This window comes from Anopheles gambiae, chromosome 2 (genome assembly GCF_943734735.2).
Source record: "Anopheles gambiae chromosome 2, idAnoGambNW_F1_1, whole genome shotgun sequence".
NCBI classification, from domain to species: domain Eukaryota; kingdom Metazoa; phylum Arthropoda; class Insecta; order Diptera; family Culicidae; genus Anopheles; species Anopheles gambiae.
The window spans coordinates 40,079,430-40,140,377 of NC_064601.1; the positions used below are offsets into that span (position 1 = coordinate 40,079,430).

Below are 60,948 nucleotides of genomic sequence, written 5' to 3' on the forward strand. Positions count from 1 at the left end.
TTTGATATTGGTCGTCCTGGCGGCAGATTACACTGGAATAGTACGGAACGATACGTCAATTTGATTTATCGATAATTTTGTAATCGCAGAGCAATGTAAATGTAAATACATTCTACGTTCAGCCTCATCCGCGCAATGGTGAACGCGAACAGTGAACCTACTTTTCGTCCAGTGTAAAAGGCTAGCGGCAGGAACAATCTGCGTAGGTTCGCCAATGGGAAAAGTCATTACACCCGGTTAAAAGTTTTGTCAATGGCCATGATTAATTGACTGATAATGGTGATAAATGAGCTGGAAGTATGAAGGCCAAGTGCTGGCGCCGGTACGGATGGTCAGTAAAGATTGATAAAAATAGCACACAAATATAGATGCAAACACACACCCTCGTAGCATGGAATGATAACAAAGTTAACGATGCTTGTTTTTATTTCAGATGTTCATTCATATTTATAGAATATATTCGCTTTGGTAATTTGATTTTGTGAGTTGTAGCAGGACTGTCCCTGTCTGGTATACATTTTGCTTCCTTTCCCTTTCGTGTAATAAATATTGATATATTTGTTTAAACCATTAAAAATATAAGCAAACAATAAGATTCAACCATGCAATGGGTATCCTAATCATCTCTAGCGAATGCTTGGCCCTTCCTACTTCCTTTGCCTTCCGTATCTGTATTCATTAGCTTTAGCGCAAACTTTTCCCTCATTGGGCTAATGAAAACCATCGGATGCAATCAACCAAAAGACGACAGAAACTGTTTGGTAAGTTAAATTTCGGTTGAAAGCATTCCCTTTTGTGCTGCATTACATCTTCAAGACGGTGAGTATGAGTTCTTGTTTGGCGTTTGCCGCATAAACTAGATAATATAGACTAGCGGTAGGAGGGTTGCTAAAGAAGGATACTTTTTTTCTGGCAATCCGCTCCCGGCATTGTATGTATATCTGACTGGATCTTTGTTTCCAGCAGAAAAAATATTTCTGTTATTAATCTACTAATCGGTATGCTGCTTTATAGCCTGCACTTAGTAATACTTCACTTGAGTACACTGCATAGCACTAGTGGTAGTAATACACTGCACTGTTAAAGAACACACATTGACGATCTGTAATGTAATATCATTCTTTGGTCACATCTGTTCCATCTCCCTTGCGCCATCGAGTGCAGTTTCCTCAGAAGCGCCTAAATGTCTGCAATGTATAAACGGAGATCTTCACCGAGTAAACGGTTGCTCGCAAAGTTTCGTGCTTTGTTCGCGTGCTCGGAAACGATGGTATTCCGTAAAAAGGGATTCAGCTCTTTGGTATGAGACACTCTTTGTACTGCTCCATTTCCCGACTAGAAACTGTTACTGTGGCCTTTTTTGTAGCTAGCGTACCACCGCGTTCTGCGTTCCCCTTACGATGCACGTTCTGCCGTCAAATGCTCCGCCGGAACATCACGCTCACCAGGCGACGGCTGCACTTTGTACACTAAATTGTGCCCGAGATAGGCGCTCGCTAGCAGATCCTCGGGCGATAGGTTCAATCCGCGCTGCTGGGACATCCGTTTAAGCCGCTCGTACATGAACACTGCCGTTACCGGTGCTGGACGATCGTACCGGTGCCCGTCGGCGGATGCTTCCAGTGCACAGGGTATCATGATGATGATGACGATGATGCGCTGGTAGACGCCCGGTTGTTGCTCTGGACCGGAAACGGGATATTTAATTTGTCGCACGACCGCAACGGTGGCGGTTAGCTATGTACCACAACCGAACGAACGCGGATGGTACGGTTTTGCGTGAATATTACGAAACTTTAACGTGCTTGTGACCTAATATCGAGCTAGTCGAGCCGCACCGTACGATTGACAATATGGGACTGTGGCTTCAGCGCTTGCCGTTGCCGAACGCAGCTCTCGGTCGTCCTGTTTCGTCCAGTCCACGGTTCGAAGAATGTACACACATAGTGACTGAGCTACACACCCTCTCAGGAACGGTATGGTTTTAAAAGTTTCGTTCCACGCTCTATGCGCCCTGTGTTTCCATGTGCAGCTAGGGGGAAAACCGAATCTGGAAGCCATATGATGCCGACCCCGGTCTGAAGCGGCCGCAGCTGATCGAAGGTATCAGCACAACGGTCGTTCTAAGGCAAGAGAGTGACGGACATGCAGTACGCGAGTGAGATAGGTTGCTAGCCTGGTAGCGAACGAACGTGCAAATGCGTCCTTCGTTACCATGACGACCACTGCGTTCTGGTACGAAAAATACACAACGAAAGGAAGGGACTACACAGATTGGCTGATTTTAAAGGACTCGGCTTCCGGTTGAACTGCATCGCTAGGGTCCTGTTTGGAACATTTTTTTTGGGTGCACTTTCCCAAAGCGCCTTTGAAGCTAGTTGGGAGATTTTCTTTTGGAACATAATATAAATATAAAAAATAATTACTTTTTTTTAGTCTGGTTTTTGTTGATGCAAACAAGATAAAGGGTTCCATTTTTATCGAATTTCAATACATTTTATTGGTAATAAAAATTAGCTTGAAAAAAAATCGATTTGATTTCCAACTTGATTGAAAAACTTTGATCTTTTCAATCCCTCATAAAAGTACTTCAATGGTTGTTAGAACTTAAAATTAGAAATTAAACGAAACGAATTTGTTGTTGATTATTGTCAATTCTAGCATTCGTTGGTTATTTTCATCCCTCCGCAAGTTTCTACGGCTGTTGTGCGCTTCGGGGTATGTTCCTCTTTGTTCGTCCTGCGTACATATGTTGGCGTCAAATGGTTTTGTGTGGCGCACGGTTTCGAGGACCTTTTCGGCAGCCGTGCATCAGTTGAGCGGGCACATCTGGAACTGCCATGAAGCAGTGGTTCAGGGCCAACGAAGCAAAACCGCTTCGAATGCATGAATAAAATTAACTGCATATGACTGTACGGAGCGCGCGCGCTGTACGGTTGGTCTACTTGGCCGCGGGCAGTTTGCTTATGGTTTTGTAGCGATACATGTGTTTCTCAGCAACGGATGCATGTATGTTGCTTTTTTGTTTTAACTCGAATTGCTAATTTGCCGTCTATCTTTTAATTGGCAGAGAGTTTTACTTTTTTACGCTAATAGTGAGTGGGGTGCACTGCAATAGAACGAAACGTGTGAACGAGCTGTTCTTCAAATGTTGTTTAGAAATAAAACAATTGCTTTCCACTTTCAAGCTGTTGGTTGGAGTTTTATACAATTTTAGTGCTTTGTTCAATAGCGCACTGATCCAACCATTAACCACGTACGGTACTTCCAAACCTTGCGGTGTAATGGAAACAGGCAAGTAGTAAGCTTGGAATATGCTATCTAAAAATGTGACTGCCAGTATAAAGCGTATCATCTGCACCATACTTGCCGGAGGGAATTTTTCTTTTCAATCCAAACAATAACAAAAAAAAACATCCTCTACATCGTCATTTGTTCGTTCGTGCAGTGGGAGTAGTAGTTTGGACTTATAGAGACTTGGAATCCCGGTACTGTATTTGTCTCTTTGTTTACTCGTGCTGTGGTTTGACTTTTGTTCGAGACTTTTTTGCTCTTTGACATACAGCGCCCAAGAACTGGCACGTCTTTTGCAAGAGTATTCAGACAACTATTCAGCAGCTTTCTGGTGGTTCTGGTTAAATAGACAGGGATGGTACACTACAACCTAGGAGCAGATTCTGTTACAATGCTATGCTAAAATCTTCAATGCATAGTATCAACAAATAACGCAACCATTACACACGCACACACGCGCGTATTCGCGTATTAGCGTGATAATGACTGTACAGATACTGCAGATGCTGTAGAAAGGGAAAGGAAAGTGAAACCTGAATATTGTTTCATAAACTTGTTCAGCAGAGACTATAAAACATATACAGCACACGCATGTTAGAGAAGCATTTATGTAAAAAAGATATCTACATTATGCCTTCATTTTACCGATGAGGTTCATGCTATTTGTATCATCAAATAACTTCTGTAAGCTTACTAGTAGACAACATCATCGCTTATGTTTAATTCATTCAAACCAATATCTGAATAAAGTTTACCGGTGCTGCTGTTAAACGACGTTGTTTTATGTTGCGATTATCGCAAATGTTCTTTCTCCAAGGTCTAATCGGGCAACTTATTGTTGCCTACATTACTTTTTTTTAAATTTATTTGTTTATTTGTAATAGGTCTTGAGAAATATTATTAAAATATCAGCCAATCATAATTTTCACAGATGCAAATCAAATATTACTACAAGCCTGCATTATTCCTTATAATTAAAGAAGATTCATTTTTATTACTATTTTTTCAACACTACAAACCGTTAAGCCCGCGAGATAGAGATCGGCAAACAATATAACTGCATGCAGTTAATTGCCTACCTTTAGGCGCTTGATGCAAGCACGAAGCTGTTATACACAGTTCTGTTCGAAGCTGTGTAGCCACGCACGTTATGCTCAACTGAAGCAGCCTTACATCCGCGTTACAACAGCAATAAAATGTTTTAAATCACTGCTGGTCTTGGTTTCGTACAAAAGATTTATTTATTTTCATAAGCCACCCAGAAATATAGCCTCACGTTGTGAAAACAATAAATAGTAAAAAAACGAATACCTCTCACTCATTGTCATTTGCACACGATGGCTATTGTTTGTCTCATTATTGTCAAGCCTTGCCAAGTGGAAAATATTTATCCGCACAGCATTTGCCCCGTACAGCGAGTGTTCAGGACTGTCGTCAAATAAACTTCAACAACAGCCGCAGCCACTGGCTTGTTCGGGGTGGAGCATCCCAGAAGGACTTGTTTTTTTTTTATCAAAACTTCCTAGGAGAAGGGCAGTGGTTGCTATTGTTGGACGTCACAGCACCATCCAAAAGTGCTCGATATTCTGCAAAAGCTTCATGCCAGTGCGGTAGTAAACGATGAATGGTTTTGTAGGCTGTGGGTTCATTTGGCGTTCGGATAAAATTATTATTATAAACATTTGTTTTGGCATTTCACCGCAAATGACGCGTAGTAATTGCTGTGTTTATTTTGATTGTGTACTTATAGGGATTATAAACTTTTGTAGGCACGCGTAGGCGTAAGCTTTTTCCAACGAAGCAACAACAACAACAGTATTTGTCGATTTCCTCCTGTTTCAATTAAAACGTTTCAGGGCTTCCTCTAGCCTGGTAAAACAATGGCTTTCATGTTTATTGAGGGCGATAAAGGTTGATTTTATGCTGTAAAACAAATTGTCGATTTGTTGAAAAAACATTCCATTCGATTGAAAAGCGGTGAAGAAACACAACCCACGTTCTAAGATGTGTTGTTAGCAAAACAGTGCTACTATCACCACTACTGCAAATACACGTGGTAAATGGTTGGCGGATTTATTGACTATATACCTAAAACCGAAGCACCGGAGGATTGGATACAGCTAAATGTGAATTATTGCTAACACTCCGTGCTAACATTGTTGATTGGACAGTTTCTGTCGAATATGGTGCCACCCTTCCAAACGAGTCAATCGAAACATTTGAATGATGTACCGTGAGTACTGTGTAGGCATAAATTGTTGACTCTCTGTCGCACTGGTTGGTTTATCGATGGGTGTGCTGTTTTTAGGTTTGGTTATAGTTTGCTAGAAAGCTGAATAATTGGATTGAGCTGAAGGAGTGTAAAGCAAACAGAACGATATGCAGCCTGTTGCTTGCGCGTGCACAAAAAAACACTCAAAATATGACATCTTCTAGCACCTTCCATCTAGGGTACCGTTTCCAGCGAGTACGCAAACGCCTACCGATACCATTAATTAAAACGAAAGCAACAAAATCCTTTCTCTACCGCTGTCTGCCAAAAGTACGGTATCTGTTCACGCGAAGTGCGGGTAGAGCGATGAAAATGAATCGAAGCACAAACATACACTGTGGGTTGATGTGCTCGCTGTGACACAGCTACAACTCGTTCCATCGAGTAAACCACACGCGAAAATGCCTGTCAACTTTATGGTACCGTGTTTATGCCAATGGAAACCGCACGTTAACGTTTTGCTGTGCAGCAAAACAACTGCTACAAACGGCGTGGATGATCACAACTATTGGATGTGGATTGTGGTCGGTGGATCGGTTGAATTTATATTCAAGCTTTACAGCACTCATTTGACAGTTCGCTACAACATGCAGCAGCTGCGTTTCAGGATCGCTTTATTTTATTTTTATTTTTTTAGGTCCTGCTTTAATGGTGTGCACCGGTCGATCTTATCCGGGAGCCTTCTTTCTGCAATGGTAGAATCATTCTGTGGGCAGCTGCTTCTTGATGTATGTGTGTGTGTGTGTCTGTGCATGTGTTGGGATATTAGTGATCGGACGTTTGGCTGTAAAAATGATGCTGTTTGAGATCCTTCATGGGTGCCGTCCATTGAGCGAGCTTTTTATTCTACGACATAAGTGATAGATGAAAGAATAACAGAATACCCTATCAAGTGGCTCTAACTTTAAAATATAACCATATCGTGTACTACAAACTGAACTTACCGAATTTTATCTAGATTTGTTTGGAAAAGATGATATTCAGCCATGTTCAGTTGAATCGTTTGGAATGTTTTTCTTGACGCAGGAATGCTGTAAGATAATAGTCTTTTCTTTGCGAATCATATGGATTTTTCCATCAGTAGAGGATGCCATACTCTGCTCCTCAGTGGAATACAATGATCCTTGCTGCTTTAAGGCTTGTTGCCCGTGGTATTAAACGATTCAAAATTAAACGAGAAGGCAAATTTTCTGCAGTGTTGCTATGTGCTACATTTTTTCACATTCGTCTAAGTTTTCATTCTCTCTCCACTTGGGGCTTTTGGGAATAGGATCCCACGCAAAATTATATCACATCTCACAGGCTTCCTTCAATGCTGGCTTGGTTTCTTAGTATTATCAATATACCGAAATTCTTTGTTTCTGTTCTTTGTAATGCTCCTGCTCCTGCCAGGTTTCTTCGTGCTCGTCCCCTCCAAGCTATACTTACGCAAATCCTTGTATTTTTGTCTTATTCAATTTACTAACGCATCAGATCATTTTGGTTTCCCGTGTGTCCTTTTATCCTTTTCATCACGCCTACAAACATCTCTCTCTCATCTCTCTCCAATAAGCCATTAAGGCCGGGCTACATTGATCGTACTCACAAGCGTAATTTTGATTTTCACTAGCGCATCTGGCGGCGGCTGGTGGAAGCTTTATTTGGTAATCGAGGGAATGGACCTGCCGGATCTCAAAATTAAGTAGTTTTTCCATAGTTTTCCATTGCAAAAATGGATGCAATGCGTGCAAGACATGTGTATCTACATTTTACAAAACTTTTCTCCTCCGATTTAAGTAAAAAACATGGAAAATTAACGTATTTTCTGGAGCGGCTCCAAATTGTTTGGCAAAATGCTTCGGTCAGCCGCCGCCAGATGCGCTAGTGAAAATCAAAATTACACTACGGAGTACGGTCAATGTAGCCCGGCCTTTATGATATGAACATGTTGTATTCATTTTGCTTATTTCGATTGAACGTTAAGGCCGGGCTACATTGATCGTACTCGCAAGCGTAATTTTGATTTTCACTAGCGCATCTGGCGGCGGCTGACCGAAGCATTTTGCCAAACAATTTGGAGCCGCTCCAGAAAATACGTTAATTTTCCATGTTTTTTACTTAAATCGGAGGAGAAAAGTTTTGTAAAATGTAGATACACATGTCTTGCACGCATTGCATCCATTTTTGCAATGGAAAACTATGGAAAAACTACTAAATTTTGAGATCCGGCAGGTCCATTCCCTCGGTGACCAAAAAAAGCTTCCACCAGCCGCCGCCAGATGCGCTAGTGAAAATCAAAATTACGCTTGCGAGTACGATCAATGTAGCCCGGCCTTTACGAGATAAATTTAGCACATATGTTCTATTCTTTGTTTATCATTGCCAGTAGGGATCAATAAATGAAAATTAAATTTTAATCAAATTCTAGGAATTCAAATAAACAAATAAATATTCTACCATACACACAAAAAGGATACACAACAAGTAATTAAAGCACAACCATGCAGTTAGCAAGAATGCGTAAGGATATGACAGAATATTTGTGAACACAGAGCAGAATAGAAACACAAACTGATATTTTTATTACGTTAAAAGGTTTTCGCTTGCTGCATATTTTTATGTATCTCATTTATTCCATGTTTTACATGGTCTGGTTGATAGCAGCCAGTCTTAAAATTCCACGAATCTCGTTCGACGATATACCCGTTTGGCATTTAAATAGTCCAATCAAATTACAATATTACACATTCACTCGCAAAGTGAATGCCTTTGGCGATCTGTATCCTACGGCTCAAAAAGTAATGTATCCATCCTGGGCTTATCAGCAATGCAAAATGTAGCGTTTTAATTAATTTGTACTGTCATTTTAAATGCCACAGTTGTGCAGCCTCATCGGTTGCCCCATCTGTCAACACAATACCAGCATTTTCCATTCCCAGGTGAATTATGTGCTGAATGCTGTAAATAGATTTGCGAGCGTTTGCTACTTGTCTCCGACTCCGAAAGCACTGCAAAAGTTGTTTCCCCCTAGACCTAGAGAGCACTCACACCGGTAGAAGCGAAGCATTTCAGAAAATATAATTCGTAAGAAGTGAATCTTTTTTTACTTCGCTTACTTCTTGGGTCGACATACACGGACCGACCCATACTAAGTAACGGTTCAAGCGGATTACTGTTCTTGGAGTTCTTTGCCACTCCGTCGAAACAGGAACAGGGTGCCCGGAGTTCGTGTGGATCAAGATGTGTTCTGCCTTCTCTTGAACGGTCCCATTTACTCACCTGCAAAATTCGCACCGCCCGGAATCCATGTTCGGATGACAGTTTACACACTGCTGTTCTGGTTCTCAGCGTAATTCACTTTACGTGAGGCTTCACTGAGGTTGGTTCCCGCATACCAGCACTAAATGCTGTGTTTTGGTACGGTATGCTTTTCCTCGAACTCATTTGTTGACTGATATTTGGGTAATGACATTTGTGATAAGTGATATCGCTCTCGAGTGAATTGTTTTTCGACTCGCGAACGTAGATGTTGGTGCGCGACGGTGGCTTCGTTCTAGGAATTACACGCCGGATGGAAATTTCGTGCATAAGAAGGTCCTGTTCTCCCGGCCGCTAGAAGATGATGCCACGAACAGTGAAATACTTGAGATTCGGTATCCGTTGACTTGTTGTTGACGGTAGGCAAATGGAAAATATCATTTCGGTACGTTTTTTATCCTGTTGTGAGCGCTCCTTGTAAAGCTCGCTAGGAAATTGACATGTTATTATTACTAAGCGGCTAATTCAAGCATCGTTTTTTATGTTTTGGCTCTATTTTAAACTGATCAAGCGGCAATAATAACGAAAATAAAAAAAAAATCAAACTACTTTTACTAGATTACCAATTACAAATTCAAAATAACGTTTACCAGGGGACCTGATACGACCAAGGCTGGTTGCTAAAGCAGTATTTCTGAAGCCCGATGAAGCTGATATACACACGAATACAGTCTTACATCCCTCACCTTCCACAACGCAAAAAAGTAGCTCAACCAACAACAAAAAAACGCAAGCTGGAACGCGTGTGCTTGCGTACGGCACTTGCGCATGGCACGCGTACATCGTACGACAATCGACGCACGCCGGGCCACGATGGATGTGGCGAATGAAAGAACAGGGAAGGAAGGGAAGGTAACGAAACCCAAAACCAAATCATCCAAACGCACCCTCTCTTTCACACCAAAAACGGATACAGCGGCGTGTCCTTTTTGCTTCCTCCTTTCGATTGCTATCCTTGCCCTGCCGGTGCTTGCCGTCAGTTCGTTTGCCAGCAGTTGCACGTTTTGATCCCCCTCTCGATTGTGGCCGGTGCGTTTCAGCGTGCGTCGCTATCGTGCCCCTTCCTGTCTGCTTTCTTCTTCGCTCGATGGCCGCGCTACCGATCAATCGAGCGAAGGGAAGGAAGAAAATCGGACCAGCTGCTCGAACCCGATTTGTGACCAACGCACTGAGCGCAGCCTGCGCAAACACACCACGAGGCCGGAGCTATTAAGCGGAGCAGCCCACAACAACAACAACAATAATAAAACGTTAGCAGTTGCACAGTGGGTCGAAAAATGGCTCAAAATGCTACTTTAAATAATTAAACAAGGTAAATAATCAGAGTTATAAAATTTATTTATTTAATTTTACAGGACAAAAAATGAGTAGATTAAATCAAACAAGGCATAAAAGAACCATATTATCACGACGCAACTTATAAACACTGAAAAAAAATCCAACTCTATTAGATCAAGGAAATTACTTATTTTAAGATTCTAAGATAACCAGCAAGTGTATCATATAACCCATTCGTAATGTTTTGATCCAATGTAATAAATACCAAACATCTAAAGATCATTTCGTCCTTTCCAACTTATGAAAAAGAAGGGATGAGACCATCATTATCATCCACATCACCCTTAAGGTTAATGTAATGAAAAATACAGATCAACAATACATTACAACAGGATTAACATAATAAACAACGCAACAACACAGACTTAGTGATATCGTTATAATTGATTTTGTGTGTAAAATTGATTGTAAAGTTAAAAAATTGTGTCAATGTTAAGACACATTTTATGATTAATAAGAAACATGGTTGATAAATTTCCTGAGATAAAACAAGCACTTACATATTGATGTTAATTATATTAAGAATTTAACCTATGAATTAAACAATGGTAAATCCATAAAGTTTGTTATTTGGTTTATTTATTTTTAGTTTTTGTTTAAGTAATTGAGACAGTTTAAAACAGTGAAAAAGTGTTAAATTTGAATTAAATTTAATTTTAAGCATTATTTCGATTTTCTTAATATCGTTATTAGTATCTTACTAGTCAAAATGATCAAAAAACCGTTTGAAATAGCTTTACATTCTTCTTATTTTGTGCGCAACTTGCTCCAAATTATATACATTATTACATATTGATAATACTGACAGTATTACATGATTCATAATACTGATAAAATAATTACAATACATTCTTCAATCATATGTTTGCAACAATAGCAAAAAAACGACGTGTTTCACCCATAGTGCATATCCTTCGTGAAACGGGGCGCAACCGGGAGGAAAGCGATCGCATCCCTTATCCCTCCCCATTCGTTTTGCCTCATTCGCCCGCTGATGGTGGCTAACAGAAACTGCAGCGGCAGTTGTTTTCGTGCCTTCTCGCTCTCTCGCAACGAGGGGTTTCGGTGGCAGCCGGCAGCCGCAACATGCATATGGTCCCGCTGTACTACGCATGCAAGCGTGTTTCGTGCGAGGGGAAACTGGGAAAGAAACAAAGCCCAAAACCGTTACGGATCCGCCACCACCACGACAGGCGGCAGACGGTGAGCCACGGTTCAAGATGTGAAATAAAAGGTGCTCCTTGCGCGTGTGTATTTGTGCGTTAGTGGTGTGTGTGTGTGTGCGTGTTTGGGCGGAACAACAAAAAACCTGCCCGCTTCGGAAGCAGAACCCGCGGTCTCATTTCGGGAAGTGACGTCGTGCGAAGTGCATCGTGCACCGGACGGCTTCGATCCGTTTGTTCGACACTGGTTCGAACTCCACCCTCTCTCCCTCTTTCCGGTGGTTTAGTGACACATCCTTTAGACGCGTGTGATAGCACATCCTTCCCGCAGTGACCACGTTCGCTTATCAGTGTTGATTGAATGTTTTCAATTCCTTGGAAATCACATGACAAAAAGTGCATATGACAGGATTGTTGATTGACGGCATCGACGAGACGAACCGTGTGAAACGATAAGCATCCCTTAATGCTTGAACGACCGCACGTGCTAGTGTAAGCATCTCTTGCTGTGTACGTCTGCTGTACCATGCCAAAAAGCGTGCCAAAGACCGGTGACAGATACACCGGCAGCAGCAGCACCTGTCAGCCGTCCGGTGGAAGAAAGCGAAAACACGAACCTGTTGCATCCGGTCCGTACCAGCTAGCGGACCGGTCTATCACTAACAGGAAGCCCGTTTCCACGGCAGCACGTTCATCAGCGGCCAGTCAACAGTCGCCCACCGTTGCCATGCCCTCCAGTGCGTCCGATTCCCCTCCGACCGGACGTGGTGCGGCAGCAACGGACTTGATGCTGCAAGCGCTCGGCCGCATACGGGAGCTACAGGATGAGCTGGATTTTTTACAAAATGACCCGTACGCAGAAGACACGGACGATGAGGAGGAGGAGGGGGCCGGGGTCGAAGTGCAGCACGGCGCTGTGAGGCAGCCGCCGGTGCAGGTGATCGGTGGTCGCCAAGCGGAAGCGATCGGATGGGCAGTCTGTGCCCGGGAAACGATGCATTTTCTCCAACGTGAAGGCATCCCGCCGGACAGCCCGCTGATGGTGAACCTGCGGCGACGGTTGGTCGGTCGGGCTCGGGATGACCCAGACGAGGGATGTGCGTTCTGCTAAAACCTCACCCACCCCCCCCCCCCCCCCCCCCCCCCCCACGGGCGCTCTTTGTTGTGCGTTCCCGGCATTCTAGTCGCGCTTGGAAGGTAAGATATCGTTACTGGCCCACTGCGCTTGCATTACTGCGAGAGTACGGTGCACCAAAGTAGTGAAAAGTGATTGAAACCATCTGGACGGGTTCCATTTTCAGACGGGCAGCTGTTCCGGCCATCCGTTGCGCATCCATTCTTCAAAGAGGAAATTCTAGTCAGCTGCACCAGCGTTAGCAGCGCTCGGAGTTTAGATGTAGTTTTCATTGTCCTACCAGCTCAATGTACCAATAAAGCTTCTACCAAACGAGGAAGGGCTGCAAAATGGATGTAAGCAAAGCAAAATAGAAAGAAACACCGTTTGTCCATTTTCACATTTGATTGGTTTTATTCGAAGACGTATATAAATCGTTATTCTGTAATGCATCTGTTACAACTAGAAAACATTCGTTTCACCATTTCTAAGAATAATTAGTGTCCGGGCGACGGCTCATCTTGAGAAGAGTTCTTTTCCAATTTTCTACTCCATCATTTACCATCTTGCCCCAAGTGTAATAAATTCATCTCGCTACTTCTATCTGAACCATTCCTTTCGTGCTACAATTTACATCCCACCGTCTCGTTTCTTCGTTCAATTACTTTGAGTTTGATTCTTCCTTGCTCGTTTGCCTGCGCTCGTATATTGGGCTCCAGTTCCTACCAACCTGCGTGTCCTGGCGTGTCTTTTTTCATTATCACCTAGCTGATCACGATTTAAGTTTCCCAATAAATGGACCTGCACATTGAATGGGTTTTGCTCACCCTTCACGACCGTGCATTCCAATATCGTACGCGTCAAACAAAAACACACAACAGGCGGGTGGTACGGCAGCCTTACAACGGCTTCGGTCCGTCTCCGCCAGGTATGGGATGGGATGGGTGGAAAAAGTTTTCCGTTATTTAACGCACGTACCAACGGGGTACAATGAAGGAATGGTGCGTGATACTTGACGCAAAAGTGACGTGCTACGCGAGGTTTTTTGGGTTGTGTGCCGAGAAGCTAAGAAAGTTATTTGATGATGCTGTCGTCGCGAGCGTAATGAGCTTACCGCTGTAAACATTACACTCCTCGGAGGGGAAGTTTATTGCAAACTTTTCGCCACATAAATGAGGCTAACGTTTCAGGAGGAGGAGTTGCAATGGAGCCGCAGCAAACTAGAAATACTGTCCCTTTACTAAAAGCGATCAATGGAAGTAAACGTGGAAGATTTGAAAGAAATACCACCCTCGGGAGAGCAAATGTGAACCATGCTCCTTGGCTCATTGCGTTCCTTCCCAGCGCATTGTCGTCCATTTCTGTGACACGGCTTACATTGCCAACACCTCGGGATGCTTCTGGTTGCTCCGTACCGTGGGTTCCTCCGGCAGGGGCAGCTGGTTAAACTGCTGCGTTTTGATGTCCGACCGGTCGCGTCCAGTCACGACCAGACGCACAAACTTTCACCTCTTCCCGTGCACGCTCTGGACGGACAGTGACTTCCGGATGCTGTGGTGCTGCGAGCGCCGGATCGTTGACACGAAGCTCGTCTCGCACGCATTGCCGGCCGACGACAGACCGATCCGGCGCTGTACCGTCATCGGGCGGCAGCACAGATACCGGTGGAAGTGTTGCCGAAACACGCCCGACACGCAGTACAGGGCGACCGGGTTGATGCAGGAGTTTAGGAAGCTGACAAAGAGATATGGAAAGATAAATAAATCTGTTACATTTTTAAAACTTATTGTACATCTACCCAGGAAGGTACGGCTCAGAGCAAACTGAAAGAGGTTTGCCATGAGTATATATACACTTGTATGTTAATAGATGGTGTTTATAATTTAGGAACATGTAATACAGGGTTTCCCACGATTTATTGGTTGGTTCCCACGATTTATTGGTGCGTTCCCACGATTTTTTGGTCATTTCCCATAATTTTTTGGTAGCAACCCACGATTTATTGGTCGGTTCCCAAATATTATTGGTCGGTTCCCAAATATTATTGGTCGTTTCCCAAATATTATTGGTCGGTATTATATTATATTATATTTGGGAACCGACCAATAATATTTGGGAAACGACCAATAATATTTGGGAACCGACCAATAAATCGTGGGTTGCTACCAAAAAATTATGGGAAATGACCAAAAAATCGTGGGAACGCACCAATAAATCGTGGGAACCAACCAATAAATCGTGGGAAACCCTGTAATTATAGTTAGTGAATCCTGAAGTAAATCTTCAAAAGAGAAGTATTTTTCTCGAATATGTTTTAATTGAACACTTTGTCTGAAAGTCCACTGAAATCTTCATTCAAGTTCACTGAATTTAATTAAAAAACGGCTTTAACACAATAGTCCACGCATGCTTGCGCTGCGCCTAAAGTTATGCAATGGCATATATTCCAGGGATTGTCACGCTATTTTATGCTTTTGATGTGTGAGGATGCCTTTGGCGATTTTTTTCCAGTAATTTATGTTTTCCATCGCAATCTTTTGACAGGTCGAGAGAAAAATCGTATTTAATTGTGTTGCAGTATTAGTTTTCGATTGTTTTCAAGGCAAAAGTGTTTTAATGATGGCATATTGAACTTTTTACTACAACCAGAACCCAAACGTTACGAATTATTTGTAAAATTACGATGTTTGTTTTGAAAGATTGGCGAAACTTTTTCTGACTTCACTTGTTTCTGGTGGAAGGAGAGATATTCGCCCAACAAAGAGATGGGCTATGAAGACGTACCTAGTGATACTGTTAATATAAAATGCATAGAATTTCAACATAGTTACGTTGCTGACAGCACTGGGAAATAAACGTCAGAGAACGTGACCGCTAATTTCCCCAACAGTACATTCTGTGCCATTCTTGAAACGCAACCCATCATCTTTAAGAACAAACGCGATTAAACATTCTCGGTAACAGTCTGCCCTATGGTTTCTTTTCAATCCCGTAGCTAAGCACTTTAATCATTGGCTAATTCGGGTACGAACGATAGGAGTAAATTACAATCCCTGTTCGTGCTTGGGTTGATCCTTCTAGTACACTTCCGGTGTCGGTTGGTATGTGGGGCAGTAAGAAAAACGAAAATAGTTTCGCTCTTCCGCGAACGGTAATGAAATTCCAAGCTCTCACGCTGGCTGTGCGTTCCCGGAAGAGTTAAACATTTCTGCTACTCTGTCCAAAGCACAAACCGAGCAGTTGCTAATTGCAAATGTTTGAAAACATTCCTACTCACGACTATAACGTTCACGATTCGTTTAAAAAAGAACTGCACAGAGTACGGAAAAAGTTATGCTACGGGATGGAAAATACGCTTTGCGCCACCATCTTCAAATTGACATGCTCCAAACGGATGTATTGAGGATATCGCGTAGAATCGTTGTAATGAAAAGTCACAATGAGTAGCGTTTTAGTTAATGAAAACGGTAGCAAAGTTATGGTTGAAAGATGTGCCAAGTTGGGATTACATCGATCTACAATAGACACACGTTCGCTGAACCGGATAGTAGGAACATTATTCAACGCAAAGTTGGAAACTTTGCAACACAACCCGTGGTACAAGACAAATGCTGTCATGTCTGGGATGCATTTGAGTACTGCACTATTTTCCATTCATGAACAGTGTGCCCGTTTTTAGTGGAAACTTCCATTTGATAGATCACCCGCAAGCTCTCACATCCATCACCTATCGGGTGTAGTTGTACATACAATGGGTGTTTGCGTAGGAATGGGAAGATTTATGAACCTGCCCTAACTTTACCCAAATCGCACGGATCAGTCACCGTCAGTGACGTGCGCCGGTGTTACGTGCGTAGGTTTAGGGAAGTCATCCTGTAAATGTACTGCCGTGAATTGAAAACTCCATCAAACGATGTAAAGTGTGCGCTTTCTAGGTTCATCGAACGAACGAAGGGCTAGATCCCTTTCAAGTTTTTTTTTCTTGTTGATGGTTGTGGTAATATAGAAGGAGCTTATAGTGACGTACACGTATCGTACATTGAGCAGTACCGCATTTGGGCAAAATGTAGAAAAAACACGCCCACACGATTAGGGGCCGAAATCTCAGAAATCGGGCTTATCGTACGAACATAGGATAAGGTAAGCTTACAGGTAAGTCACCGAAAGCCTTTTGATCAGCAAAACAGCACCCAAAACGTTCTTAAAGCTAGACACGAAGGATAAATAGCGCATTTAAATAGAACAGCTCGAGACTCGTTCGAACATGCGGGTACCTTTTAAACGAAGCTCCTATCGGGTGATTTGACAAAGTGTATGTGTTTATATGTAACGCTCTTATACATCTGGGCCTACCGGGATTTGGACCTTGCTGCATTGAGGAATTAAGACATTGAATGCTGTTTTGAGGCACCCATAGAGAGTATGTTGTTACACATGTTCTCATTTTCCTTCTAACTCTAGTGATATCTCGACTAGTACCATGGGACCACCCCACTGGTGGAACATAATTGAATTGAATTTATTACTAGATGAATCATTCTATTTATTCTATACACATTAAGCTAGAGTCTAATGGCAGATGTAAGCCAGCGTTTTGTTGATAATTGCGTAGAAATGAGCTTAAATAAAAAATAGGTTTGATTGTCATATGAATGTATGGATCCGTTTTGGCAAAAGTGCTCTTAAATTCAAATTAATTGTACAGTTGATAGTTTGTACAGTACTCCTATTGCTGCAATTTATAGTATGTTGAATAACTGGTATAAACAGCATAAGTTATTGTTTACGTTAACGGAATCATTCATATCCGTATGAGTTTTAATATAGCTCTGCAAACAACGTATTCAATGTGTGCTTCGTGACAAATTATTGTATTAGCTATTTATAACTTAAAGCGAAAAAGCCTGCACTCCCACAACCAGTGCAAACGATGACTATGTTGCCCTGTTCAAGCTTTACGACATTCAGAATAAATAAAAACAAACCAAAATCACAATCAGCTGAATCATCGCGTGACAATCAGCAAAACGAACTTACGCAATAAATCGCGGACCGTTGACGGACGAAATCAAAATCAGTATGACGCCCCTGAATTGTATCTGTCGTTTGCAACGAGCATGACGAATTGCCATTGCATCGGAGGTCGTCCTCTCAATCATACGGACGACCGAGGCTGGTTTTTAATGTTTGCACAGAATCAATAATGATACGAGTTGATGCTAACGAATCATCATCGTTTACGGTCGCAATAATGCTCATCTAAAAGACGACTGCTCGAGTTGGCAGTTTGTTGGTATTGCACCCGCTTTCGTCCAATTCCTGAAGTAGGATTACTATCTGTCAAATTATGAGTTTGTTAGTAAAAATGCGTAACAATTACTGTAGGCATTCGTAAAAAAAACAACACTTTAAAAACATTAGTGTTGGTTGATTAAAAGCTAATCGAATTTCAACAAAAAGTATTTAAATTATGCAAAAGGTTAGTAAAAGATTTGTAACTGTTTGTTTACATTTGAAATAAAAATAAAGAATATTTGAGTTTTTTTTATTCATGAGAAATGGTCCAAAACGTGTTGCGATTAACTTTTACCAATTTAACGAATCTGCTCTACTCATTCACTTCTTAAGAGTATTGGCTTGTAATCAATACCTAAATACCGAAGTATTCCAAATAAGCAATATCTACGACTTTGATGTCTACCACAAGACATGCAGAACAACACTACACTAGCTCTGTAATCAAACTCCCCATAAATGTCATGGTATCGATTCCACGAATGTAACAATTTCAGATTCAAAAGACTCATCGCGATATAGACGTAACACGTAGTTAACATACTTGACGTAGGGCTTTCTCGAAACAATTTCCGAGATGTATTCATCTTATGTAAAGCATTCCATTGTGGTAGTAATTAATTAAACATCGAAAATAATAGAACATACTTTAGGTGCAAGTATAAATGAATCCATATTCTGATCAATATTCAGAGAAATATATAAAAAAAACCTTAATTTCACGTTCATTTTTATACAAGATCTAAAGCTTTAGTAATACAAAGTTGTACAAGTCTCGTTAGTAGTTTGTTATAAAAACGAGATTTAAACGTTTATTCATCAGTAGCCCTCAACACAGTTATTTTTGGAGCAATGAGGCCCGTGAGCTGAAAATTTTCGAGGCCCCTGGTCTAAATAGTTGGAGAGTAAAGTAGTAGTAGTAGTTTATTTGAATTCGAAGCATTAAATGTAATTATGTTTTACAAGTTTTCCTTGCGATAATGGGTTCGACTCTTAAGCTTTCCTCATTAATGTTTTCTGTGTAGCAATTGCTGGATTTTTCGATTTCGTTCTGATGTTGAGTAGTAACGTGGGAAAAATTTACAAAAAAAACCCACAAATTTTGTTTTAGAAAACTATCCTATCTAAGTATGCTAACTAAACTAACTAACCTAGTTAAGCAAACTACACTAACTAACTTTACATTATATATTACAAACAAGACCATAACCTATAACTAAGCCTAAAATTTAGCTAAATTATATGCTAAGCTACCAATTGATTTAATATGGGAATTTCGCTCGATTCACAACTATCGTGATATTTTCTATAGATTCTTTCAACGTATTCTTTAATTGTAGCCATATTTGTAATTCTATGAAGCTCTCTTGTGTTAAACCATGGATGGACATTAATAATCATTTTAAGGATTTTGTTTTGCTTAATTTGTAACTTTTTATAATGAGACTGAGCAATTCCCTTCCAGGCTGGTGCAGCATATGTCATTACTGACCGAAAAAATGCCTTATAAATAAGTAATTTGTTTTTTAAATTCAATTTAGATTTCCGGTTTAAGAAGGGATACATAGTTTTAACCATTTTGTCTAATTTTATAAGGGTATTCTCAGTTTGTGTCTTGAATGTAACACGTTGTTCAAAGTGCATACCAAGGTATTTTATTTTCCTTTTCCATGGTATGTTTTCTTGTCTCATCACTAGATCTCTTTGGGGAAGTCTTCTCATACACGTATTCCTTGTAAAAAAGATTGCTTCTGACTTGGTACTATTGGTTTTGAGCTTCCAGTTTATACAATATTTAGCATACGCCTCTAGTGCGATGTTTAAGCGTCTAATGATTGTTTTAGGATTTTTCGCTGAGGACGAGATAGCGAAATCATCAGCATAAAGGAAATTAGAACAATATCTTGTGTTTGGTATATCTGCTATGTAAATATTGAATAACAGAGGAGACAGCACGCTTCCTTGTGGTACACCAGCTACATTATGGTATGGTTTCGATTTGGATTTTCCAATGTGTACAGAGTTTTTCCGGTTATTCAAAAATGATCTTACTATGTTTGTTATGTAAGGAGGAAAATTAAACTTATTAAGTTTGAAAAGTAGTCCCTGGTGCCATATCGAATCAAAAGCCTTTTCATTGTCTAAAAGCACTAAACCAGTAGATTTTTTTAATTCCCTATTTTCAACAATGCTATTTTTTAATCGATGGATCTGATGTGTTGTACTTCTAGCAGGCTGAAACCCAAATTGAGATTCAGGTATAATATTGTTGTTATCGACATGTTTGCGAATTCTGATAGCAATCAGTTTTTCCAAAAGTTTTCCCAAACAACTTAGAAGACTGATTGGTCTGTAGCTTTCAGGATTCGTATGGTCTTTACCAGGTTTAGGAATAGCAATTATTTTAGCAATTTTCCATTCAGAAGGAAAATATCCTAGTTGTAGACATGCGTTAAAAATAAGAACTAGATAGACTATGGCTTTTCTCGGGAGATGCTTAATGGTTTTGTTGTTGACTCTATCACAACCAGTTGATTTTTTATTTATTAAGTTTTTAATTAATCTCGTAAGCTCGCTTGGTTTAATAAGTTCAGATGAATGTGGTTGTTTTCTCATATTGGAAGTCAAATATTTTTCATTTTTGTTAAATATCCTACTTTCAATGGGACTAACATTATGATGTGTTATATTATGCGCATTTTGAAAATGATTTTTAAGAGTTTCACATTTTTCTTTAGTCGTAAGTTAATAGTGGTTGTGTTTTTTGAGTATAGGAATATTTCTTTGTTGGTTTTTTATAGTGCCTACGAGCTTCCAGAAGCGATTCGTGTTATTATGACGGGGATTTATACTTTCTAATGTATTAGCCCATGCCTTATTCCGTTCCAGGGTTATTAAGTATTCAATTTTCCGTTTAAGAAAATAATAATTGTTTTGGTATGAAGGATCTAATCTGTGTCTTTGCCATTTTTTTCTAAATTTATTTCTAAGTTTTATCAAGGTTTTTATACGATCAGGTAGTATAATGTTAAATTTACCTGGAATCACTGTTGGTATGGCTCTGTCATGTGCTCTGTTTATGTTTGAAGTAAATTTTTTAATCATTTCATCGATTTGAGACACATTATGAATATTACATAAATGCGTTGAGGTTAAGTGAATAGATTGATTAACAAGGGATTTAAAATTGTTCCAATCTGCCTTGCTATAGTCAGGGATTTTATACTCAGGGATTATATTTGCTCTAGAATTGTAAATTGTAAAGGAAATCGGTAGATGATCAGAAGTTAGCGCTGTGATTGTTTTTAACTGAGAAAAAAGGTTAAGGTTATTAGTTAAAGCTAGGTCAAGTATTGATGACTTTCTAGAGGGATCTCTAGGGACGTAAGTTGGTTTATTTGGGTAATAAATAGAAAATTGACCTCTTTGTGATTCCTCAAAAAGGATTTTTCCTGCTTGATTACGAGAAGTACAATTCCACATTTTGTGGCGAGCATTAAGATCACCACAGATGAAAAAATTATCTTTTCTTGACGTTAGTTTTATAATGTCATTTTTGAATGCCTGCATATTAATATTCGAGCCGGGATGATATGCAGTGATAAATGTTAAATTATTTTGCTCCGTGAAAATTTTAACTCCTATTGTTTCAATTATTGAAAGGTTTAAGTGTTTTATCAACTGGTGTTTAATTGTTTTACTAACAAGAACCATCACTCCTCCTTTGGGGCCCGATAATCTATCTAGTCTATAGCTATTGTATCCTGGCATGTTAAACACGTGCACTGGTTTTAGGAACGTTTCCACTAACATCATGATGCTGATGTTGTTTTCATTTAAAAAATGGGACAACTCTGTTTTTTTATTGGCAATGCCGTTGGCATTCCAGTATGAAACTCGTACATTACCTTGGAAATCCATCACGGAAAACAAAACTTGGCAACCACTTGAAAGATTGCTGTTATCTGGTCTTGTTTGCTTCTGCATTGCTCCAGCTTTATGAATACTTCCTGAACAATGGGAATTATTTGTTCTGCGCTAAACAGCTCCTCATGAGCCTTAAATTTTTCACACTGACCTATGCGCGTTGGTATCGAATTAGATGTGTGTTGCGTAGGTTTGTCTACTCGTGAATTTACTTTCCAACCCGGTATCGGTTTAGGTTGAGGAAGTGTAGGAAAGTCTCCTAAGTTCGGTCGATAGTCTTTCGTAGTGTTTGTAATGCGTTTTGCTACGACGGGACGTTTTGGGCAGTCCATATAACCCGCTGTGTGGTTTCCTTCGCAATTGGCACATTTCAGTTTATGTTCTGGTACTTTACCGTCACTCGACGATGTCCCCGCGGTAAGAGGACATACCGATGATGCGTGTTCATCGGCGCATTTATTACATCTTTCTACGCGGTTGCAGTTCATTGCTCCGTGACCGTATAGTTGACACCTTTTGCATTGCATGGGTCCGGCTTTTTTGGAATAATATCCCCACTTTACCACACAGTGGTCTAGAGCGGTGATAGTTCGTAGTAGTTGCATAGACACGCTACCCACACTAAAGTGGATTAGGTATACTGCGTGTTCGTCATAGCGTTTTTGTCTTAGTGCAAGCTTTTTTACACTTTTAGGAACTAGGTTTTCCTCTTTTAACAGGGTTTCTACTTCTTCATCTGGTAGTTCGTGTAAACCATAAAGAACGATTTTAGTCGTTTTGTCCTCTTCCAGTTGGTACGTGTGAAAAGGGATATTTGTTTTTTTGAAGTGATTTACTACTGATCTAAAATCACTTGTATTGGTGACCTGAACGATCGTGCCGTTATACGTTGCTTTCGTGTTGTAACGTACTACTCCTGCTGCTATTACGGCTTTGTGTACAAAACCCACTGATGAACTTTTAACCACTATTGGTGGTAGTTTACCGGTATCACTGCTTGGTGTATTTGACGTATTAGTGTTGGTCACTGGCTGAGATCTCTTACTCTGCTGATTAGGTGGCTCTTCTTCGTTGTCGCTAAGCAGAGCGAAACTGTTTTCGGATAGATCCGAACGACTGCGCGTATCGGTTTTGTCTATGTGTAGTTGTCTTGGTGGTGCATTGGGCTTTCTGCCCCTTCTTCCTCTTGCTCCCATTGCGAGAGAAGAGTATGTGCGTACCTTCGAATACTTTGTGATTTTGTGCGTTTGTACGTATTAGTTTTGTTATTCGGAGCTATCTGGAAGTACGTCTGTGCTTGACCAGAGCCGATTTGCAACTCTGAAATAGTTGGAGAATGGAATATCCTTTCTTTTGGTATACGATAAGCCATGTTTTGAGTAATATTTAATTAAATATAGCTGAAATTAGGGGGTTTCACGTTCAATTTCATTGGAACTGGAAATCCGGGCTTTAGTCAACAATACTTGTCTCTTGAATCATTGAATCATGATAAATTTACAAGATATTTGAGCAGATTTATGACAACTCTTATTATACATTACAAAGACACTACAAAATCTATGCGATTTGATTGTTTTAGGTGAAAAAATATTGAAATTTTATCAATTGCAAAACCATGGTTTACACCTGAAAACAAATGATACTTATTTAAATCCATTAAAACTTCCGAGGTAGGTCAAGGCCTGCCTGTACCACTAGCGGGCTTGGCTTTCAGTGACTTACTGATTACTCAAAGCAGGATAGTCAGTCCTACGTACGGGGGCACGATCCATTCCGGGCTTGAACCTATGGCACAATACCCCATACGTAGAATTGACTATCCTGCTATGGTAACGAAAAATCACTCATAGCCAAGCCCACATGTGACTAGTGGGTACAGGCAGGCAGGCCTTGACCGGCATTGGTATTGTTGTGCCAAAGAAGAGGAAGATGTTCCGGACATTACGCTAAATTTTGTTAATAAAGCGATTGACTTATTCAAAAATGTATGCCTTAGAAACAAAACTTGTGACACGCTGTCAACAATTGGTGCCTTAGAAACAAAGTTAGGTGAGTTAAAATCAAAATTTAGTGGCAACAACTATATTTAATTATTCCCTTGCTAGAGGTACATAGGATATTAGTTTTGGCGTTTTGCAATGAGCCTTAGTCGAACAGTGTGCTACGAGCTAGCACCAATTTAAAGGAAAATATAATTTGAAAAAACATACGATACACAATAAACCCCACACGACGACAACATTATTGATTATTGATCCGGTAAATGACATTCGCACAACATCCATGTCAACGTCCATTGCTGCATGACGTTGTAAGTTCAGGCGACACTGCTGAGACAGGATGCCTGGAGCCTGTAGGTCACCGATTAATTGATCGTCAGTAGCAAAACCAAAATAAAAAAGCATCGTAGGTGTCATTGGAAAGACGAATGACTGCCCCAGCACTTGGGCCGGAACGTCAGGAGCAGCAAACCGTCAAACACTCACCGAACCGCAACCGACCAAACGAGTGCCAACTCGGGCGATAAAATCCTCCGACTAGTTAAAGCCCTCCCCCCCCCCCCCCCCCCCTTCCATCTTCCCACCTACACGGACCCCAAACAGCCTTACCTGAGACAGAACCCGGTGATGCGGAAAATGTGCCAGAAGTCGTCGTAATCGTCCTCGGCGTGCGGATTCAGATGGAACCACAGCTCGACCACATGATGCGGCAGAAAGCACACGATGAAGACAATGACGAACGTGATGACCATGCGGGCGACGTGGCGGCGGGCCCGGGCCTGCGAGCGGCTCTGCGGGCCCGCATTCTCGCCCGGCATTTCCCGTGCGCTCGTGTGCAGCCGGTGCGCCATCAGCACGTACAGTATCCCGATGATGGACAGTGGCAGGAAGTAGTAAACGATTGAGTTGAGCACCGTTTTGTACCTGTGTGAGCAGACGGGTATTAGTGAAGTCATTCTTGTGTAGTTCCCGCAACGCATAACGCTGGGTTCGGTTGAAATCAACGCGACTTTATGTTTAGCAGAGGTGCCAGAGCTGCTGCTGAGGTGGGTCTAGCTAATCTAGCTTCGAAAGCCATTAAGCATCATTAGGCTTCCCGAATTCGCGAGACAAAACTTACTTGGAATAGCTCGACTCTCTCGTGCGGGGACCAAATGGTGAGCAGTATTCGATTGTTTTGTTGGGCAGCCGCACAACTACCACTTCCGAAATCACTGCCGATGGGATAGCACAGATGATGGCAAGCACCCAGATGAGAAACGCAACGATCACTGTCAATGGACGTGTCTGTAAAGAAAAAAAAAGGGGGGGGGGAGGGTGACAAACCGCAGGACACTTGTAGGTTTAATAACTCAATCCTCAAGCGCAGCGTGTTACCTGTAGCTTTCGGAGTGGATTTACGATGGCACAGTACCGATCGGCGGACAGGGCAGTGAGGGTGAACACGGACACACCGATCGAGATTTCCTCGGCAAACTCGGACACCCGGCACAGGGCATCTCCCCATGGCCAGGATTCGAGCGTGTAGATCAGGGAAGCGAGCGGCACGCAGATCAGTATCACCAGCAGATCGGCCAGTGCCAGAGAAAATATGTAGCTGTAGATGAAAAATCACACCCAATTGGATTGAAAATTAAATGCAGGCAAAATATTTTGAACAAAAACATGATATTATGGTTCTGTAGCCAAATAGTTTCAGATGTTTGTACTAGCAGTGGACAAGATGTAAGGCTGTAATTCAGTTTGCAATATCGCTGGAGTTAGAGAGAACCTACGAGAGAGTAGAGAGAGATTTCTGAAGAGCCTTACTAATGAATATGTTGCATTTAACCAATGATTGAGGATTTGCTTCGTGTCTTCTGCAATGTGAAGGTTCTAAAAAGGGTATGGCAAATTAACTAATTAAAAGAATACAACCACACATTATATGTTGACAGAACAACACACTGAATTGGCGCGGATTATTTTGTCGACACAACTAAATTAAACGTCGGGGACTGAACTTACCCACTGTAAGTTTATTGTCAAGAATGATGCCATGGTCTTACATATGATTGTACGTGTCAGTAGAAGGCCACCTTGGCTGTAGACAATCTTAAGTGCTTTTTGCACACAATGCATCTGGACATTTGCTAAAATCTACATAACTATTCAGATGGCAATTGATTGACCCACGGCATTCCTTGTGGAACATGGAATGAGGCTAGGAATTCAACCAACATCCATATGATTTTCCTAATCTATTAGTTGAACACGTACAATTGTACGGTGCGGAATCATCAAAAACTTATCAAAGAGATTCAATTTCTTCGAATTTTAAGTGTACAGCAATATTACAGTGAGGAATCATTTTTATGGGGTTTTGTAAAAGCTTTACTACGTTTGTATAGTAAAGGAACTATTTGTAACTAACTCAAGGAACACCTGAATGTTTGTTTTGATCTCTAATTTTGTACAGTTTAGTTTAATTAGTATCATAGTTATTAGTGGAATAGTGTTACAAAGCTGACAAGATTACATTTTTAAAGACTTTCCTCCAACTAAAGTTCAGATAGTGCTTCGAGTAAACAGTTACAGTCGCAAAAACCTTTAACGTTTTCATACCTTTCAACGGAGTTTATGCGAGCTTTGAAATAACACGCCGAGAAACGTATTTCCATACTTCTCAAGACATCGCTCCATTGAGTCATCTTACTGTGTATCACTGTTACTGCCATCGTACAACAACGAACAGACCAAATTATACGCACGGTGATACCGTGTGGCACACACACACCCGAATCGTATTACGCGTGCTTAAGGGCACTTTACTTTGTTTACACTAGACCGGAGTGCAATACGCACAGCACACGGTAACCTCCCCGAAGGAAAAGATTGGCATTAAGCAGATTTCGTTCTTACATTTCGAGCAAACCCAACCACGTACCGTACCAGAAAGGGCAAAATATGGGATGCTCCGGTAAGAAGCAGATACAATCCAACGACCTTAGCACGGAGACGAAGATTAAGTTTCCGATCTGCACAGAACGAGCACAGATGGGAGAGGACTGTCTCATGCCCGGTAAACGGGGCCAGAAATGGAAGAAAAACAACATTCCCTGCCGCTCTGCATGTCACGTTGTGCTATCAATTGCGCACACTTCAGCGCGCTGCGGGAAGACTGAGCTGAAGAGCATCACGTGCCACCAAAGCTCACAAACTAATACCGCTACGTGTAGCGGGCAACCCTTGACACTCGTGATCATTACCCGTCCGAAGCTCCTTGAATGATGCCCGGTGTCAAAAGGACCGGGGCGAAACGGTCGTGCATGTGTTTACCATGGAAGTTTTCTCCATTTTTCTTCGCCACAAAAATATCTCTACCGTGTACAATGGTTTGAATGGAAGCTGAACACTATGCGAATGACTCCAACCACACGAGCTCGCCACTGCTGGTGATGATAATGAGCGAAAGAGCGTGCTGGAAGGAGCGGTGTTTCCTTCACAAGTCACATGGTTTGACCTTGTGCGGCAAACGCATTTTCATCCCAGCAATCAATCACTCACTCCTCCACACTGTGGGGCTGCAGGAATGCGAAGTATCTCTTTTTGTGCCAGCGCCTCAAACAATTTGCACAATGGAACCACACAAAAGCCAAAATGGTCATGTGGCAGTGATCGTGATAGTGTTAGGGGAAATGATTACCTGTCCCGGAGCCATGTTTCCCCTCTGCAGTTTCGACTGTTTTTGCTTTGCTTCTAGCACAGGCGAACCGTCCATGGAAACGGCGCGAATCCCACCCCACCCCAAAGGAAGGAAATGATGGAATGCTTTGATCACAGCAAAAGTCAACCGAAGTGCTTTGCTGCGACGCCAGTTCACTGATGGACTGGCAGGTTGTTTTTCTGTGTTTCTTATCATCATGCTCGAAAAAATGCTAACAGGCTTAGAATGATTTGCAAAACAAAGGTACGATTTGAATGGTGCAAAAACTAGAAACAGAGAAAACCTGCAGTGGATTTGTACAGCCGCACAAAAACCGGACCAGCACCACGTTGAGTGAAACTAATTTACACAAATTGGCAACATAATATGCCAAAGGGGTTGTTTCACATGGATTTATCGCATAAGCATTCCACATAACAAGCTGTAAAGTGCAGATTAGCTACTGTGTGCTGTGTATGTTGTGCGGAGGTGAAACAGAGAGCTATTACAGGGTTTAGTTTAATCGGGAAGGAAAAAATTAAGGGAGTGTTTTGTTGGCAATCGACACTGTACCGCATATTACGTATTTAGCGATAATTTGAACAAGTGTTACATGGTGATGTTTAATATTGTGTTACAATTTGTACAATTTGTACAATTTGTGTTAGGGTGTCAAACATTGTTCGCTTGTTCTTTCATATTCTTAAACCAATGTTGTATAATGATCGTGTTAAACATTACGAATCAAAACTGACAACAACAAAAATATTATTCTTTGAAATCGAATATCATTGCTTCACCACATTGGAATTTGAAGCCTCTATTACATTACACGGGTAATTTTGGATTGTAACTGTCGCTGGCTTCATTTGACCGAAAAATCCGCTAAAAAATCCGCAAATGTAATAACACGTTCGGAACAACGGAACGGATTTTTATGAAAAAACCATGATTTTCTGTCTCAAATTTTGTGGTTATGATGATGACCCACCTCTGACCCCTACAATGGATTGAGATGTTCGAGGTATCTTGCGATAATTTGATAAAGCTACAAATCTTCCAACGAGTAGATGTTTGAGAGCTGAGCAAAGCATGAAGGTATGACGAGTTATTAGCCCGATCAACACCAATCTACCAAGTTCCGAACCCAGAGTCTACGGAACGCGCGCAGTGTCTCAATTCAATGTAGTCTCATTCTATTTATTATTATGTTTTTGTATATATATAGTTTTAAATCTGTGGTGAATTTAGAATGTAAATTGCGTTGAAGACCTTTTTTTGCGACCACACTCTCATATCAGGTTTATGTATTTCATACTCGAAAATCACCGTATTATACTTTAACAGGGAAATTCTTCTTCTGCACAGAATTTAGATTGGCCATAAAACCGTTAATTGCCTTCCGATAATGGGCACTGTCAACAATCGCAGTCAGCTTCTGCCTTATTTTTTATCGAACATTGCATTGGAAGTACATTGGTGTACTGGGGAAAGAGACGTGCAATCGCGTTGAAATCAACCAGGCACAATAATAAGCATACTTATAAACGCCCGGTTGGAAGTGTTAATTATTTCACACCAGTAAACTTTACCAATTAAACAGCTACAGTAAACAGAGAGCAATTAATGGTATAGAGAGACACTTTTAATAGTAACAAATGGGGCGGTGCAATTAAAAATAAATTGAAATGAAACCTTACGGGGCCATGCCGGTCAAGGTGTAATAATGTAGCGGTATCGATTCAAAACTTCTCTCTCTGAACGTATAAAAGGATTTAGACTGAGCTCCTGTCCTATCCAGTAGTCCAGTCTCCAGTTTAAAAAAAAAACAAACCTCGACTAATATTTAGCACTGTCTAGTTGCCCGTTTAGCCAACCCGTTTTCAGCTAGAAGAAACCGACAGAAACGGAAAATGTCTTTTTAAGAGCTGAAATATAAATGTTAGCCATTATACGCAATAAAGACCCCTAGCCTTGCACACCATGCCGTGCTTTCTGCACTATAAGTGGCTAAAATGATTGATTAGAGTGTCCGTTTGATTCAATTGCTTTTGCTGCTTAGTTCGTGTTGGGAAAAGGGAATTGAAGATCAAAGGGCTATCACAGCGTTGGCCACTATGCGGTAATAATGTTTCTCTTTTAACACTGGAGCCGAGCTGGTTCCGAGCCGAGCGGATGTGTGGAAAAATGACACTTTACCGGCTTTTTCGAGATGATTTATATCGTTGCATTGTGAAAGCTAGAGCGCTTCATTTTTATCTGGGTAAAAAGGAATAAAAAGACAGTTGGGATGAAAATTGGAAAATCAGATGGACTAGGAATTCGTGGAAATACAGTATTTTAGTTATGGAAAAAGTAATACGTCGGTCTAATTTGCTTTTACTGATAATATTATTTAGAACCTTCAATGTATTGAACAAATTGTAATGATTTTTATTCATCCGTTCGCTCGATGTTTATTTTGACGCACAGCGACGATTGAATCGAAACAGAGAACAAAAGCACTACTCTTGGATAAATCACTGAATTGGTTAATGTCAAATGTTTTTTTTTAAATATTGTAACTTTTTTTTATTAGACAACTATGCTGTATCAGTTTTTTATTGAAATAAATGGTAAAAGGAACATTTGAATCACGATTGAAATAATTGCTTTATAAAAAAAAGCATGAAACACTTTCTGTACACAAAACAAAAGTTTCAACAAATCAACGCTCTCTCAGTTACTCACGTGTTTGGAATGTTGCGCATCGCGCGGTGTCGCAGGAAGATGACCACCAGCGTCCCATTGCCCACGATGCCGACGATGAAGATGAGGGCAAACACGACGGGCACGATGTACGTTTCGGGCCGTTGCTCGTACGGCACGTAATCATCCACGCTCACTTCATCCAGCAGCAGATCCTTCGCGTGCGGTGATCCGGCCGGTGCCGGACTGGTCCACGGAGCGCTGGCCGCAATCATCTCACCCGAGAGCAGCCGAATTGACTTCTGTATTCGATTGACACCGTCCAGCCCGTCCGGCAGGGACGGTTCCTCCACCGCAAAGCTTTCGTTCAGATTTCGATAATACCGGAAGGCAGACATGTTGCACGCGGGCAGCTTAAGGATATGTGGTGCGATGGCTTCAGGCCGTCCAACTGTGCAGATTCCGATCTGCGAGATCAATAGTGCAGGGCTGAAGAAAATAAGAAAAAGCTAGATTGAATTATTCTGTTACTAGAACACATTGATTTATTGCATCTGTGTCAAAGCACCTTTAACCACTTGCAGGCGAGCATTGTGCACAAGCAAAACATAAAAAGGACCGTTAACATTGTCATCGACATGTCATGACGACGTAGCATGCTATGCAAAACGACCGTAGCGCACGACCGTAGCACACGGAATCGGTCCACTGTAGAATGGCAGTTCAAAGGATCGTGTAATAAAATTTCCTTTCACGTCATCGCTGGCACAATCTGGACAGAAGGAGAGCATGTCACACCAGTATCCTAGCAGCATTCTTCACATGTCATTGGAATGCACCGAGCAGTGCTATGCACGAAAAACCAGCAAGGTTTGGATGTTGCAATGCAAAAGTAGGGAAAATAAAAGCATCCATTCGTCGAACGGCGAGTGCAATACGATCTGCCTGAACTGCTGCTGGCGTCCATTGGATTTCTCGACACGTGCACCGACCTTGTTTTCGTAAGTGTACGCTTTCGTTCCGTTCCATTTAGTCCGGTGTCAGCGAGCGTTGGTTATTTATATGATAATTTGCTCTCCACTAACCTGGTGGGGTGGACGTACTGCTCCTTTGAACATTCAGCGAAAAGGAGTCGTAAATGCGACACATAAAAGTTCGCCAAAAGTTGATGTGTCGCAGAACAAATTCGACGTTATTTGGAACAAACAAATTGTGATGATATGATATGATTTTTAAAAAGCAACAGGCAGCTAGTTGCGTTAGATTGATTAAAATATATATTTATAATAGTAGTTTCGTTGCTTTCCTTTTGTAGTTTACTAATTGTTTACCAACAAAAAGTTTACTAAAGTTTACATCAAAAGACTATCTGATTATTTGCGATGACACATTCCACGTATCGAAAATAAGCGTATTTTTAAATAAAATATTAAACTTTCTTAAAAATAGCTATGGGGCTATGAATGATAATATATATCACAAGCTAGTGCAATAACGCAAGAAAGAAGGCATTAACTAGCATTAATTTGCGCTCGGACATTCTACTACAAATTTACTTGAAACCGTGCGTCAAGGTACAGGAGTTACGAGCCGAAAGCGTTTCGAAGTGGCATAAAATCTAATATTATATCCTTAACCCTTCATACGAATGTAATATGCCTGTGGCTTTAACCAGATTCGGCAACCATAGAGTCAAGATAAAGCTATCTTAAGCAGGCTTATGTTGGTACCCGTAGAAGGATTTGGCCGCAGCTTGACACATTCGTTCGGAGAAACGCATCGTCAGCTACGCCCCAACCAGCATAACAGTGTCTGTGAACTGCTTGGAACACTACACCGAAGGAAGCTTTGTGCATTATCCCTTTCAGCAAACATGCACAAGAATATACGCCGGTGGACTGCATTATCCCTTCCGACAGCTGGCGCCCTAAGCTCGTTTGCTTAATGCTTATTAAACGACAGCCAGCGTGCATTCCAAACAGCGTCACCGAGAGTGGGAGGAGTTGGAATTGGCGCGTCATAAATGTAAGTTTCGCACCACGCGAAGCGAACACTGTCTTTAGATTGTTTTGTGTTTGGAGTTTCTTGCCGGTCGCGCGTGTCTAACTAACGGGGGTTGACATGAACCGTTACTTAAAGAAAAAAAAAACTTTGCATTCCTAGAGAAAACTAGCATCTGGTAGGACGCTTAACTGGAATTAAATCTATTTTATAGTTTTTTTTAAGTTGCCAAAGTTTTGCTCTGTGCAAGTTGTTTTGGCTTTTGCCTTCTTAGGTTCTTCGCTGTCACATGATGTCACAATCTTTTTCCATGAATAGAACATAAAAAGGCTTTGCTTGCTTGCATCGCATCTACAACATTATGTGAACAATCTATATTGATGTGAACTATTTTTATAGGAATTTCTTATTTTAATATTTATAGTAATTTGTGATTTGTTAATTATTAATTATCTAATTAATACTTATGGTACTACTTTCATACTTATTGTAAGTGATACGAATTCATATCAACGGGGGTGTAAATGATTTGCCAAACAGTTGTATTACTGTAAACGTGTCATCAAATTAATGATTCGTTGACTGTTGCTTGAAAGCGGATTAGAAAGCTTTGCTTGAAAGCGGAAATTAGAAATGAAAGTATTTAATTGCAAAAAATATACAACTGTTTTTTCGTAAATTGTTAACACATCACTAAGACTCGCCATCTGTAATTGAAACCTATTTAAGGCAAATAAGAAACTTTCCCAAAAAGCACGTCTTCTCCTAAGAATCTATAAAATGCACGCTCAAGGGATTTTAATGAACTGAAATAAAATATTCATAGCAAATCATTCCGCAGTAAAGGCTAAAGCCTTCCCCGTGCCTTGGGCTCGAGTAAAAGTCTCAGGCACATAAAAACATACGCAATAAACAGGCGACCGTTAAGCTTTATTAATTTCTTCTCGGCGTCTCCATTCCTTCTTCCCCGGGACACCATGCGGCGCCCGTTTTGTGACGCTCCAAACGTTCGGGCACGGAAAATAAATTGTAATAATTTCTTTCCCCAATGTACCATTAAGCAACAGCCATTTGTATACCACATTTTGATGACTTGATTTAGGCAGTTTCTTTTACGTTCGTGCGCCACTCGTACGCCGTACGCTACGCGATATGATCAAAGTAGGCACACGATTTATCCCGCAGACACCTTGCGCCGCGCGTGTAAATATCTGTACGCACGTGCACGTCACAGGCGACTGAAGCTATAAATCCATTTGCCCTGTACGCAAACATTCGCACTCTCCACCGGCACACACCGGTGCACTGCCGGGGCGGAAAATTAACAACTTCATTCCCCCACTGTGCAGCGAAGTGAACCAGTTTGATTGCCAGACGGTGCGCAATTCGCAAGCCATTGGATGACTTTGTGCGTGCGCGAGGCCCACATGTGCTTCCCGAGGCCCCGGGACGGCCGAAAGCGGGCGTCGAAGGGCGCATCAAAACGGAACCGTTTCGCTGCTGTTTGATTAAAGGATTTTGTCCATGTTCGGTGGTCCCGATGTTTCGACAGGTGCCGTACGGTAAAGTGGTTGTTTGATTTGTGTGTGTGTGTGTCGAAAGGCATCTATCAAATATTTCTGTATTTTAAAGGAAATAGAAAACCCCATGTATCAACCCAGCCCACCGACTGTAACGCCCGTTGCCAGTGAACAGATCGTCCTAATGATGTCGTTTCGTGTGTAGCTTGCGTAATCCTTTGACATGACTAGAACATCGGAACCATGCCGTGCCGGTGATGGGTCACCCAACGTAACATCATATTCCCACGCGTTTCGCCCACTTGCGTAGAATGCTATTTGCAAGCGTTTTTCTTTATAGAAAAAAACACACTCAAACACACACACACACAGAAAAAGCCCCACTACTGCCAACACATGATAAATTAGTACCCTATTTTGAACATTCAATCTAATTTGCAAATGTTTACAAACCCTCGGCTCAATTCCACTTCCGGGGACGAACGAAGGGATGGGAACAAAACGGCGGGATGGGAAAACCCCATACCAACGATCCGGTTGACCGGCAGAACATCCCGGTTTTGGTTTCGATTTTCAATGAACGATGACTGATATCCGGCGGATACAAATCTCCTCAATTTGGCAGGGACGCGGAACGTAAAATATGCCGGTTTTGCCGGAAAATGGTCAATTCTGGTCACGAGCGCTCACCGGTGCGCCTCCATCCGAAGCGGGTCGGGATATCGTGAGTGGGGAGAGAAATGGTGCGAGAGGATGAAAAATTGGGAAAATTGGGGTGTGAGTCATTTGCATAGTACAATCAACTGGTTTAATCCCATCGCCTATGGTGCCGCCTGCTCGGAATTGGGTGTTCTGGCAGTTGGTGGCAAAAAAGGGTAACAAACAAGATTTGTGTTTGACGAAAGAATGTTGAAATTTACTTAAATTTACTTGGAGCATTTTTGCATCGATTATGCTTTGAAAACGCTTTTTGTGTGTATTAAAAATCAATTTGGTAAATACCTCAGCTGTTTCATTGGATATGAATCGTTTATATGAATTTTCGCTTTTTTTGCAAGTCGACAGTCCATTTCCTTAGTACCGGTACGCTTGGAAAATGATCTATGTTTTGTAAACTCGCGCAAAATAAACTAGATAAACATGTAAAATATAATAAAAATTAAATTCATTCATAGACACTAAATGGCTCCTGCAACGTCTGCCGTAGATCGTTTCTCATCAGTTTCTTGGTCTCCTAAGCGTACCTAAAGCTTCTATAAATACATGGATCATAATGTCATGCAGGAAAAAGGAAAAGTGTCCGTCAAAAGAAAAATCAATTGACCGTACTAAACCACGGCTGCCAGTGATGGATCTACTTCACATCATAGGCCCCATCCCTTTTTTCTAGTTCCTTAAGCAATCCGTGTACATTCCTATTTTATGTTTTCATCTCAATCGTCAAACTTTTGCTGAGACGTTACAGTACAGACGAACCGTCACGCACATCGCCATGGTTCGGAACAAGTTTTATACTACAATAAGTCCGTAGCCAACCCCCCGACTTGTGGATCCATAAACCAGTTCCATCGCAACAAAAACACTGCCGGACTGGCATGCCGGTATAACCAACCATGGCATCGCTCACTTTGGGTGACCGAACGTGGGAGACTAGAAGAAAAACCGCCGCCCGATCGCACACACGCAAGCTGCAAACTGCCACATGCTGACATATCCGTGCCAAATCCGAATTACGTAGCACCCATTCAGACCAACGTCACATTCCAATCAACTTGTAAATCATCCTTCGCCAGCGGCCAACCTCTCGAAGCAATGAGGCGCACGCGTGTGTGTCATCTTTCCCACCGGTCACGTTACGCTTCCCCGGACCACCGTGATGCCAAAGGAAAGTGATTTGAATTTCAATCCCATCCGACACCTTCGGGCCATCTTGATTCAACGCCGAGCTTGATCCAACCATTCCGGACGCTCCGGCCCCCAAAAGCAGACGGCTCGGGTGTCGGATGACACGCTGTGACACTGCAGTGACACTGCGTATTGGGTTGATTTGTAAGGACGGGGTCACGTTTGATTGGTTCGGCGTGTTTCTCGGGGCTTTTATGAGCCAGTTTCGTGCGTGGTGCGTTGTTGGCTAGCCGTGTCCGTGGCACTGTCTCAGACAAGTGGCTCAATTTCAAACGGAGCGATTACACCAACAGAAGGATAAAATGGGTCAGCTTTGTTTGCATGGGCAGGATTGTGATTACCATTTCCTTGTTTGGTGCCCCGCTGGATGCTTGATTTGTGTTGGTTGATTTAGCTGTATTGGTGTAGCGCTGTTGGCATTAGATTGGATCAGATGAAATGTAAAGAATTCGCCAAACTACTGTTTAGTAGTATACGTTCCAAATAAAATTGTCTATTTTATAAGGGGAAAACCTTACAGCACTAATTGCTAACGACTCATCTAATATGTAATGGAAACTTTTTACGCCATTAACTCGAAGAGTAATTGGAAAGTGCAGCAAACAACTTTGTGCGCTTCTAGTGCACATTACTCCATCCTGTTGATTGTGACAGAGTACAATGGTGCACTTCGCAAAAGCTCCCAAGTGTAGGTACACGTTGCAAAGAGCCGAAGCAAAGCTAACCATTCTCGCGCAACAAGAAAACCGATGGATGGTAGACGAAAAATAGAAAATAAAAATCAATCGATAGCTGTTATAGCGGGTTTTATCCAGCACAATCGTGCAGCAAAGTGCAAGAGGAGAAGCTACGTTCATCCGGAAACGGTGTCTAATGGTTTCGAGACGATTTAAAGTGCTGTTCGGTTCAGACGAAATGGAAGTGTGTGACATGACACATTTTATTAAATTTTATATTGTCCCTACTGCTACAGCGTTGGGAATGTGGATAAGACACGTTGGAAACACTAGCCCACTTACCTTATACAAGTGGAACTCAAAATATTGAATACTATTGTTTTGATTTTAAATCCTTTCTATATTGAAATTGTGAAAACCAATTAAAGTTGTAAGATCAAATACACTTGAACTATTTCATTCATTTTATTTCACATTTGTTTCCACTTTGTACATTGTGATTGGAATAGATCTCCCCCCCCCTCCCCACACACACACACGCAAGGACAGATTTAATGTTTGAAGCTGGTGTGAAGTACCCTTGTCGAGATGAAGGGAGAGCAAAACACAATCGGACATCCGGACTCGATGAGGATCCGTCTTCAAATTGTCAATATAAATGTTATATGGCATCGGCACTCCTTCCCATCGCCATCCTACAAGGGATTGAGACTATTGTTGAGTGAAATCAAACTCCCTCAAGGATCGTTTCAATCAATTATAGATCCATCTGAAATGTCCCGATCAGTAGGACAGCCTTTGTGAAATCTAGGTACAGTGATGAGAAAATGAAATGAAATTTTTTGGACCGTCAAGGATCGTTTCAGTCACGGACATAAATCCAGTTTTTCAGAAGGCAGTGCAAATATAGAGTTTTAGTTTGGAGGACATTTTATTTTTGGGGAAATCATACGTAGCATGATTAAACAAAACTAACATGAGAACAACAAATAAATAAGGGCTAGATTTGTCAATATAACAGCAACAACAACATCTGAAAAATCTGTATGGTTTTATTTAAATACACAACATTCATTGATCATCAAATAATGTCCATGAACATTCATTTCACAGAACCGAGAACCGAGCGCTTCAAACGGCATGGGCGTATCCTACTCCACCAGGGACAAGAAGCCCCGTTTTGAACGTTGCTAACGCACAGCATGGTCAATTGGGTAAGGCAAGCTCGTATAAGAGAAGGTTGAAGCAAACATTGAAGCAGTTTCCTTCCTAGAAAACAAAGTATGCCATGATGCAACTAAAAGATGGTGAAAGTGCCACCTTGTCGGATACCTGCACGGAGTGAAGACAGCAGCAGGTTAGCAGGTCAGGTTAGCAATTGGCAGGAACAGAACCTAGCAATTTCGTGTGAATTTGTTAATTTGTTCTCTTCTAGGTTAGAAAGTTCTAGTTTATTATCATTGTTTTGTGATAGAAACATACTTGGTCTCTATTTTAATTTCTGTAATAACATGCCCATTCACTAAATATCCTTCGGCGGAATCAAACACACTTTTTGCAACATTTCCCTGTTTCTTTTATCTTGGGTTTTGTATTCAGACTCAACAAAGCTTTTATTCTCTCTTTTCTGAAGTACCAAAAACCATCAAAGTAGCCTGAACCATTACAAGTAGCCACGTGGCTTTATGAGGCCACGCGAAAGTGCGTGCAAAAAATCTGTACTAAAAATAGAAAATACGCAGTCGCATAGAAATGATAACCGAAAAAGGGTTGGAAGAGTATTACATTTCATGGACGCTAAACCATACAAACAAGGACACACTGCAACGGATCCTCACGGGAAACAAGAGCTCGCAAACAAGATGGAACCACGGAATGTTAACTAGGGGATTTTTATTTGAGACGCAAACAGATTTAGCTACACTTTTTCTGCCTTTCCGTTTGATTCCATAATGCAACAAAAGCGACCAAAAATAAGCAAACATCTCTCAGGGAAAAAAGGGGGAGCCAAACAAAGGAAAATCCAAATTAAACACACTTTACCTATGCCGTGGTAGTTTGTTTAGATCCAAAACGGGTTCGCATTCGTTTTCTACAGTGTTGTGTCACCTAATGGAAAGCACTAACACGCTCGGTCAGTGTTATTCGACGTGTGAAACACGGTCCCACGGTCCCGGGTTGTTACCAACCTTTAATTCGGACCCAACAACAAACCGAAAGGAAAACACAACACTGCACCATCCACCAGTCCAGCCAGCGCCATAATCATGTCATTCACCCTGACTACCAAGAAGTTTGCCTTGCCCTGCGTCACTACACTTTACGCCCCGCACGCACGGTGAAAGTTAATCGCCTTTCCCCCAACTTTACAAACGCAACCTAGTGGATATTGGAACGGAGCGTGGCGTAAAAATAGAACAAAAAGCTCCCAGGACACACCTCACGATATTGGCAGCACTTTGTAGAGACAGTGACTGTGAGAGTGAAATAGAGAGAGAATGGGCGAGATAACATCTCCCTTTAAAGGATAAACTAGACCAAATAGGCTTTGCTAAAGCACTGGCACTGAACTCAAAGAATTTACCAACCGGCAAAGCCTACTAGCGAGCGTAGCGTTTCGAGCAGGTTCCTTACCCGCAAAAGTTAATGAAAGATTTTTGCCCGGATTTGGCATGACCTTTCCCTTTTGCAACCTTTCGACCTTTTGCTCCCTTTTTCCCCCTGACCCGCCTTGGCACATATTCTGTGCCGCTCCAAGTACGTGTGCAAGATCGGGTATAGCAAATGTTTGTGCTGGACAAATATTAAAATACTACCAAACAGCACCGACGGAAAGCAACCGCCCCCCACCCCCCCTTCATCCCGGTCCCAGCAGTAGCAGCACCCAAAAACGGTCTTTACTTTTTGTGGAAATGAAACTGCTGCAAATTTTAACGCATATTTAATTGATCCTTTTTTCTCATTGCAGCTCGTTACGCGTTCGGTTCCAGGGTTTATTGCAAAAGGGCGACCTACAACTGGAGCCAAACTTGTTACCCTTCGCTTGCCGCTACTCGGCGTTACTTGAACCGTGCGTTTTACAACTTCTGTGCAAAGTTTTCATTAAGCTGCTTACTACACCGCCAGTGAGGGATTTAATTAATCAAAGTTTTTCGTTCCTCATTTAGGTGGGTTAATTTTTTTAATAACTTTGACAAAAAAATTGTAAAGGTAGCGAAAGGAACATTGTGGAACAAAATTATGCCATGTTATGTTGTGCGTGAAGCGCTTGTACCGTTGAAATAGTAATTTGAACTCAATTATGTTGAAAGGAATGGCGATTCAACAGTTTCTGTAGTGAAACAGTTTCCTCGTGAGAGTCTCCAAGCGTGGGAGCTGCCTGTATTGGATTAAAAATGGGAAGCTGTGAGTCCATTTTCAAGAGCAACTTTGCAATCGAACGGATGAACGGAATGGAATGATCATGATTTCGTTTAACAGCTTTCGCTGTCTTCAGGGGAGTTTATCCCCTACTAAGGTTGTAGATCGGAGATCCTTTTGCTAACTATTTACGGCGTAATAACATGCCCGTCGTGAGTTCTTACCCCATATGGACCGTCCCCCCGTAGCAAGGACGCTAAATATTAGTAGTAGTACAAAGATGCCCCGCACCAAGAGCTGATTTGATTGTCGTCTACGTTGTATAATTTAAATAATTACCTACATCGTTACGAGAATAAGGAAGGAGATTCTCTTCTTTTACCAATCATCCGGAAAATCAGTCCTTGCAATGGAACCACATTTTTAGTTTTAATTTAAACTATTAAATGGCAAAACTAGCATGAGTCTTTAGAGACTTAACAGGAAGCATTATGTTTTGTGTGTTTCGTTACTTAGCTTTCAACTAATATGTTTGTGTCCTGCAGAATTGACTTAAATTATTTAGTCGAGGTTAGACAGACGTTAACGCAATTCTGCTTATGAACGAGCCGAACCACTTTCCGGCCTGAATTTTCCGAAACAAAGAAGCCACAACAACAACTATTATGCTTTTCGATAGAAAATCTAATTAAATGTTACCATTATGTGGCTGACCATTTCTCCGAACGGTATGCCATATTCTTGAATTTCCAAAAACACTTTCACAGAAAGGACCTACGCATAGCTTTCCACTGCACACGGTAGCTCCACAGGTTCCAATAGTTTAATGTGCTTGTGCAACCAAATACCACGAACAAATACATTCCACTCCTCCGTTTTCCAGGTAGAACTGAGTAGAAATGCTGAAATCAAAATAGCATAATATTTTATGGGAAAAGTATATTTCATCCCGAACAAAGCATGAACCGAACGAACGAAAGCTTCGACTCATTCTCGTTAATTCATCCCGACGCGCAAGGTGCCAAAGTAAATTTCAAAACTACGTGGGCAAACGGGCACACGGGAACAATAAAATCACGTTCCGCTCCATGCTTCAACTTTGATCATCACTACCGAACCAGCGTGGTTTTGTAGATAATTAGTGCATTCTTTTCCATCCTCATTATGCTCTACGCTACGGAGCCCATCAAGTGCGCCCACAACCAGCGTTAGATGACGGCGAGTCGTCACGCGGTCAGGATGGTTTTCGATTATTGCCGGGCGGATAGTCAGTTTGCCCCCGGTCCACCGTGCGGCACTGCGTTGCATACTTAATGACGCAGCTTGCTCGTGAGGTTTTTTCACTATTCAATACACCGTTTTCGGCAACAGCAGCAAAAGCAGCACGCTGCTGTTTCACATTTCACCGAGAGATGCTTTAAATAAAGTGTCCAAGGCCAAGCGAAACGGGTTTCTGCTTGTGACAAGTGATTGTGACGCTAAAAAATCTTTCCCATCTTTGTCGCTTTATGACAGAACTTGCCCGTTACGTGAGCAGTTCCGTTGTGCAGGAGAGAAGTTTCAAGCTTTTGTGAGCTCTGTGTGTAGCTCGCCAGGGAGGGCAGAGCAACAAAAGTGTGTTTAATAAAGTTGTCAATGCAGACCGCCGACAAGACGCATGCTGACTTTCTTTCGTTAAAACCCAGAAACAGCAGCAGGAGGTAACAACAGCGGTCAAAGCGTTCCATTGCGTACACTTTTGCATCATCCCACGCGTCGGTGTACGTGCCTTCTGGCGTTCGTCTAAAATCAAACATTAAAACATGCCAGCACCATTACCAGCCGGGTGTATTATATCGCACTAGGTTAAAGTAACGTTGAAGAGCTTTAAATTGAGCTGGAACATGTTCCCTCCCCCCCACACACTCACAAAAAAATGGGAAAGAAACGTTAATAAACCCGACACACCCGACCTCGATGGCTGCGGCTTACCACAATCCACTGGCGTCAGCAACGCAACGACACACTCATCGACGATATTCATTACGATCGATCGGAAGCGATTGAACACATGGTATTTTATTGACAATTTTCTTCCCTTCCCTTAAGCCTGGCGACTGTTTGGCTGGAGGACTCACTTCACCCCAGCATTGAATTCGTCTTGTACAACGGCCGTACAACGGTTTAATCCTGCGAAGCGGGACCACCCATCCCGCCTCCTCGGGTGCCACTTGTACCACGTGCAGCAATAAGGGAATTGATTTTGCGCCTGGTCGTCCATTTCGATAGTTTAGTGAAGGTTTGATTCGTGTGTGTGTTTTTCTCTTTTGTTGTTTTCTGTTTTGTTGTTTTGTTTTTGTGCTTTGCTACCGTGTTGCCTAAGCTTTGTGTGTGACCCATTTGTGCTTCGATTCCATTTTCCATCTTCTATCATTGACTTTTGGTTTCCCTTCCATGTCAACAAGGTCGGAGAGAAGAAAAAGCGACCACCGATAAAACACATTCGTTCACATTCAATTGAGCATTGAACCATACCACACAAATAAGGGCAAGGATCGCTTGCAAGGGGCGAACACTGGCACACACAAACAGTGCCGCTCCCACCCACTCGAGCCGTAAACGTGAAATGTAATATCGGAGATGAAGGTAATAAATTGTTCGTTATGATTGCACACTCTCTCACACACACACACACACACACACACACACTCGCTTCTACTGAGGGCCACAGCTTCCGGCCACTCGTCACCGCAGCGCATAAGAAGAGATGAGTAAAAAATGAGCATCCTTCCCTCTATATGCCACACGCTTTGTGAACGCTGTGTGATTGTGCCGCGCTTTGTACTGCGCAAAGTTTGCGACACATTCGTGTATGAATATGTGGAAGCTCTTTTTACAAACACAATCGGTGCGACGGTGATGGTGTCGTGTGGTGAACTTTTTGCTTTTTTTTTGTTGCTCGGCATACACACTTGTGTTTGGAAATTGAGCAGAATAAGATTCAGAAGTTGGTAACATTTATCAACTTTCGTGTGTAATTTTGACGTTTTTATTGCGCACGGATTATAATCGGTGCGAAGAAGCGGACAGGTTTACTACAACTGTTTGATAAAGTTATGAGAAAAGTTTCCCCCGTTTTGCCTATTGCTGGCAAAACGCAGGGTGTATGTTGCACAGAAAATGTATTCTTGGATGCTGTTTGTTGCGAGGAGTGCACTGATCATTCAGCATCAAAGTTACTCATAAATGGGATCAAAGAGCGGGGCTATGGGCAGATGCCCTTTCTGGGGTAAAAATATGCAAAACTCATAATTCTTATGTTAAAACTCAATTTAATATTGAGATGGATATACCTAGTTGGTAACATTTTACAGCAAAACTCATACGTAAAGACACGGGTACATTGAGCGTAATCGCTATTGTAAAATTGTTTTTCACTAGTGCATCTGGCGGCGGCGAGTGGAAGGTATGTTGGTCATCGAGGGAAAGGTCGTGATGATTTTCCAATTAAAATTTTGTAAATAATTTCTTGGAATGGATTAAATGTATCAAAAACATGTTTATCTATAGTCGTGTTTTCACAGCACATATTCTGCTAGAAAATATCCGCCAACACACTTTTTCACTGAGCAAGGGGGAGTATAGCAGAATTCATCAAATCTTTTTCTTTCCATCACTGGATCTCACAAATCTTTGATTTCAATCTTTTCACACGCCGAGAGAAATACCGCCAAATCTACATAATATAGAGGTCAATGCGTAGCTCGATGCTGGAGTAACAGCTCCAGTTAAATTGAAATTTATTGTTTTTTTTTTGCTGCATTTCACTAAATATTAATCAGAGTATGGCTTATTGTACACCAAAAGAAAGGAAATTCAATTCCCCAATAACGTTCACTTTCACGCAAGCTCTAAAGCGATCATTGAATGAAAAAGTGTTTACAGACATTTGAACACAACCAAGCATCTTTTAGGGCCAATTGTACAAAACCTAGTGTAAATATTCATTTACTCCTCAAGAAAGTAGCGTGGAGTAGTTTCATCAGAAAATCATGAGTCTTTTCATAAACTACATAGAATTGATGGAAAATAATAAAATAAAACAAAAAACGAATAAAAACACGTTGAAGCAGTGCTGCAAAATGTCACTGTCAATGTCATAAAAAAAACTGACTGAAACAAAATCCATATCAGCGTCACGTACTCAATTGTGATAATCAAAGGTGATACTCAGAATGGTTGGTGTGACCAATACATGCTCTTGACATGTTTGCGATCATCGCTTGGCCAGTCACTATGTCACGACTTTTTTATGCTGTGATCAGTTTTGCAAAATGTCACTGACATAGTCATGACAAATTCCGGCTGAAACAAAATCATGTCAGCGTCACGAGCTCTACTGTGATGATCAGAGGCGAGCCTCTAACAGTTGATGCGACCATCACATGCTTGGTGACATTGTGTGCAACCAACTCTTGGTCAGTCACTTGGGAGATATGTGGTACGTGCGGATGGTTCCAAGAAACAAAATGAGCATGTTTTCTCGCTCTGTTTGACCCGACAGATAATCAAAACAGATAGAGGGAGAAAGCATGCTCATTTTGTTGCTTGAGCTCACGCGCCAAGTACATTCCAAGAATGTCGTGATAATCGCCGACAAAAATGTCGTGACCAAGTGAGTGACCAAGAGTTGGGCTCTAATCAAAATGTCACCAATAATGTGATTGATCCTCCAACTGTTTGAGTCTCGTCATCAGCAATGAACATCTAGCTACCACGGATATGTTCATTGTTTTCGTTGGTGAAAATCTCGTGATACTCATGACATTTTGCAGCACTGAACCAAACACCTTTTAGGGCCAATTGTACAAAATCTAGTGTAAACATACATTTCCTCCTCATGAAAGTAGCGTGGAGTAGTTTCATCAGTAATTCATCACTTAAAACAACCGCAATCCTTTTAACCTCTTAGCTTTTATTATCTTGAGGTGCACATTAGTTTTTACTCAACTTAACTTTAACTATTTTTATTATTTTAACTTTTTGATTATAAAATAAATGCACAAACGTTGTAAAAAAATACTGAAAATGCATCCAGAACATTGCATATAACACAACTAAACCATTGCATGTCAATGCTTTGATGAAACGATTTAATGTTTTTATCTAAACTGTCAAAACTTTCCCACGATTTTGATCAAATGTATTCAATGACTTGACCTCTATATTTTATAGAGTTTGGGGAAAATATTCGCAAATAAAGATATTGGCTGTGTACGCAAACCTCAATAAAAAACAACTTTTCTCGCACGGTTTAACTAAAAAAGACAAAAACATTACCCATTTTAGTTCAGAATTTCATGGCCACATGGTTGGGCAAGCCGCCGCCAGATGCACTATTGAAAATGAAAATTACGCTCAAAGTATTCAAACTATTAAATTGCAATCACTGTAAATGTGTGGATCAAAAAGTTACGCTGAACTAAAACAAACCTCCACTCTCCAGTACCTATCAACTCTGTAAAGCTGTACACTCCAGGCACTCCGCTTAGAGAAACCCGCTTAGAGCGGAGATAGGATTACTGTTCCTGACCATGAAAGGATTAGTATCAGAATGGTAGGAAAACAAAACTGATTAATACAACAAAATGTAAAATATTTTCACCATTTACTGTTGCTTAATCGATATACTTTTTTCAGCAACTTGATTGAGTGCGGATGATCGAATGTGTGTTTTTAACACTTTAAATATTTGCCTCAGTTCATGAATTGATTATTGTATTTGATACATTTTCACGGTTTACGAAGAAAGCCAATATTACAAAAAAAAAAGATTGGAATTTATCACCTTCCCTAGACATTGCATTATCCTCCTTTAATTCCATAGTTTCCTCTTCCTTCCCGCACTGTTATCCTATCCTAAAACCTCCGCGTCACCCTATTTGGCATAACAGAGCCTGGCACTCATTAAAGACGGACAAAAGGCGAGCGCTCAATACACATCGTATGTCGCCAGACTGCAGTCACGTTTTCCCAGATATCCCTCCTCTGTATGGCACTTCTACAATGCCCATCGAAAATCCTCTTCCATCCCCTCCTCTATCTGATCCTTCTGATATTTATTCCCTTTAACGCAACTCACTTCTGCTCCATCTTCGTTGATCCTATCGACACTAGTTCCTTTTCCCCAAGCAACGCCTTGTCATCTACTCCTTCTGATGAATTTGACATGCATTCTGTCAGCTTTAGTACGATCAATGCACTATCTGCCATCAAACTATCTGTTTGATTTCAATTCTTCCCTTGCCGCATTTAGGGTGCTTCTTCGATCCCATGCTTTCCCTCACCTTATATTCCCTCGTTTCCTCGCAGAATCATCGTCCGCTTCCACTCGTTATGTTTATTTTAGTTTTTTACAAATAGATGTACTTTTTTGTTAAACCATCCATAGCCCATAAAAACGCAGAAATGAAATGAAAATATTAAATATGTTTCACTACTTTTGATCAAACACCGTTTCAACTCATGAATTTGGTTGTGAAAAGTGCGGATTAAAAAGGTGCGGAAAGAATGATAATTGTGGATTAATCATTCTTACTGGTTTGAAAGAAAGATACAATTGTAAATAATGTTCGCTTCTCAGACAGCAGATTAATGGCGATAGCATTCGTAGAAACAAAATCAATTAGAGGAAGGCATTTTAAGTATCAAACAGCATATCTTTCTCCGAATGGAAATTTCACTTGTTCATAGTAATTTTATTGTTGTATTGATTAACAGTGGGCTGGAAAATTGCCAATTCGACGTATCAAATTATTCAGCTTAAACGATTATGGTGGATTTTAAGCTGGATTTTATTGTTGTACTAATTAGCAATGGGATGGAAATCTGCAAATTCAACGTATCAAATTATCCAGCTTAAACTATTTTAGAGGATTAAAAAATAAGAAACATAAAATTGTCTACAAAAAAACTTATTTAATTACCTATTTCCAAAACAATATCAGCAACACTATAAATCGGAACAAGTTTTTGAATATTATTATTATATTACATATTGCGTCATTCATTGCTAATTGTAACTTCATTAGCTATGACTTTTTCAATTCGGTATTAGTGATGAAAAAGCGAAAATGATTCAATTTAAACTTCAGAGAAACAAATTACCATCATACATAACGAATGTACAGTAAAAATTCAGTCCAATTTCAGATAAATGGCTCTCTCATACTATACCAATCGAAATCAATCTGTACTAGTGATGTGCTGTATGAAGCGCACCCACGACTTCGATCCGACTCCGACTATTGTTAGTTCGATTCTGACTCCGGCAAAATGGAACCACTAGATCCGCCCGGAGTCGGAGTCGATTCTGAGTCGTCCGGAGTCGCCCGGAGTCTTCCAGAATCATCCGGAGTCGCCCGGAGTCGTTCGGAGTCTTCCGGAGTCGTTTGGAGTCGTCCGGAATCGCCAGAGTCGGAGTCGTTCGGAGTCGTCTAGAGTCGAACGACTCGGAACAACTCCGGACGATTCCGAACGACTCCGATGACTCCGAACGACTACGGACGACTCCGACTCCGAACGACTCCGAACGACTCCGAACGACTCCGATGACTCCGGATGACTCCGACTCCGGGGGAATCCTGGCGACTCCGGACGATTTCGAACGACTCCGGATATTGCAGCGCGAACCTACATTCCCGAGTCGATTCCGAATTTATCGGAGTCGGATCGGAGTCGATTCCGGATTTTTGCCAACTTTACCCATCACTAATCTGTACAGTAAAATCCCCGATAGATGAGTCAATTGATCAAAGTCAGCTTTAACAAGAAAATCCGGAGGGAAAACTGGGCTGAAAATTAGCAACCCATGGCACGATTATGGAAATTATGGGTTCATTTGCGAAATAGCAACACAATGTACCAACGATGCTAGACATAAGCGTAACAACGTCAACAATCGATAACAACGTATTTCCCTCCCTGCGTAGGTGGCACACTAGTTTGTGTATTTGTGAGTAGGAGGTAAGTGTACAAATAAGGATTCATTATTGAATGAGCTCAGCACAGTAATTACATCACGGGTCGCCCCTAAAGACCCCAGAGACGGCAAGCCGGCAAAACGGTACTGCGCTGCGACGGGTGTAAAGCCGCTACTCATAAACGTTGCATTACTACAGGCTCATCTTGCTTTGAACATTTTAATATGCAAATTCCGGACCACCTCCCTGTACAGGGCGGAAGGGCATATATGTGTCGCTCGCGTTATGAACATGTTTACCCGTGTACCACTAAACGACATGCCAAGTCGGGCACCGTACCCGTGTGCGCTTACTACATTAATAATTCATTAAGCGACGGGTGAGCTCAACTCCTTGACAAAAGCTTCCCGCAAAACACGACACGACAGGTGCCAGCTAGCTTTCTTTGAAAAGGGTGGCAAATTTCGAAGAAATGCGTCCGAGAGATAGAGATAGAGATAGAGAGAGAGAAAGCGCAGCAACAGGACGACACTAGGTTGTAGACGAGGTGCGAAAAGGCTCTCGATTCCACTCGAACGCGGGAAAGGTGGCGCGCGCGCGTGTGCATAATTAATTTTTATGTCAAAAGGCTAACCACCAACGAAACGGAAACAATGAAGTTGTCTATCGACTTAAAGAGGTCCGCCCGGGTGGACACGTGTGGGAAGAAAATGGAATCTTGCGATTGCTGTGCTATTAATAATCTGTTCGTCACAACAATCTTCACCGTGTGCCAGTGGCGTCCCAATAATGAAACCTAATATTGTCTTTACCCTTCAATAACATCGCCCGAAACCTTTTGATACTGGATATTATGTTTGCTGTCAATGTGTGCCCACCTGCAAGTACGAGTGTGTGATTAGAAGCGGAACCCAACTTAACCGGCCGCCGCCCTTCTACGGTAGCAAATTCGAGCAATTCGGCGAATTAGTTGGAAGGAAAAACCCGTACCGACACCGCGCCAGCGTGAAAAACCCTACCGAAATCAAAGCATTCCTTGGACAAATTGTACGAATGCCTTTCGGCAAACAAACGCAAAAGCATAGGCGGAAGGAAACGAGCTTTCATCTGACAGGCAAACCCTGACAATCGAACACAGCAGCGTGCCTTCAGCAGATGTCGCTCAACTGTCACACGGTGAGTAAAATGTAATTTCGATCAACACATTCTGCCCCCCCCCCCCCCTTGGTTAGCGATTTGCCGGTAATAAAATTACAGACCAAAATCATTGGCGAGAATCTCGGCGAACGACACTGCTGGGCTGGGGGAATACAACATACACCACCGGCTGGGCAAGCAAACACTCTCGGTTTGCTCTCTAATGTGATTTTCCTCGAACTCCGCCAACTTTCGCCACGTGCTGGTGAAATGGTGATTCCGGCAGCCTAGTGCAAGCGTACCGCTAATTAGTGAAAGTAGTAACGTGGCCGTCCTGTGGTCGATGGGGAAGGAATCTTCACGCGGGTTTCCTAAATGCCTATTTTGCTAACCTTCACCACACACTCGCCGTTAATCAGTGGCCGTGAGACTGGGGCCTCCGTGTTGAAGGCCATCATCGATTCTGCCCGTATTTAGATGGTAGTATTTCTTTTTTTTGTCGATTCAATCTAAGACACGACTTGGCACAGTGGCAAATATCTATTTTTTTCGTTTGCTTTTCAAGTACCATTCCAACGAGCTTAGAGCGGCAAAGACTCCGGCATATCTTCAAAAGGCATTGTGCCACTTTGGTCGGTCCTTTTTCTCGTGAATGTTTTGCTCCGTTTCTAGGATACTGTTTGCGACTGTCTGGTGGCTGGAAGAAGAATCGCAGTTTTGTTTGCTATTTTGCAGCGAATGCTGTAAAATATTACTATGATACAGCACAGCCTTTTCATGGAATGGACGTAGATGCAAAGCGCTTTCTAGAATTAAATAGATACTTCCTTCCCGTGGCGGTGTATGTCATTTGAGAGACATTATTTATATCTCACTACGATTGAAACATAGATCGTCCAGTGTACAATCTCTGCTATACTATAAAACACGATGTGTTGTGGTGAGTAAACAGCTTAGATATCGAAAACTTAATCGTGATAATTTGCAGAACATTTGGTTTCAATCACAATAATTCGAAAACACATTAGTGCTCTTTGTTTCGTTAAGAACATGCAACACGGTTCGGTGAATATTTTCGGTTGTTAATTTGTCATGTGCAAAGTATAACGCTCGAAAAGCTATTAAAGCTTCTTACCTTATTTAATAAGCGTAATGGACCCCACATGGGACTGGAGACGCATTTTCTCTCAAGCACCGCCCTATAGTAATTTTTAAGGTGACTTGCGCTCAACAAAAAGCCTGCTGATGGCCACTAACTGATTACATAAACGTGGTTAGCGAACCATGAAAATGTTTAGGATGTAAACCAAGTCCACAGCATAGGCTATTTTTTTTTTGTATTTTTCCTTGGATGTTTGTGTAGAAAGGAACATGGACTTTTGAGCAGCGAGTAAACGAACCAAGTAAAAAGTGTATGCGGCAAGCTTTTGAATCTTTTTTTAAACCAAGTATACCAGTACATAATTGGCTATAACGTTTCGGACGATCTTGAACTTGAGCCTTAAGCCACTTTAGCGCCGTATATATAGGTCGCTCGTGCCATTCAAAACGTTCGCCAATGCCCTCGAGCGCATCCAGTAGTGCTTACGCCATGGTATCGCTATGGATTTATTTCCTGCATGTTTAAACAATCCACCAAAATAGCACACAAAATCCTTCGTTCCGAGAAAAGCTTTTAGTTTTGTAGCACCCTTTTTGTATGCTTTTTTTAGCACAACACGAATCGATCAGCATGTGCATGTTTTGGTTTTCGACGGATTTATTTTACAGGATTTTTATAATGCTCCTTTGCTAGTGTTTTCTTTAATGTACGGTTCAGTTTGTTTACGCAATGAAAAACATAAATTGAAGTGAAAAAACTCTATCCATAGAGATAGACGGAAGGCAATCGATGCTTTCTATTCAACCATCACATCACTGTTGACCCAAATGCGACAAAAGGGGGACGTAAAACTGTAGTAAAAATTCTTGGTTAAAAAAAACACTATAGGTTCCCTTTTTACATCAAACTCTTCATCAAAATGCTATATGCTTGTCGTTTGAAGTGGATTTTCAATAGTGTCATTGATCACGCATTCTACATTATGCCACGAATACAATATTATGCCATATTTTCACGCTCTCTTCACCGTTTATCATGGTTTTGTGAGTCTGTTTACTCTTCGTATCGTGCTAGGTGTCTTTTATACGGGTCAGTATCACTGAAACATAGACGAATAACGGCGCAGTGTACTTTTATATATAAGTTGATCAGCGATAACATTGACGTCCCGTTTACAGGTTAATTTTCTGGCAGCTAGTATTAAGCTATTGCCAGATTCCTTGTTTATTACTGAATGTTGGACTACGGTTTTTGGTTCTAATGATCCACTTTAAGGAATGATCCACTCGCATTGTACTGTTAACATCATTTAAATATAATGAAACAAACGTTGCGCAGCTTATACTGACAAGTGAAGCTTTTATTTACCCATTTATTGTTCTAATCAGTTCTTGTAAAATGTGTTATTGTAATTGTAATAGGTCACTCATATTAAGTTATGTAGACCAGCATGGCGTACAATAATATTAAAGTAATAATAACAATAATAATTTGTTTAAATAACATATACGATGCCTTAAGGGCTGCATCAATTTATGAATATAAAGTGGTAACGTGTTGTCTAAGTTTGGTCCTTCTTTCAATAAAATCTAAAGCGCAGTATGATACAAAAAATAGAACCAGGAATATTATTTGCTGTTTATGCATCATTTTTGATTTTGAACAATTTTATTCAAGCAACTACAGCATTGTTTGCTGACAAGAACAAGTTTGTAAAAGAACTGTTAGTCAATTGGCCATTGAAATCGATAACAAGAAATTGGTTAAAGAGGAGATAAAATAAACTGCAAGTTTAAACAACTGAAATGGTAATGGTGATTGTTTTTACTAATATTCCTGTTTTTCATTACTTCCTCAGTAATTGTTTCATGATGCATAATGAATGCAGCAGTGAACATATTCATCCCGCAAAAGAAAGGACGAATGTAGTCTTACACAAACTTCAGCAAAAACTCATAGTCTTCTTGCACAAACTTTACCGAAAACTCTTTATCGTCCACATTCAGGAACAACCAATGTGGCGCATATTTTCCAAGAACTGCTGCTCACTCAGTGGGCAAAATGTGCAATAACATTCTTCACCCTTGTATTTTAAGCGCAAATTATGATATGTTACGATGGGTTGTTTGGGTTTCGATAGCAAAAAATAATCTTCAATCTTGGGATTATTGCAGGTGGTAAAATCTGTCAGTATCGTCAGACATCGTCATATCAGGACCATGAACTCGATGAGATGTGGAAGAAAATGCCAGAGTAATTAGGTACGTTGAGTGCTAGTAGATGTGCCCATGTGGGGCAAAGGACAGGTAGCAACGGTACAGCTCCAAAGTTCTGGAAAACAGCAGTAACTCAATAACTCGCCAAACTAGCAGTAGTTTGTTCAAAACTCATTAATGGCAATTGGAAATTGAAAATGAAGGGTCCATTCGCTAAATACATTGCGCCAGATGAGCTATTAATGGAACTTAGTGGTAAAAATCATGACCTGCACACCTTGCAAAACTGTTCGAACAACTAAAGGGCAGCGCGAACAAGAAAGCAAAAAAAAGCTCAGAAAGAGCTTAGCAGCTAGAGGAACCACCCTAAGATTTAAACTTATTTTTATATGATTTTTTTACCATTTGGCTGATTAAATAATGTTAACACTCCACACAAAACAATATCCAAACTAGCCTCTAGTGAACATAAGGTGAACATGTTTGGTCTCGTAAATTGATTGAATTGTTCTAGTCCAGGGGCCTCCAAACTTTTCAGCTCGCGGGCCGCATTGGTTCAAAAATAACTATGTTAAGGGCCATTTGACGCTACCTTTAAATGATGATTGAACGTTTAAATCTCGTTTTTATAACAAAATACTAACGATACTTGTACAACTTCGAGTTACCAAAGCTTGATTTTTGTCTGAGAAAAGTAAAAAATAACATTCTATTTGAAAAAGTCATAATAACGTAATATTTATATTAACTCTGGCAAAGTCATCGTGGGCCGCATTATAAGCTCTTGAGGGCCGCATGCGGCCCGCGGGCCTTAGTTTGGAGACCCCTGTTCTAGTCAAATCAGCATATGGTGAAGAACGTCTAACACAAGCAATTGAACGAATTTTCAATGCAAATATTAAGACTCTATTCAATGGGATTAGCTAAGATGAAAACGGTTTTGAGACGCATGATCGTTTCCTCATAATTGTCGAAATGCAGTTGTTAATTAGGTATGAAAAATTTACCAATTCATAAGTACTTCAGCTAAGACAGGGTGCAATTTAAGCTTTCTAAGTTTAAAAGGATTTTAAATTAAAGGGTTATTAACTGTTTTGCAGCCACAGAAACCATTCCAAAAGAGACAAGCTGTTCTAAATGTACTAAAATTTATGGTATAAATAACCAAATCCACTAACGGCTTATGGCAAGCCTTAAACGATTGCCAAACGCACAGTCAAAGCAAAATGATCTAAATTGACAATACTTCATCATTTTACACACGTAACACATTTACCTTTCCCATCGGCATATACACTTGCAAAGGCCAGTCACTGTTTTGCGTCAGTGACGCTATTTCTGGACAGCTCTTTAATGTATTTCTCCCATTTGCGGTCAATGGACAAGATCATTCGCCGCACCACCGTTGGTTAACATTTTGATTTGCATTTGCAACATCCATGTCCAATTCTTCCCTGCTCCTCCATCCATTACTATTCGCTTCTCCATCACGCCTAAAACCAATACACACACGCGGCTTGCCAATCTCCACATATCGACGGGTCAACCGATTGCACCCTGAAGCAACGCTTCCTGCACGCCATTCAGTAACCGATGCAAACCGCTCATAAAAGTCAGTTTGACCGACCACTCCCTTCCCCCATCCCTCCCCTCTTTCTCCATCGCTCCCATAGTGCAAAACTGAAGCCCGCAAGCGTTATGATTATTTATTTCCAACAACCAAATTGCCCCCCATCAGTCATTACCTCGTTTTTTAGTAACAGCCGACGTCCAACGCGCCGCGGAATGGATGCAAAGTCGCGGGGCCTCAGCAACGCCCGCCTGTCATTAAACTTAGCGAGGCGCAGGGAGGGGTTGTTTTTCACTCACCACCCGTTTTCTCTTCACTACACACACTCACACATACACACACGCACGCAAACAAGCGGAGTTGTTACACGGTTTTTTTTTCTTTTTTTTTTTTGGTTTCGTAGGGATTTCCACGAGAGTGGAAAATATTAATCTTTGCCCTCCGCTGGCAACAGATTAGACATACTCGTCATCATCATACACACACACACACACACACACACACACACATAAATGCACATTAATGCCCGTTGGTCCATTCGTGGAAGGTGTTATGGACACGCACACAGCACACACTCATTTTTCACATCTGTTTTTCTGTTGCTTTGGTGTTGATTTGTTTCCTTTTTTTGTGTTGCTGCTCGGGATGTTTTTTTTTTGTATCTGCCTCTTTTGTTTGCGGGTGATGTTTTTCCCCTCTCCTCCACTCTGACACGCTGCAAGTAAACTGGAAAATCTCGTGTATTTAATAATTTGTACGCCTTTTGCGCGAGCACACGCACACACACACGCGTGCGAAACGCTATAAATTATCTAACTTTAGGCGCCAAGGCTGTTTTTCCCCCATTCGCTATCCGGTTCGTTGATGCGTGGTTAATGCATCTCGGGGCGGAAATTAATTAATCATATCACACACACACACACATACACACCAATACAAACGTATCATCATTAAAAGTTTGGCCGAGCTGGAGGAAAATCGGGTTAAAAAAACCCCCCCATACGAACGCAATGGGTGTAATAAAAATAATCATAATAATGATAACGCACCAAAACACCACTACCACCACCACCACCGGGACGGCCTGTGTGAGTAGTAATGTTTGATGGGTGCATAATTTACGGATGCTCGAAATCGTGACTTATTTTTAGAACCCATTGAAACCCGTTCCGGCCGTGGCCACTCGTTTGGTTTATGGACACACCACACTCGTGTCGTTTCGCCGCCGCCGCCGACAAACGGCACCCAACCATCGTCTTTCGCTGTTTTTCCCTCCCTCTTTTGCGCAAGAAACACGATGATCACTGTTTGTTGCACGGTGGTTTGCCTCTTTTTTTTTGGGAGAAGGGGATGAACGACAATTTTCACTCCTTTTTGGCATCACACCGCTTCCTTCTCCCCTAAGCCATATCCCACGGATGACAAATTAGGTGGAAGGGTGGGCGCCAAATTCCTTCTTTTATTTGCACCGTGTCAGCATTCCACCATCATCATTATTTATCCTCTCGCACACTACACACACACACACACACGCACACAGTCACTCACGATTCCTCGATCCCACGCTGGACAAAAAAGAACGAGCCATCGTGATGGAATGATTCTGGTTAAGTTTTTTTTTCTTTTCTCCCTTGGCTAACGATTCCGTTTTATCGGTACACGCTCTGTTTCAATCACTTCCATTCACTCACAGCTCGCACAGCACGATGCTCGATTGAACGATGCCGAAGAATGATTAATTGGCACGCGCTCCTTTGGTCCGGGGAGGGAAGGGGGTGGACGCCGATTAAATGTGCAATAAACCGATGCTGGTCGGGTGACAGTAAAAAAGGCCGTAAGGAAGCCTGTAGACTCAACTCAGGATTCAATTGCCTTTCCACTTCAACAGCGTCTTGAGCATGAATCTTCAACAGTAGTGCCGCGTGGAAAGCCGCATCCAATTTACCCCCTAAATAGCGCGCGGCACGTGAAAATGCTTTACCAGCAAATGAACCAGTTGAAAGCAAATGATGGTGTTCGGAAGCAAAAATTGCGAATGAGAGATTACCCTTTTTAAATGTGGTTTTTTTGTCGCTTCCACTACGAATGTTCCGGAGCAACCAGGGTGGGTTTAAGTGGTGCCACTTATCTTACAAGCTTTGCGTTTTTCGTCCTTTCTATCTGCGTTGCTTTTTGGCACACAGTTGCTTTCGATCGAAATAAGAAGCTACTCAATTGCACACTAAAACCATTAAAATTTAACAAATCTCTCAGAGGTTCATATCTAATCCTTGCCGTAAAAAACAAAAAATACGCAACATTAGCAACGAAACACAGCAGCACACAGCACACGATCGCACATGCCTCACCCACAAACCAAGCTGATTAGAAATCAGAAGCAGACGGGACTGCATCGAACGAAGGACCGTTGGCAACTGAGCCGACCCGCCATCCGCAGCACCAACCGTTCATGCGTTGATGAGTGGAACGTTAACTGTGGAATAGGCAGGTGCAGCATCTTGCCGATGGGAACGGCCAGCACTAGAGCGAGAGAGAGTGAGAGAAAGAATGGTAGTCGAAAAACATCGCTTCGATGTTTATAGGGTGCTGTTGATAATGCGCTGGCGGCATGCGGCGGGGTGCCGGACAAACGGTGCCGCTCGAACACCGGATGCGGATGTTGTTTGGCAACTGGCATCGAATAAGGCAAGGAATGCTGCTTTCGAATGGAGGTTTTGCTGTTACACGCGTGTCGTGTAAACAGACACAGTGATGACAACGTTTGAACTAAATTTATTGTGTGCCCATGTTTATTTTAATTAATAAAAACATGTATAATCAATTCAATTCAATTCAAAGATTTTGTTTGCCACTATAAAATGCTTAATTTAGTTAATAGTTTTAATAAATAAATAAATAAATAAAAAGGCAAATTATTATTTTTAAACCATGACAACGCAACATATTAAATGAAGTATCAAACAAAGTTAACTAATAAATTTAACATTGTTAATATTAACTAATATTTGCTCCAAATAAGTATCTATTAGAAACCACATTTTCTCAACGAAAAATTTATTTACCATGTGCTTTTCGATGGATCGGAGCTTTTCGTTAGTTACAAACCACTGGGCGTCTCCATCGAACACGTGTAAGCAAGCCATGCCCATTACGTGTGTGGTGTTCCACAACCTTTGCCACACACTGTACATCGGCACTTCGGCTACCATTCGGCAAAAAACCGATCGGCTTCGGAACACGTGCGTTCGTGCTGTGCGATGATATTTCATCGCGCGAAACAGCTGTTCCGATAAGTGTTATTTTTTGCTTTTTTTGCTTCCTGCCTTTCAATGTCATTCAGCGTTTTGCTTCGCCACCTTTTGTAGCCAAATCAACTGCAATCTTTTTTCGCTTGTCAAACCTAACGGCCGATCGGCACGCACGGTACATTTATTAAATGTGCCCCTGGCCACAGCACAAATGACGGGTTGACGCGCGAAACATTCGCATCCCTGACAATGACACGATGCTGCCTTCGCATCACGTGAAAAATCAAAAACAGAAAGTTAATGAAAAGCGCACCAAACAATCAACAAACTTTGTGTTTGTCACTGCACCGCCCTTCTTCGCTCGAGAGAAACCGAAAAGAAATGAGAAAATCAAATGTCCTCGATGTGCTACTGGTCTGCTGCTGCTGCTGCTATGTGTTTGTTTGCCTGTTTGATTGTTTGCCTTTTTTGATTGTGTGCCTTGCGTGCGCGGCTAAGCTTGAGTGAGCTGGATAGGGGTGGGGTGGGGAGTGACATTGAGGGGACCCTAGTCTGATTGTCCGTCCGGTCGTGAGCAGGGATGGAGTATTGTCATCACAAAACTTGTAGCACGCCGCAGGATGACGTTAATTTGATGCCAGAAGCAAATGTTTATCGCATTACTTTCGCATGCTGCCCAGCTGCGCAACGAATGCGCTCGGGGCGCTGTCAATTGCAAGCCCGGCTGAGAACAGGCAGCTCGTGAGTTGATTCCGCTAGAGGTGGGTTTCTTGGAGATTTAGCTTTTGTTTTTTTCTCTTTGCTTTTCTTTTCGCGCAACCACAAATAATTGACGAAAGCTAGCAAACGATGCCGGATGGGTGGAGCGCTATGTTGCGTTGTATCGCTTATCATTTGCACATACAATTGACGCTGCTGAGAGAAACTAATCAGAATTTCAAATGTAAACTCTGCTAGCAAAAAGGCACATGAAAAATGTAATTGTAACAGATACGCTAAGGAATTAGGATTGTCCAAAAATGTTAGGATCGATTGTTTGCTATGAACATACTTTGTTCTTAACGTGTTTCTTAAAAAAGTTCATTTGGTTACCTTTGGATTGAACTGCAATTTTTTGCGTAATAACTTACCATTCATACTTACCGATTTCTCCCTTGCATACCAAAGCCTGAAGCATAATAATACAAACTAACTGACGACTGGACTAAGAACAAACTTCAACAAGCATTCCAAGTGATATTAGTTGAAGTAAATATATTTAATTCGTTTCTGATATTACTTTTCCAGTAAAAAAAACAGCCATTGTGCCCACACCAAACAACGGATCTTTAATGCTCGGGTTATTCCGAAAATCCTATATGGAATAGGAATAATGTCTATAAAAATTTGAACTATAAAAAACAAATTTGAAAAATCTCTAGCTCCTCTTTACCATGCTGCTTCCTTTCTCACACATCATCACACACACACACAATAGTAACAGCTGCTGGACGCTGTCTGGAGCAGGGCATAACAGCTGATGTGCTAATTGAAAGAGCCAAAACTCCATTGATAGAGGTGACAGGACAGCGAGTATCGCTAATTGCAAAACAATCACGTAATGGAAACAGGCTACAGTACCAAAACAGCTGAAAAGTTTATTGGTGTAAAATGAAATTCCAAAAGATATCAGACCGGTAATAGCAAGCAAAATGTGTAAGGAACTTTAAAACAGTAAATACCAAAATCACCATCATACCATGCACGATTCCCCTGCACAATGAGTCTCCAGATTTCGCTGCTGATGTTGTCCTGCCGATGATGTCGATGTCATCCGCGAAGCCAAGAAATTGGACAGAGCGGTAGAGGATCGTATCACGAATACGACGATCGATGTCGTTGTATAGTCCTGTATTTCGAATGACACCTTCCAGGGCGATGTTGAAGAGCAGAAGGGTGAGTCCGTCACCTTGTCTCAGACCCCTGTGAGATACGAACGATTCCGACGTCAAGTTCGATACTCTTACCTTGCATTGCACCCTATTCATGGTGGCCTGTAACAGCCGGATCAACTACCCAGGGAAGTGGTAACGCTGCATGATGCTCCATAGCTCATTCCGGTCTATGATGTCGTAGGCCGCCTTGAAGTCGATGGTGGTGCGTAGGGATCTGGGGCTCTCGGAATTTCTGGACGATCTACCATAGAATGAAAATTTGGTCGGTGGTGGATTTACCTCCAACAAGCTCACCTTGGTAGCTGCCGACAAAATTTGCAACAAGAGGCACAAGTCTGCAAAACAGGATCTGGGACATCTCAGCAGAAGCACTTGCCATGATTATAGCAACAATTTCCACCAAATATAATGATATTTTTAAGAAGATTCTTTATCCAGAAAGGAAATGGTGATTGGAGCTTACAGGGTTTCCCACGATTTATTGGTCAGTTCCCATGATTTTTTGGTGTGTTCCCACGGTTTTTTGGTCGTATCCCATAAATTTTTGGTTCGTTCCCATAATTTATTGGTATTTTCTGATTGGATATCAATACAATTGGACCAAAAAAATCTGGGAAACGACCAAAAAATCATGGGAACGCACCAAAAAAATATGGGAACCCACCAAAAATTGATGAGAACCAACCAATAAATCGTGGGAAACCCTGTAAAACACTATCTTTCAGACCTGGCAAAACAAATGGTGGAAGATAAAGGAGAACAATCTTCGAGTAGTTAAAAGCACAACAACACCTTATGTTTTCAAAAACAACAACCACCGTGAGCATGCGTTTCTTACTAGACTCCCAATAGGACACACATGTCTCGCCCACAGCCAGCTATTAAGGAAATCTGAACGCGAAAAGTGCAATTTTAACGGAAATGAAATTATAATAAGATATATACTAATATAGTGTGTAGGATACGATAAGGAAAGGGACAAAATCAATTTAAGAAACAATATAGAAGAAGTATTAGCAAATAAAGAGGAAAAAAACAACTTAGTGATTTTTGTAAAATCTGTAAATATTTATAAAATAAATCGAACAAAAGCTTATTTTCAGCATTACTAAATTGGAATCTTCCTTCATGTTCTTTATTTTAGCATTTAGCAACGAAACCCATACAGTATTCGCTCTATAATCCGCACTTTTGACAATCAAATTTATGATGTGAACAGTATTCGGGTTTCCTGCAGTTTCTAGGATACTTCATAGGGTACACCTTATTTAGGTTTTCCTTAACATGAACATCTCTCTAAGCTGGCTGTCCCTTGAAGATTCACCTCAGAGCGATTTCACTGTATTACATTTGCATTTACTACACAAACATTTTAGTAGTTTGACCTGAACAGATCATCTGTCCGAACTTACATAAAGTTCCTTGGTAAACACAGTAAAAAAGATAACGATATCAAAAAAATGGCCGTAAGGACAAAAGATACTGATTAATTTTGTCGTGCAGTTTTACTCATCCTATCGTGAGTTGAGATGCAAGATTAAAGCTGCTCTCAGTCTCGTAAAAGGTTTTATGTAGATTAGTTTTTTTTCGACTATCTTAAACGGTGTAAAAGAGATTTTAAATTTGAACATTTAATAAGGGATCTTTTTTACTTTCCTTTACATTTCTTACACTCGGATAAATTTTAGTCACATTTCAATCAGTCCAATTTGCTATAAATCATAAGCTTTTGTTCATAAAAATATTCAAACTATAAAATCATAACATTTTAAATAGTTCCGTAGGTAATATCTTATCATGCTTTTGATTTTTTGGCCTCAAATGACAGCAGAAGTAAACGTTTCAATAAGAATAACGAATAACTAATAAGAATAACAGCTTAACACATTTGTATTTGAAAATGTAATACAATACAAAAACAACCAGCTTACATATGCAACCACGTTGAAGCTCCATAAGCTTGATAGTGCAGAGTAGAAAGTAGAGCACCAGAAGCAGAGTTGCACAATTCACTATGCTAAAACAAAGAAAACTCCAACCGGCCAGTCCTCAATTACCACCGTCAATGCAGTCAGCCTCCGCATCGGGCTGAGCTACCAAGGGGACGAATATGCGGCAAGACTTCAAACACCTCTCGCACCAAACCACACAGTCATCCCGTTTGACACCATACCGGACTGCGAAACCGGATCAGTGTCGTTAATGAAAATTGATAGTGTAGCCCACACAATTTGGCCAAGC

At 41.4% G+C, this 60,948-nt stretch overlaps 2 protein-coding genes across 3 annotated transcripts; one reads left to right on the forward strand and one right to left on the reverse strand.

Moving 5' to 3' along the window:
- The first annotated feature begins 11,421 nt into the window (after positions 1-11,421).
- On the forward strand, positions 11,422-12,829 carry LOC5667411 (uncharacterized). Its single transcript, XM_001688388.2, has 2 exons — positions 11,422-12,561; positions 12,666-12,829. Exon 1 carries the CDS (start codon positions 11,891-11,893, stop codon positions 12,473-12,475), a length of 585 nt encoding a protein of 194 aa, XP_001688440.2. The 5' UTR covers positions 11,422-11,890; the 3' UTR covers positions 12,476-12,561; positions 12,666-12,829.
- A 35-nt stretch (positions 12,830-12,864) lies between these two features.
- On the reverse strand, positions 12,865-55,987 carry LOC1274295 (neuropeptide CCHamide-2 receptor). Of its 2 annotated transcripts, none has more exons than XM_061645255.1 (7): positions 55,874-55,987; positions 53,701-54,251; positions 30,119-30,565; positions 25,081-25,300; positions 24,824-24,990; positions 24,313-24,627; positions 12,865-14,212 (listed from the first exon to the last, which is right to left on the reverse strand). In XM_061645255.1, exons 3-7 carry the CDS (start codon positions 30,472-30,474, stop codon positions 13,984-13,986), a joined length of 1,287 nt encoding a protein of 428 aa, XP_061501239.1. In that variant the 5' UTR covers positions 30,475-30,565; positions 53,701-54,251; positions 55,874-55,987; the 3' UTR covers positions 12,865-13,983. The 2 variants fall into 2 exon arrangements, with proteins under 2 accessions (XP_061501239.1, XP_061501240.1); XM_061645256.1 differs by having other exon boundaries at positions 55,865-55,941.
- Positions 55,988-60,948: the final 4,961 nt, after the last annotated feature.

Bases quoted from the DNA above. Each gene is read 5' to 3' on its own strand.
- LOC5667411 (XM_001688388.2), top strand. From the start codon at position 11,891: ATGCCAAAAAGCGTGCCAAAGACCGGTGACAGATACACCGGCAGCAGC.
- LOC1274295 (XM_061645255.1), bottom strand. From the start codon at position 30,474: ATGTCTGCCTTCCGGTATTATCGAAATCTGAACGAAAGCTTTGCGGTG. The intron at 25,301-30,118 runs GTGAGTAACTGA...TTTCATCTACAG, and splicing joins ATGCGCAACATTCCAAACAC to CTACATATTTTCTCTGGCAC. The intron at 24,991-25,080 runs GTAACACGCTGC...TTTTCTTTACAG, and splicing joins ATCCACTCCGAAAGCTACAG to ACACGTCCATTGACAGTGAT.